Here is a 60,948-nt window from a genome sequence, read left to right as displayed (position 1 = left end):
GTCTGCGTAGTACGCAGAGCACACAACGAGACGTGTTTGCTTGAGGCTCTGTGGTTCGCCTTTGTTCATAACCCCCGAGAGGGTTAGCATTATCATTGCCTTACATGACACATCGCGTCGTGGCAGAAGTGTTATACTTTGAATAAGAGAAAATGAGACATCCACCTGTTCGTGTTATACTTTGTTTTTAATTATGAGGTTGTACGTGCCAAAACCACTTTCTGATTATGAGGCACGCCGTAGTGGAGGACTCCGGAAATTTCGACCACCTGCGGTTCTTTAACGTGCACCTAAATCTCAGTACACGGGTGTTTTCGCCCCCATCGAAATGCGGCCGCCGTGGCCGGGATTCGATCCCGCGACCTCTTGCTCAGCAGCCTAACACCGTAGCCACTGAGCAACCACGGCGGGTTACTTTGGTTTGGTTACCGGGCTATACGTGCGAAAACCGCGATCGGATTATAAGGCATGCCGTAGTGGCAAAGTGCGGATTAATTTTGATCCCCTAGGGTTCCTTAACGTGTAACTAAATATAAGTTCACGAGCATTTTTGTATTTCACCCCCGTCAAAATGCTGCTGCCATCTTAGACGTCTCAAACCGGGACCTCGAGCAACGGCACAGCCGTAAAACTAACCGCGGCGCGAGCCCAGAATTGCTAATTTGCCATGTAGCTGCTTGCGTATAGTGTCTGTTAGACACGGTATTTTAATTCGACTTTGTGTCTGCGCGCCCTGTGTCAATTGTCTACTTGACAAACTTGCACGTTGTTTATTTTTTTTTTTTGCAGAAATAGCAGAAACGTGCCGTACCATATCTCGAAGTTAAATTTATCCAATTGGTCCGCAACCGCTATCGTGTGAGGTAGTAGCGTTTTCTTGCATTGTTACGTCGTTGTTTCCCGCTCCCGCCCTCCCCCCATGTGTTGAATGCGACAGTTATACCCATTCTCTGTCTGCTCTCCATACCTCCTCTCTGCTATTCTATTATACCTTCCCTCTGGGCCGTGGTACGTTATTACAAAGAAAAGAGCTGCAGTTTCCACATTGCTTTCGCGGGGGGTCCCAGATATTTACGGCAGTCAGGAGCGTGTTGTGGAGCCGCCTAGGGTACTCCAGAGAGCATTGCAGCGACGCAACGGAAAGGTCCAAACTAATTTGTTGCGTCACATTTCCACTCTGCCACGCCCCTGTCATGTATACACACGCTCTGAAGCACCTCCCCACGTGACATACAAGACAGCGGCAGCAGCAGCAGCAGTAGCAGTAGCAGCAAAAGCAGTATAAAAGTAGAAGGACGAGGCAAAGAAAGTTTCTCCTTAAACAATTAACGAGTCTTACGCTCCTCCTAACCTCACGTGACGGGCGACGCGCAGTAGAGCGTTGTGCGCAGTGACTCCGCTCCTACCTCACCCCAACTCACTCTGGAAGACTTGGTCTTTCGTCGACTTAAACTGGAGATCGAATCGCCGTACAACTTTTTTTTTTATAGACAGACTTTCGCAGCATCGTTCACTATATCCCTCCCATTGCCAGCAGATCGCGCAACATCCAAAATTCGGCGCGCGAGTCCCGGATGCGCCGTCAATAACGGGACGGCGCAGTAGCGCTGACATCGAGGGATAGAACGCTCGTCGAGTGTCCGCGTGATTACCATCCCAATTAGTCCGAACCAAAGATGTTTTAAAACACAATTATCTTGAACCCTCCTTTTCGACGAGACTGAAGGAAGGTTCTCTAGTGCCAAGCTCGATACCACGCGACCTTCTTTCCGTATCCATCAGCAGTAAACGTTTGACCAGCACAAATTCAGGTATATATTCACGTTGCATTAAGGTATAAGGTTAAAAGGTAGTAACGAACGTAAGAAAATTTAGTTCGATCCTAATGTTATGGTTGCCCTTAATACCAATTAGATATGCAGAAATCTGCAGACTAACCAAAGCAACAACAGAGGCTTTTCACGATGGTGTGTGCTAGCTGTGCCAGTTTACACCTGGCTCCATTGGCAGCGGTAGGAACCTATATGTATGGTGCGTTTGCTTGGGGTATGCATAAAGTAAATTTAGGACTAAGGACCACTAAGTAATACTTCTTCACTTGGGCCTAAATTTACGAAAATTATATAGATATCTTTACCAAGAAATAGTTGGTCAAGATATTTGTAATGGCGTCACAGCCGCCGCAGTCCTCCATAAAGAAAGCAACAAAATCCCGATAAGGAAGGGCGTCAGGCAGGGAGATACGGAGATAGGTTGTATACGGTCTGTCCAATGCTATTCACAGCGTGTTTACAGGAGGTATTGAGAGACCTGGATTGGGAAGAATTGGGGATAAGAGTTAATGGAGAATACCTTAGTAACTTGCTATTCGCTGATGATATTGCCTTTCTTAGGAACTCGGGGGCCATGCAATTGCAATGCATCCTCACTGGCCTGGAGAGGCCAAGCAGAAGGGTGGGTCTAAAAATTAATCTGCAGAAAACTAATGTTGAACAGTCTCGGAAGAGAACAGCAGTTTACAATAGGTAGCGAGGCACTGAAAGTGGTAAGGGAATACATCTACTTAGGGCAGGTAGTGACCACGGATTCAGATCATGAGACTGAAATAATCAGAAGAAAAAGTATGGGCTGGGGTGCGTTTCGCAGGCATTCTCAGATCATGAACAGCAGGTTGCCACCATCCCTCAAGAGAAAAGTGTATAACAGCTGTGTCTTACCAGTACTCTCCTACGGGGCAGAAACCTGGAGGCTTACGAAAAGGTTTCTATTTAAGTTGAGGACGACGCAAGGAGCTATAGAAAGATGAATGGTAGGTGTAACGATAAGGGATAAGAAAAGAGCAGATTAGGTGAGGGAACAAACGCGGGTTAATGACGTCTTAGTTGAAATCAAGAAAAAGAAATGAGCATGGGCAGGACATGTAATGAGGAGGGAAGATAACCAATGGTCATTAAGGGTTACGGACTGGATTCCAAGAGAAGGGAAGCGTAGCAGGGGCCGGCAGAAAGTTAGGTGGGCGGATGAGGTTAAGATGTTTGCACGGACAACATGGACACAATTAGTACGTGACCGGGGTAGTTGGAGAAGTATGGGAGAGGCCTTTGCCCTGCAGACTGATGATGATGACGATGATGATGATGAGTAGTTGGTTTTGTCTCGCGGGGCCAATTTTCCATTTTGCGTCATCGCGTCGTACGTATGTCCCGTATGTATCATTTCATCTATCATCGCACTTACTTGCTATAGACGTGCCGCAATGGCAAACGCATGCGGTTTTCATTAAAGGCCAACTGCAACAAAATTTTGTACTTCGTAAGAAACCTAGTTTAAGATAGGGTAGATATAAAATACTCTCCATGCAAAATTCAACGTATAAAGTACTAGCGGGAGCGTCGCAAAGAGCTCACAAACACTCATTTTAGTTCTTTCGGACTAGAGTGTCAAAGTGAAAAAAAGTTTGTGTGTGAACTGAGTGAAGCCGATCGCGCAGTAGAGGTACGGAGGAGAACTTAGAAGAGCGTGGACGGTCTAGATAGGAAGGAAGGAGAGAGAGCAACGCAGCTGCGTATGGGCGCTCCAGAAAGGGAAGTTTGGAGCAGGGAAGGGGGGCGAGAGAGCAGCGCAGCTGCGACTGGGCGCTTGAGAAAGGGAACGTGGAGTTGACAAGGAGGCAGAAAGAGTGGCACAGCTGCGAATTTACGCTCGAGAAAGAGAAAGTCGAGGCCGGGAAAGAGGGAGAGAGTAGCGCAGTGCGAATGGACGCTCGAGAAACGGAAAGCCAGAGCTGTCAAGAAGTGAGAGAGAGCAACGCATCTGTGAATAGGCGCTTGAAAAGGGAAATTGCAAAGCTGGAAAAAAGGGAAAGAGGGCAGCGCAGCTGTTCTTTCTCCCTCCTTTCCAGCCCACTTTCAAATCGTAGCTGCAGTTTAAAAAAGTCCACGCTTAATCTCATGCTAAACTGCAAGTTTAAACGTGACGCGTATGTAAATGAGGCGCGAATCCCGTTTAAAGCACCACGTGACCGAAAATAAGCGTGACGTTCCTTCATGTAAGCGTGAGGACAAGTCTCTGTGGCACGATTCGTTCTTGTGCAAGCGCGAGAGAGCCGCGCACGCGTGAGAAGCGCAAATCAGGCGCGTAACATGCGGCTGAGCGCTCGCGCGGGAACTTTCCATCCCGCATATAAATACCCGAATAGGGGATCCGTAATGTATCACGTGATCTGCGCCGAGCGTGCGAGAACAACGCTCTGCGCCTTCTCACTGCGCTGTGGAGATGCGAAAACTTTTTTTGGGGAGGCTGAACGAGACCATGGTGTTTTGAAGGCTGCGCTCGGCCATTTTTGGTGTCGATTTTCCGGCGGACTGCCACAATCGACGTTCGTTCATTGCAGCACAGAGCTTCCGGTCTAATTGTCAAAGTTGGTATTGCATACCCATGTTCACTTCTACAGACATTCAAGGCGTACAACGCGGGTGGTGCATGCATAAATAGTGCACTGTGCCGAGTTTATGAGAGTTTACGAGAAAGAATCCACCACGGCCTGACGGTTACGGAGCAGCCCTTCTATATGGACAATGGATACGTTGCAGTCCCTCATGTGCCATTCACGGATGATTGAAAGTTATAAGTAAGAACATTAGTTATGATACGCTTTTATTAAATGGCGGCTAATTGCCTATTTCTCATATGATTTGAGGTATGTGCTTGTATGATGTGTGCGCAAAATTTGCCGTAATGGTGCATTTATTGAAAAGCGAGAACCTCTTACGGGAGCAGTAGCCTTGATCTAAATAGGGAGTAGTCAGCTTGGTGCTGTTTTATCAAATTTGAACCCTGAACTGTTTAATTCATGCGAATTGTTCCATTTATTGTGCTGAAGTACCAAATTTCAAGAATTTCTTTTGTTTTTATTTCATATTCGCTAGCTCACCGTTCTCTCTGTGCCCACTGCCATTTCGCCTCGGGCAAGGGTGGTGAGCTGGGAGATGTCACATGCGTATTTTGCACCGTGCTTCTTCTCAGGATTAAAAAAAAAACGCTGTTAGTGGCGCATCAAAGTGGTATATGCCGTGTACGCCGCGTAGTTGTCGCGTATGTCGCTCATAGTATACATCTGCCTATAAAGTGAAAATTCATAATTTTGTCAGCTACTTGTCGACTGACAATAACCTGCATCTAAGAAGCGCCGTATGCGAGGTCGCAACCACCCGTGCTACTTTATTTGCAACCTAGAGTGCATTCTGAATTAAGATATCTATCTAGTGTAGCTCCGAATACGTTACATGTTGGGCTTTAGAGAGTGGAAGTGTGACTACGTTCAATGGACATGAATATACTCTGCCCGTTGCAGCTCTTGATTTCCAGCTGCAAACCCATCTATGCCCGCAATGAGAGTTCACATTTGATAAGTTCACGTAGAATGTCATTCCTGTCAAAATTTCCTCCATTAGGTTGAGAATTAATCGCAACTACGGTTTTCTAGCTAATTTTTTATTAGGTATTAAAAGGTTTCATCGAATGCGTTGCCAGTAGCATTCCAATTTTTCAACTTTATTTTTATGGAGAGCATGGTGGAATAAAATCATTTACAGCTATGTGTTTCACCTAAATGTGTTTTGCACATTGCTCCCCTTGTTCTTCAGATTAGATTTGAAAGCGAACTAAGGTTTGGAAGTAGGACTGATGAAAACTGAACAAAAATTGAAAGTCTGTGGTGAATCAAGGCTCCTCATCTGGGGCTGTGAGCAGGAACGCATTGAGATCAGTGATGACACATCCCTAGAAAAGGCACTAGTAATGTGCCTATGCCATTATTGCATGTAATATACCACCCTAAACAAGAAAATCAATCATTCCTCACCGACACTTTTTCCTCCCTCCTTTCAAACAACCCTTCAAAATTCTAGTCTCTTATCAAGCCTCCCCAGAAAAACGCCACTTCACTTGCAGACGACACTGGTCAAGTCATTCCCAATAACCAATGCTGTGGTATGCTGAATGACGTATTTGCAAAGTCCTTTTCAGATACCACTACTGCCTTAATACCTGAATTACGAAGTCCCAACTTCTTCCCGATGGATCCTATGGTGATAGACTCAGTAGGAGTGATTCAACTGATCCGAGGCTTGAAGATTTCGTCCTCTTGTGGTGCGGATGAGATTAGCTCGAAATGTTTGAAAAACACTGAAGTGTACTCATCAGTCATTTTAGCCAACATTTTTACGCAGTCCCTAGAGAACAGCAAACTGCCGTGGGACTAGAAAGTGGGTAAAGTGGCCCCGCTTTTCAAAACTGGTAACGCTCATTCTCCTCTTAACTATAGACCAAGCGCATCAACAAGTATCCCGTGTAAACTATTACAGCACATAATATATTATAATCTCATAAGCTTCCTTGAATCAAAACTCATTTTTTAGACCCACTCAGCACGGTTTTCGGAAACACTATCCATGCGAAACGTAGCTAATCTCTCTTACTAACAGCATAGCTTCCTCCCTCGACCTAGGATCGATAATAAACTGCCTATTTCTCGACTTTGTAAAAGCTTTCGATAAAGTCCCTCATAGCTTGCTTCTTTTAAAATTACACATTCTAAACATTTACCCTTCCGTCATGCAATGGATTGAATGTTTTCTTTCTAACCGCTCTCATTTTGTAACACTTAATAACTGTGTACCATCTACATCCCCTGCAAAATTCGGTGTTACACAAGGTTCCGTTTTGGCCCATTTATTATTCTTAATATATATAAATTACCTTCCCAAACGTATTTCCTCATCCATAAAGGACGGACGGACGGAAAAAACTTTAATGGAAAAAGGACCTGCGAGGTTGCCAGCCCGGGCTCAGGCCACCCGGGCATTGTGTGCGGTGAGGCATAGCCTTTCCACCACTGCCCGGGCCCGCTGGATAGCCCATAATTGGTCGTGTAGTTCTGAGCTAGTCAGAGCGCTTAGCCATCGCTCCTCGAGAAGGTCCGGTTCTATCTTGTCCTCTACGTATACTGAACCGATCTGTGTGCACTTCCACAAGATGTGTGCCATGTCTGCGTGTTCGTGTTTGCAGAGCTTGCAGCTTGCGTCTGGATATTGTGTTGAATTTATTCTGTTTAAGTGTACTGGGTTTCGGAACGTTCTGGTTTGCAATCTTCTCCAATCTGTTTCTTGATACCTGTCGAGTTGTTTGTGGGGTTGTGGGTATGCTTCTCTTTGTTTCGTGTAGTGTGTCAGTATGTCGTGGTACGTGACCAGTCTGTCCCTGTCGTCGTTTATCGCTTCTTCGTCGTCCTCGCCTCCTCCGTCTTCTCCATCGCCTCCGCCGCAGTCCTTTCCTCTTCCCCAAGGGTTGCGGGGTGTTGGGCCGTCACTGTCCGTGCCGCGGTGGGTTAGTGTTCGCGCGACTCGGTGGGCCTTCTCGTTGAGGTTGGGAGGGGCATTCATGGTAACTTCTCCCATATGTGCCGGGATCCATTTGAGGTATTTGGGTGTAATTGTGCCGTTCTTAAAGTCTTCTGCTCTGTGGTTCAGGATTTTGGCCGCCTTGGTGGAGACCCAGCCCTTTGTGAAATTCCTAATAGCCGTCTTCGAGTCGCTGATTATTGTTCTGTATTGTTGCCGACCGCTGATTATAGCCAATGCGATTGCCGTTTCTTCCGCTGCCTCCGACGATCTAGTCCTTACGGAGCCCGCAGTCACGGTCTTTCCTTTCGTGCATACGACCGCCATTGCGAAGAGGGAGTTACCTTTGTCAGCGCCGACACCACCGTTGTCGTCCCTGTTTCGGGGGTACCGCGCGGCGTCTACGAAGAGCACCCCCTCCCGCGCGCCGTGATTTTTGAGAATCGTTTTCGTGCGGCATTTTCTTCTCTCGACATTGTGCACGGGGTGCATGTTCTTCGGGATATTTTCCGTGTTAATTGCGGCTCGGACGTCTGGGTGAATCTGCATCTTGGGGCCGTTCATTCCGTGGTAGTTTATGCCGATCTTTTCCATGATTTCTCTGCCCGCCTTGGTTCCGGAGAGTCTTTCAAGTTGCGCTATTCTCTGTGCTTCTGCGATCTCCTCCAGCGTGTTATGCACCCCGAGTTGTAGTAACCTTTCGTTTCTTGTGTATTGGGGGAGACCCAGTGCTGTTCTGTACGCTTTTCTAATGAGCGCGTCGATCCTGTCTTTCTCGGCCTTGTTCCAGTGGACGAATGCCGCCACGTACGCGACGTGGCTGATCGCGAAGGCCTGAACGAGCCGTACGACGTTTCTTTCCTTAATGCCCCTCCTGTTGTTGGAGACTCTCTGTATTAGCCGAATGGCCGCCATGACTTTCTTTTCCAGGCGTGTTATAGTTTCCGTGTTTGTTCCCCTGGCTTCGATCCAGAGACCCAGGACTCTAATCTTTTGGACCATGGGTATCTCCGTGCCTTTCCTCGTGGTTAATCTGATTCCCCTTTTGTGTAGTTCCGCTACGTCTCTGGACGGTTTGCCGGACCTCCTGGGGCGGTAGAGCAGCAGTTCCGATTTTTCCGGTGAGCATTCAAGTCCGGTGCCCTCTAGATGATTTTCGATTGCCTCCACCGCCCCTTGAAGTCTGTTCTCCATATCACCCTCGCTTGCGTCTTTCGTGGTCCAAATCGTAATGTCGTCTGCATAAACGGTGTGATTAATGCCTTCTATTTGGTCCAGTTTTTCCGATAGTCCGATCATGACGAGGTTGAAGAGCATCGGTGACACGACGGACCCTTGCGGCGTGCCAGCGCTGCCCATGTCCACCTGGATACTCTCCTCCTCGTCCAGTCTGATTCTGGCTGTTCTTCCCGTAAGGAAATCTCGGATAAAATTATACGTTCGTTCGCCCAGGCCGAGTTGCACGATTCTGTCGAGTATGGCCGTGTGCTTGACCCTGTCGAAGGCCTTCTTTAGATCAAGCCCAAGTATTGCTCTCAAGCCCCGCCCCGTGGTATCTATGACTTGCTCCTTTAGTTGTATCATTGCGTCTTGTGTAGAGAGCCCTCTTCTGAAGCCAATCGTGTTGCTGTGGTACAGGTCGTTTGACTCCAGGTAGCCGTTAACTCTACTCAGGCAAGCATGCTCCATCACTTTACCAACGCAGGAAGTGAGAGAGATCGGCCGCATGTTCTGTATTTCTAAGGGTTTACCCGGCTTCGGGATGAGGATCACGTCGGACCTCTTCCATTCGTCGGGTATCCCGCCGTTCCGCCAGCACTCGTTGATGTAGTCTGTCAAGCGGCTCGTTGCCTGGTCGTCCAGGTTCCGGAGCATCTTGTTGGTCACTTTGTCGGGGCCCGGAGCCGACTTGGTCTTGATGGTCTGCAGGACCGCCTTGATTTCTTGCTGGGAGAAATCTCTGTCGAGGTCTTCGTTGGGAGAGCCCGAGTAGTTCCGGTGTTCAACGGCTGGAGGTCTCTCAAGGTAGAGCTTGACGATTTCATCACCCATTTCACGGATGTTTCCTTTGTACTTGTGTCTGAGCTTGGTCATTTCCGCTTTCGCCGCTGTCTTCGTTCCCGACGGCTCGAGCAGGTGCTTGAGGATCTTCCACGTCTTGCCCGTGTTGATGTTGCCGTCCATGGCGTCGCATACCTCGTCCCAATCCTGATTGCATAACTGGGCGCAGTGTGCTTCGATGGTCTTATTTAGTTCCGCGATTTTGCGCCTTAGATTTCTATTGTGTTTTTGCCCTTGCAGCCGTTTCTGGATGGATTTTTTGGCTTGTTCGAGGTGCGCGAGCCTGCTGTCCATCCGCGGAGAGTGACCACCACCGTTGTCGTCGTCTTCATGTTCGCGTTGAGCCTCCCAGTCGCCCCACTCCATCTCGGTCGTGGCCTTTTCTACGTTTCGTAGCAGCTCTCCGTTCCATTCCTCTATGTTTCTTATGGGACCCTGTTCTTTTTCGTCTCTGATTTTGCGGAATTTGTCCCAGTCTACTAGCCGGAACTTATGTTTTATTACCTGCGTGACGCGGGGCTCTCCTAGGGCAATGCTGAGTATCCTGTGATCGCTCCCCAGGTCCTCGAAGGTGTTCTCCCAGGTGATTCTCCCGGCTCTCCTGCATAGCGTTAGGTCTGGTGTGGTGTCCCTATGGGGGCCCGCACCCACTCTGGTGTGTGAGGCCGGCTCGTTGAGAAGGGTTAGGCCGGCCTTTTCTATGAGGTCGGCCAGATTTTTTCCCTTCTTGGACGAGTGTCCATAGCCCCACTGCGTGTGTGGAGCGTTGAAGTCCCCTCCGATGATGAGCCTGTTGTCGCCGGCGATGGTCAACGTTTCGTTTATTAAATCTTCGAAATTGTGTGCTAGGCCCTTTTTGGATGGGCTGCTGTAGACGTTCAGAATGAAAGTGCTGCTCTCCTTCTTGCTGCGGGGTACGACTTCTATGAGGATGTGGCTAATGTCCGTAATTTTTCTCATAATTCTCGGTATCGCGACCAGTCCTTTTTTGACTAATGTGGTCACGACTATGTCCCTTCCCGTCCCTTTTGTGCGTTGTTTGTGGGTGGCGTACCCGGCAATTTTGGCGTGGTCGAATGTTTCCTGGAGAATGATTACGTCGGGCTTTTGTCTTTTTGCGGTCAATTTAATGTGTTGTGTCATTGTTGCTTTTTTGTTCGAGAAGCTGCGGCAGTTCCACTGCCAGATGACGAGTCTTCCCTTTTTGGTGCCCGCCATCTTTACGAGAGCTTCTTCTCCAGCTCTGCGAGCCGCCTGTCGTACTTTAGGGCCTGCGCCTTCCTCTCTGCCTCGCTGTCACTAATGCGCGCCGCCAGCATCTCGAACATTTTATCCATTTTGTCAGAGAGTTTGTTTAGCATGTCCTCAAGGACGTCAGTTTTTTTTGTGCTAGGTCGGGGTCTCTTGACCTCCTGTACCGAAGCGACCTGTTCGTTGGTCTTGGTCTCCGGGATTTTTCGCTTGGCGCCCAGTGGGTGTGCTACATCTAACATATCCACTTCCTCCTCCCTGGCTTCGTTGGATGGGGTGGAGATGGAGGCGAAGGCGGCTGACGGGGGCGACGATTGTGTCTGCATTTTGGTAAGTATTTCATTAAGTGTTTTCTGTAGTTCGTCAATTTTTTTGGCTGATTCGCTGTTTTGTTTTTTTGCCTTTTCTAGCTCCTGTCTGAGTAGCTGGTTTTCCGTGCGATATTCCTTCACGCGTTCCTCTATGTGATCATACCTGCCCCTGTCGTTACTGGTATTGCCGGACCTTCCCGATTCACGATTGGCCACTAGGTCTGACCAGCTCACCTTTGCTGGTGTCGTCTGTTCTTGCTTCTTCCCCTTCGTTTCGGGCTTCGTCCCCCTTGAGGTGGATATGGACCCACTCCCGGTGCTGTCCCTGTTCCTGGACCTGGACCTCGAGGTCGGTCGTCCCCGCGCTCCCGGCCTAGACCTGGATCTGGATCTGTCCCCGGACCTCGAGATCGGTCGTCCCCGCGCCCCCGGCCTGGACGTGGATCTGGATCTGGACCTGGAGCTGGACTTGGATCTGGGTGTGGGAGATGGTTGTGTGTGGTTGCTTTCCCCGCCATCAGGGTCTTGTGAGCCGGCTACTCGCAAGAGTTCCTCCTCGTTTCTTCTCGCTGTCCATCTTCTTAGTTTTACCATGTACGGCGTCTTGTATTTAGCCCTGCAAGTCCGGTCCGCCGTGGGGTGAGCTTCTCCGCAGAGCTTGCATTTAGGTGTGCATTCGTGGTCTTTGGCCGGGTTTTTGCTACCGCACGCCGGGCACAGCTTGTCGTCCGGTCTGGGGCACACATCGGGTCTGTGCCCGAGCCTGCCGCACTCCTTGCAAAAGTCTATTTGTTTCCGATAGAGGGATACTCTCATCATGATGCTGTTGAAGTGCGCCCATGCGGGGACCCTGTTGCCCTCGTACAGTAGTATCACGGTGGTCGTGCTGCCCAGTCTCTTGGCGTACGCCAGGGAAGGGTTCCTCACGTTCACCAGTGCTTACGTCGATTACTGTATTCTTTATCGTCGAATAACTAACCCTCATGATAACCTTCTCTTGCAATGTGACCTTGACGCTATCTGTAATTGGTGCAACAGTTTGATTATGACTTTAAATGCTACTAGATGCAAAAAAAATGACAACATCCCGTCGTACTAACAAACCTTTACCCTTTTGCTACAGAATTAACTCGATATCCCTTGAATATGTCACTTCCTATAAATATCTCGTTGTTTACCTAACAAATAACTTTTCATGGCATGTTCATGTAAAACATGTCACCAACAATGCTAATCGCGCTTTGGGTAACCTGCGCAGAAACTTTTCGCAAACGCCAAAACATCTTAAGCTCACTTTGTATCTAACCCTATAGTTCGACCTAAGCTCGAATATTCCTCCGCAATATGGGATCCAGTTGTTTTTACTTTAATGGACGATATCGAAACAGTTCAAAATCGTGCAGCGCGTTTCATTCTGACTATGCAAGTACTGCGGGTGTTTCCTCAATGAAATCACGACTAGGTCTACCTAACTTACAAGTTGGAAGGAAGCTCTCCCGTCTATGTTTACTTCACAAAATCTATATGGCTAACCCATTTCTAAAAAGTGAACTCTTTTACGAACCAGGTTACTTATCAACACATCCCGACCACACACATAAAGTTAACGCCCCATTCTGCCGTACAAATCTATTTTTGCACTTTTTTTTTTGCCGAAAACTACAACAGATTGTAACCACCTGCCCCCATCCATTACCTGCATAGTAGATACTGTGGCCTTCAAAGGCGCGATGAAAATTTTTCTGCATTTGTAGCTTAAACACGTTAGCTTATTTTTGTACTTTGAATGTTTTTAAAGCTCTGCACTATGTGCTTTAGATTCAGATTCTCCCCAAAGGCCCTGAGGGTAAATAAATAAATAAATAAATAAATAAATAAATAAATAAATAAATAAATAAATAAATAAATAAATGAGATATTCGGCAGTATATGGCCAGTTTTCGTGCAAGGAACTATAAAGCCAAGAACAAGCAAAGAAATATCATGGGCGCAAACAAGATTAAATGGTCTTTTCACTGCGTTGCGCATTTAAATCAAGTTCATACAAAAGTTTACGCATCCTCAGCTATCTGAAAATGCTTTAACTCTGTAAGTTTTGTTTATACATATCAGCGTTTCACTGTATCACTTTTTCAGGAAATCAATACTATGAATAAAAGATTTAACCCAGGAAGAAATATGTCTCATATTTTTTTCACTGCCTAAAAAATTCGCCTTTCTTAGAGAAAGCGGCCAGTGAAAAAGAATTTGACTAGGTATTTTGTGCCAACAATTGGAGAAAGAGTGCAATAGCATGATTAATGCGGGAAATTCTGTCCTGACGTCCCTATCCTGCACAAGGCTTGCTATCTTCGAACGCGGGCGCCGCATAGCATGATTGAGAGGGCATTCGTCCTTTTTTGCAAGGAGATACCGAGCGGCTTGTTTACATGCTACATTCCTTGGCGTCGTTCAAATGCGCCAGGGCTTAGCTTAGCAAAGCCCCTTCTTAGTGGATTAGCTTCAGTGTCACCGACGGGAGCGTCTTGCGCAAACTCACTGCAGCATACTCAGCTTCTACTTGGCCGGCGTGCTCCCACTATCATAGCGTCTTGGTTCATCGCAGTCTGCGCAGAAGTTTAACAGAAGTTAAAGAAGAGGACTGCGAAGAGCTTGGTGAGCAAAGCTCGCTTCAGAGAAGCGACCCAAGTGGCCCCATGCACTGACAAGGGCCGGTGCGTCTTCTTAGTTTAACGCATGCAGAGAAGGGGCGACGGATACTGGGGCACGCCCCTCAACCCATCCCCCTTGCCCCCTCGGGCAGCTTACCGAAGCGTGGAGATTGGTCACACCATAATATGCATGGGAACAGGGCCCCTGATCACGCCTGCTAAGCGTGAAGCGGGGTTCTTGATCATACCTAGCAGGCGTGGTCGGTAAGCGTGGAAAAATTTCACGCTTATATTAAGCGTGTAAAAAACCTGCAAACGCACGCTTAGGTAAGAGTGGATTTTTTAGAGTGTACATCCTCAAAAATTCCACGCTTAATATCACCTTATCCTTAAGTTTAAGCGTGACGCGCATATAAATGAGGCCTGGATGACGTTTCAAGAGCCACGTGACTGAAAATAAGCGTGACATTCCTTCATGTAAGCGTGAGGACAAGACTACGTGCCATTCTTCGGTTTTGTGCGAGCGTGAGCTAGCCGCCGTACGCGTGAAAAACGCAAATCACACGCTTAACATCCCGCGGAGCGCTCGCTCGGGAACTGTAAATCACGCATATAAAAATCGGGATATGGGAACCGTGATATATCACGTGATTTGCGTGGAGCGTGGGCGAGGGGAACGCTCTGCGCCTTCTCACCGATCTGCGAAGAATACGAAACTTTTCTTAGGCAGGCTGATGAAGACCGTGGTGTTTTGAAGACTGCTCTCGGCCATTTTTGGCGTGGATTCTCCGGCTGACTGTCACGACGTTCGTTCATGGCAGAACAGAGCTTTCGTGCTAACTATCAGAGTTGGTGTGCATCGCCGTGTTCACTTCTACAGACATTCATGGTGTACAACGCGGGTGGTGCATGCATAAAGAGTGCGACTGTGCCGAGCTTACGAGAGAAAATCCACTGACACCTGACGCCTCAGGAACAATTGAATATATAGGAATATTGGAATATATAGGTAAGAACATTGGCAGCTAAGTGTTTATTTGCATGATTTCCTGTGCCTGCTTGTACCATGCGTGTTGCAATATGTGCCGTGATGGTGCATTTTAATGGAAAGCGAGAACCTTCTACGTGAGCAGTAGCTTCAATCAAAATAAAGAGTAGTCAGCCTCCTGCTTTTCTAACACGTTTTATCACCGCATTGTCGAATTCCTCTGAATTGTGCTGTTTATTGGCGTAAAGTATGCCGAATTCCCGCGATTATAATGCGAGGTTATTTTAGGACTTTCTGAACTCGCAACAGACTTCGCGTTATATTCTGGTTCATGACGCGAATATAGCGCGTTTCCATTTTCTTTCCTTCTTTTTAATTCTACATTCGCCAGCTCACCGTACTCTCTGCGCCAGTGGCCACTTCGCCTCGAGCAAGGGTGGCGAGTTAAGAGTTGCCACTGTGCCTTTTGCACCGTGCGTCTTCTTATGATTTAGAACGCTGTTAGAGGCGCGTCAATGTGCTTACGGTGTGTTAGTCGCAACCTCGATCAAAATGATCGACGCTGTCGTGCAGGTGAGTCAAGCGAGCGGTCTTCGAGGTCGCGCGGTGCACCACCACGCAATCTGTGAGAGGGCTTTGCCGCGTTCGATTGTATCGCGGGCACTTGTGAATGACGTTGGTCCAATAACCTTGGTGTGTGTCACGGAGGACGACAACGTGCTCGCCGATAGTGACAAAGGCGTCAGCTATAGTCCTTTCACATCATGTTGCGATGGCAGTTCGCAGTAACGATGAATGATGCCCTGCGAGGCATCGGCTTCTAAGCGTCGTTTCCTGTGTCTCTGCGGAATAATTTTGCGTTATATTCGTAATATTTTTTTTTCTTTTTCTGATAGTCCAAAAGTCCACCCTCGCGTTATATCTGTGGTCGCGTTATTTACGTGAGGGGAGGGAGGGAAGAGAAAAGTAGAAGGCAGGGAGGTTAACCAGAATAACGTCCAGTTGGCTACCCTACACCAGGGGAATGGGAAAGGGGAAAACAAAGATCACATGGAGAGAGAGGAGGGGCAAATACGGTATACATGCCCAACAAGAAAAATAAGTTTCCCGCAGTTTTCTAGCCAGTGATATAGTGACAGAGATTATTTCAGACCTCAGTCAGAACCGCTCTCTCTTTTTTTTTTTTTGCTTTTTTAACAGACCATAAAAGGAGAAGCTGCTTCTGGAGTTGAGATGTCTGTTAACCGCATTAGAAGGCCGATGAAGGCATCTATTTGACCCAGAAGTAAAGACGCACTGACAGCTATGCCCACGTATTTGCCAAACATAGAACTGGTAAGGAAAGCATTTGTATTGCTTTGAGCACCCGATGAAGCCGTTGTGTGGTAGAGTTCATAGCTGGGGACAACAAAGCAAGAATCCAGGCGTTTTTGACAATGCCCGCTTGAGATCGAAAAAATATTGTAAAGAACTCATGTTCAGAATTTATACACACGTTTTTGTGGTTCAACAAACCGCAGGAAGTGTTTTTCAGGCTTACAGTTGCTTTCGAAAAAGCGCATCAAAAGATACAAGGGCAATCGCTTTTTCTTTTTTGAGACCTCAGGGACAAGTTCACATAGAATGCAATTCCCGTCTAAATTTGCATCTCGATTGCGTTGGAAATTAAGCGTGACTACGCATCATTAGAATGCATCGCCAATTGTGTTTTAGTTTTTAAACTTCACTTTTGTAGAGAGCATGATGGACTAAAATCCTTTGCAGCTACGTGTCTCAACCTAAGTGCGTTTTGCACACTGTTCCTTTGCTTCTCATGTCACATTTGAAAGCGAACTATAAGGTTTGAAAGTAGGATTGATGAAAACGAAAAAAAAAAATGGTAAAAGTTACTTCTGATCGTATCAAAAATACTGAAATTTCCCGATGCCGTCCTACTTCGCTTTAGAAACCAACCTGTCACCCAGGCTTGCAAAGCATGCTCTCAATACTGCGCTGAGTTGACCTTCTTTACCATATTGCATACTATCAAAAATTTCCCAACTGCAACATTTTCAGAGCAGTCAATAGCAGACATATGAGAAGTGCAATCAATGTTAAAGCAGCGAAAAGGCAAGTGGTGATAACCGTTTTCTATCTAAAGAAACGGGTTTTCACATCTAAAGCATTATAGTAAGATTATTAAGATTTTTTTTCAGATACCGCGAGATGACCTTATATAGGACCTGGCACTGTCTGGTTACAAAGAAGGTTCCCCATTTGCCGCTATGAACAGGAAAGCATTGCGATCAGTGATGACACATCCCTAGAAAAGGCACTAGTGATGTACCTATGTCTTTATTGTAGGAAGGCTATAACATATCCGACAGCATATGGCCAACTTCACGGCTTCGTGGAATCAATTATAAAGCCAGGAACAAGCAACAAAATATCATGGGCGCAAGCAAGATTAAAGATTTTTTTCACTGCGTTGCGCTTTTAATTCAAGCTCACATAAAGATTTAGTCTTTCTCAGCGATCTGAAAATCTTTTAGCTCCGTAGGTTTTGTTTTTAAACATGAACGTTTCGCTGTATATTATTTTCTGGGAATGAATACTATAAAAGATTTACCCCAGGAAGAAATTCGTCTGTCATATTTGTTTTTCTGTTTAGAATATTCACCTGTCTTAGAAAAAGACGCCAGTGAAAAAAATAATTTGATCAGGTATTTCCGGTCAACAGTCGGTAAAAGTGTGCAATAGCATGAGGATATTAATGGGGGCTAATGTTGTCCCGACGTCCCTATGCTGCACACGGCTCTCTATCTCCGAACGCGCGGCACCGCAAAGCACGGTTGAGAGGGCATTCGTCCTTTTATGCAAGGAGATACCGAGGGGCTTGTTCGCGTTTTACATTCCTTGGCGTCGTTGAAATGTTCCAGGGCTTAACAAAGCCCCGTCTTAGTGGACTATAGTTTCAGTGTCACCAGCGGGAGCGTTTTGCCCAATCTCTCTGCAGCATATTCAGCTTCTACTTCGCCGGCCTGCTGTCACTGCCATAGCGTCTTGGTCCGTCATAGTCTACGCCGGCGAAGCAGAAGTTAAAGAAGAGGACTACGAAGAAGCTTGGTGGGCAAAGCTCACTTCGGTGAAGCGACTCAAGCCGACAAGGGCTGGTGCTTCTTCGTTGCCTTCGTTGCTTCGTCGCACGCAGTGGAGGGGGGATGGGGCGTACTCCCATCCCCATCCCCCTACCCCCCTCGGGCGCCGTTCCTCAGGTGCCGTCTCTGAGTGTGGAGAATGATCACGTCATAACAATCGCGTGTAGAAGGGCCCCTATTACGGACGCTAAACGTGAAGTGGGGTTGCTGATCACTCCTAGTATGCGTGATCGGTCAGCGTGGAGAAATATCACGCTTAGGTTAAGCGTGTGAAAAAACTAGAAACGCACGCTTAGATAAGCTTGATTTTTTTTAGAGTGTAGGCGTGATCGGTAAGCGTGGGGAAATATCACACTTAGATGAAGTGTGTAAAAAAAATGCAAGCGAACGCTTAGATAACCATGGATTTATTCAGAGTGTAGCGAGTATGCATGTCATATCGGCTTAGAAAGAATATGAGGATGACATCGGTTTCGACATATGCGCCGTCAAACTTGCGGTAAAAGTACACGTCGCTCCACTTACTTTTTACAGCGAAGCTGTATACCTCTACTGTGCAAGGAAATTTTCCTGTCGTAAGCAAAAAAAAACTCCCCATACGTGGGCCGATCCCGGAGATAGTGCAATACCGTGCCGACCCGCGGCGGAGGTGAAGCAGGCGTTAAACACTCCCCGTACGTGGGCCGATCCTGAAGACAGTGCAATGATAGGTCGACCCGTGGTGGAGGTGCAGTTCGCCATTAAGGGGCCCACAAACACAGCTTCGCTGGTCATCCTTCTTCACAGAGTGGAAGGGCACTGAGGTTTTTTAAAAGGTTTTAAGAGGTTTTTAAGAGGTTTTAAGAGGTTTTTTATGCATTGCGGTACAAAATTAACTAGAACGCCAATGCATTTCGTTGAACACTTCGAAAATTACTATCTTGATGCTGGTCTAGTCCTGAGAATTCATTCCAAGTGGATATGGCTTGCGTACTCACTAGCTACAATTCATAGATTAGAATACATGTCGTAATGTAATGAATTACAAATATATTTGCATAAATATGGTAATGGTTCAATTAAGCGTTTTGATTTTTCGCAGAAGTAACGGCCGCCTCATCGGGAAATTAGGCCAAGGGGTAATGCTGCGCTATCTGCCACAGGTCATTAATAAAATTGTTCCAGCTATAGAACTCCCTGTATAAAGAACAATTTCACACAGTTGCGGTCAAATAATACCGAACTCTGTTTTACTGTGAATGCTGCCGCTCGAAAAGGTATCTCAAGCTTCCGCAGCGTTGCACTATTTCTGTAAGGAGTACAAAGCGCGCGGCTCCGAGATAAGGCAGCGCTCGCGGTTAGAAGCGGTTCTCGGAGGTGATATGCTGGGACTTGCGTCATAGCGACAAACACCAGGTGCCTGTGTCATCTGCTTGGGTGCTGCTTAAAGTATGCTAACAAAAAAAAACTGCAATTACAGGACCTACAGTTTGCCAAGATTGATTTAGCCTGGTGTGTGGCGCTCATTTATAACGAATTTAGCCTCAGTGAAATTTAGGTTGAAGGTAGCCGTAGGTTGAAATAACCTGTTGTAGCCTGAGATAGAAGGGGCCGTTATCCGGGTTTCCTGCAGTAGGGATTTTTTGCCAATGCTGCACAAGAGTTTGGTGAGCACCGTAGCATTCTAACGCAGCGAGCAACTATTCCACTCCAGGACATCTGGGACTTGTGTGAATCCATGTTGGTTAATATGGGGAGTAACTGTGAGTATCACTTGCTGTAGTTGTTGCAGTATTAATGGGGTTAGCATAATTTGCCATTATCTGTCTGTCTGTCTGTCTGTCTGTGTAACTAACGCCAACCTCGCTGTTCATTGGCACACAATGCCGTGAAAGCATTATGACGTTTAATGAAAGATCGACTGGGCCCGCGTGATGGGCTTTTAGCGCATTAGATTTGTCTTGTGCGCGCACGCGTTCAAAGAAAAAAAAATCGCTCTCATATTTATGTTCGCTCCTGCTTCTTTCTCTTCGTAGGGTAATCGACCGGATGCTTTCTTCCGGTAAACTTCTTTACCTTCCCCTCTTCGTACTATCTATCTATCTATCTATCTATCTATCTATCTATCTATCTATCTATCTATCTATCTATCTATCTATCTATCTATCTATCTATCTATCTATCTATCTATCTATCTATCTATCTATCTATCTATCTATCTATCTATCTATCTATCTATCTATCTATCTATCTATCTATCTATCTATCTATCTATCTATCTATCTATCTATCTATCTATCTATCTATCTATCTATCTATCTATCTATCTATCTATCTATCTATCTATCTTCCTGCGTGCGTTCCCCCTTAGCTAGTTTCTAGCGCGTTGTGGTGGCAACGCACGGTTCCAAGTAAGGGCTTGCGCCAGTGGCCTCGCACGCAAACTCCGCAGGTTCCGGCAGCTGTCCGTCCCCGAAGCGGGGCCGCGCTGGGCCGCCGCGCCTCTGCCTGCGACGCTCGCGGATGCCACGCCGCGGGGTCGACCGGCTTGGCGCGCCCCGGCCACTTGTGCACCGAAGGAAGCCGGCGACGAGCGCAGTTGGCGCCAGCGGAGCGCGCGCGGAGAAGGACGCGTACTGCGTGCCGTACAGCTGGCGCACGCCTCGCCGCAGAGACCGGGGCGCGGAGGGCCCACGTGGCGCGCGCGCTTTTGCGGGGATGATGCTGGCCGCGCAGCTTGCTCGACTGCTGGCCGGGTCACGCCGCAGCCCGCGAACCAGGTCTCGTGACAAGTGCGTTGGGCGCGCTGGCGCTGGGAACGCAGTGGTAGGGCTGGTTAGCGCCAAACAAGTGTAGGGTTTCCATTCGGTTCCCCGTGCGATGCTTTGCACATGCGGGAAGCATCTGATAGGCGCAGCAAAGGGTGAGGGACAACGTAGGGTCGTTGCCTCGAGTGCACCACTTGCTCGCGCGCGTGGATGAAATGCAAAGCATGTTGTGGCGTTGAACCCGCGCGATGTATTACTGGGGCACACGAGCTCCAACCGATGTACAGACGCCGTATGGCATTTCGAACAGCTGTATGTGGCTCACGTACGAGTAAATGATGCGCTCGAGAGTATCCACCGCAACATGTAGCTTTGTGCAAAAAGCCGAAGCACCCGCCGTGGTTGCATAGTGGCTATGGTGTTGGACTACTAAGCACGTGGTCGCGGGATCTAACCCCGGCCACGGCGGCCGCATTTCGATGGGGGCGAAATGAGAAAACGCCCGTGTACTTAGATTTAGGTGCACGTTAAAGAACCCCAGGTGGTCAAAATTTCCGGAGTCCCCACTACGGCGTGTCTCATAATCAGAGAGTGGTTTTGGCACGTAAAACCGCATAATTTTTAAGAAGCCGAAGCACTACAGGAACCGCAACAGCGCTTCCGTTCTTGCTTTGCTTTCGACATGGTCTAAAATATCGCCTCCTGGATTTGCGTGAAATTGTGCCCCTTGTCACTCGCACCACTGCAATCACCTGTGAGATAGTCAGTGGAAACTCCATCTGCACTGGAATATCCTTTGACCACGTGATCAGCCGGAATGACAGAAAGTCCCACGCTTCGGCAGTAAAAGTTTGCGGAACATAACGTGCCTGACGACTTCATTGTTGTTCAGGCAGCGCAAATGGTGAGCAGTCGGAAAAGGAGTTTGACGTAGGCTTCAACTAACGCGAGTGCGCGCCCTTTCTGCAAGCGTCGAACCTCCTCAATGTGTCGGCTGAGCATGCGCGCCTGGTTTCTCTCTCGCAAGCAGAACCTCGCATATGGGGCTCGCGATAGTGCATCTGGGGGCCAACCCATGCGTGCGCGGTATTTATTTCTTGAAGGTCAAACTCTTTGGTTCTCTTTGTTTTCGTAGAACAATCAGCGAGCAGTGGAACAACATAAGAATTCCCTGTTCATACCCGACCGAGCACGTTGGTCGAAACACCGATACATGCTGTGGTTTCACGTGGAATAATCGAGAACGTGCTTTATCGTCAGTTTTTTTTTTTCGTACTTGTGTTGCAGCGGTGATCGTAAGGCTCGGGAAAGATGACTTAAGACGTTAGCGATTTCTCCATTATTGACGACCTTATATAGGTGATGTCGTTGTGCGGCGCTTTGGAATTATTGGGCTTGAACTCGTCGAGGTCAAGCTCGGCAAAAGGCGATGTACGAGCTTGACTAATAAGACAACGCCGTAAATATCACCATAACTTATTTGAGCCATGGGTCGACGCTTGGCGCACACGCGTGGTTGAAATGGCGCGGCACGATATCCCATTAATATGCTCGCGTTTACACGTATACAGAGCTACAGGTAATTTTCTTTTTGAGAAAATAGCGCCTCTTTGCATGGCCGGTCTATTCGAAAAAGAAAAGGCGTCTTCATGTGACGTGCCATCGCGAAGACAGCACGCCATGAGGGTTTTTTAATGCCGGAGGCTGACTGACGTCTTCAACGAGAACAGTTCAGTTTTGTTAGGGTAAACAAATACGCTCGTATCCTAGGATGTTTTTCGTTTGTTTTCTAACCACTAAAAAAAAAAAAAAGACTACCAATTGATCGGCACCAAAGTACTGCGCAGCTGTAGTTACTGCGCAGCTGGCCATATTCGATGACAAAATGCATAATGGACACTACATATAAATTGACGAAAGAGAGCACACACAATGAAATAGCCCCTTCCCCCATCTACAAGATTTCTACAAAATTTCACCTAACCTCGTTTCTTTGATTAATCATCTACAGTTTCTTTCGCTTGAACTTTTCCTCCGAACAACCCCGCAGTGGGAAAATCCGTATCATAGCCCGACAGGGTATTCAATTGTAGCCGCAAGACTAAAGTACACATACTCGTATCCGCTGCTGCAAGCTTCATTTTCTTTCCTTTCGGAATGCCGGTCGCTTAGCTGTTCGTAGTCGAGATAGGCGCTGATTGCGCAATGTTCCCTGGGAGTTGAACGCGATTATCAACGTACGCACGAACGCACGTACATATGGCAGGGTCCAAAGTTTACCGGATGTTTGATCTGAGAAAAAGCTGAATATTTCCCGAGCCTGCAGGCACGTAGCCTGAATTTTAGATGTGCTTCGTGTGCCAGTGCACGCTACCAACATTGTGTTGAGCTGATTTTCTTTTTTTTTTATGGCTGCAAGCTAAAACTGGGCGATACTCGACTTTCTTTTCTTTTTTTTTTCGGGAATCGAGTTCATCAAATTTATGACCCTGCCTTTAAGCACGCATGCACAGCATGGTAGGGGCAGTAATTTTACGGTGTTCTGTGTGTCCCACGACCTTCATGAAGGAATGTGAACTGCGTTGGGGGTTCGATTCATCTGGTCCCTGCGATCGTGCGAGAAATTGACCCGAGTAAAAAAATAAAAGAAACTCGTCAGGTCACTTCGATAACTCGCTTCGCCATCGTATAGTACAGTGTTTTTTTGTTTGTTTTTTCAGTGTTCATCCGCTTGTGATTGACATAGCGCTAGAGCCCGACCGGAGAACGCGGGAACTCAGAGTGAACATATACAAAAGTTAAGGGAAACTAGAGCGCCAGCTTGATCTGAAATGAAAGGCGAGCTGCGCATTCGTTTATGCGAAATAATTAATGTTAAGGAAAAAAAAGATTATATATATATAGTTTTAGCTTTATATATATATATATATATATATATATATATATATATATATGAAGAGAGAGAGGGAGTGAGAGAGAGAGCAGATGTAGGTCACCACATGCGGCGAAAGGAGAAAGCCAGAGCATCGTGGCACTAAATCGCATCGAACGTTCACCTCGCAGGCACGAGTGGTGGCCCGCGCGCGCGCGCGCACCGCCTGCCTACGGGCTACGGGCTGTTGCCCAGCGTGGGGCCCCCCCGAGCGAGTTAAGTTCACTCGCCGCTCGAAACCTGCGGGAACTCGGATCGTGCGGGCGGCGCAAGTGCAACGCCAGTTGGCCCGGCCCGTTTCCTCCCCCGCCGACGGGCTCGGGTCGCGGTCAGCCAGCGCCGGCGCGTCGGACGAGGGCGAGGAACAATGGGGCCGGGCTCTCCCCTGCGCGCGGCTCCGACTCCGACACCGAGGCACGCCGCGGCAGCTCTTCCCTCGTGCACGCTCTCGGTCGCAGCCTCGTCGTAAACACGCTTGGCGGGCGCATCGGCACTGGAACGCAGGAGGCGCGTGTGACATACACTCGCCGGTATACGGCGCGGGCAACGAAAGAGCACGCGTTGGCGCCGAAGCACACGCGCACCTGTGTCTGTTCTTTCGAGTCGATCGTGTTTACGCCGGTGCTTAGTGAAAGGGGAGGGGAGGCAGAGGGAGACCGCAATCGGCACGTATCGCGATCGACTAACTCCCCTAGAAACACGCGCCCAATGATCTGTAGATCGCGGACGAGGAAAAGACGGGGAGAACGGATGAGACGAGAAAATCGCTGAGAGGGCTCTGGCAGTTTGCGGGTGTGTAAGGGTAGGACTCGCCGCAGGATGCAGTGAACGTCGATGTTAAAAAGTATATGTTATTTTCATATCCGTTTAACAATCAATATGAACGCCACTAATTGATCCTTATCCATGGCACAATTACTAACAGCGCGGGGTAGCGTGGGTTAGTGAACTGAAAATGCGGCATCCATCTTTTCGTTTTCTTTTACAGTTAAGCAGCTAGGGAGACTATATAGGACCGCTCGAAAACAAACATCACATGCTGGTTTTCACGGTGTCCTGAAAGTAGTAGGTGACTCACCAAGTCTGCCTTAAGAGGTAATGAAGCAGTGAAGTGTGTAGGCCAATTAGGGGCTAACTGAACATTGCTAAACCGGCTTTCTCGTCCTGTCTGGAGGCGTTGCATGAAAAGACTTACAAAGTTTATATGTTGCCCTTCAAGAAACAAAAGTCTAAGAAATTCCTTATTTGCTATGAATAGGTGCGATATTATGGCTGACGTGTAGCGAAAGTTTGAACTTTGCTGGTTAATTACGCTATTAGTGGAAAATTACGTAAATGAGCATTAACGATATTTACAAGAGTATGTTACGAATCGCTTATGAACCGCGCTGAAAGTTCACCCAATGTCTTGAAAAAAAAGTTCAGCGTCCCACAAAGTTGAAATTTTGAGCGAATAAGCAGCATTATTATGCTTGATGCGTCAGCGTAGTGTCGAAGTGTCATATGTTACAGCATTTAGAAAGAAAATCTTAAACCAGTGTTCGTCGTACGGACGTTATCTGCCATTCTTCCCAATGTGTCGAAGGAACTCTACGTCACGGTTTTCCTTTGAAGAAAGTCGGGTGCATATAAACATTATAAAATTTTACTTTTCTAGCTTATTCAGAATCGTTGCAAACAATGACTCGAGCCTTGTTTTTTTTTTTTCGGTTATTGCGAGCGTGTATGTAGCCATCTGAGGCAGGAATAAAACGATAGCTTAGTCGACAGTGCATTCCGAACGTATCGACAGACAATCGGTGCCTTGAGGGGAAAGGCCAGAGAGTTGGCTTAACATTTTATTTTAGCTCTTTTTGTGTTTAGGTACGTCCATCGGGCATCCCCACTCCTGTCTCCTGCAATTGTTTTGTGCGATATATTGAATGAGCGTTTTCTCTTGTGTAAGTGTAATTGTGCTTTTTTTTTTTTGCTACATCTGTGCAGTGGCAGGAACAAAGGCCGATGCGATATTCTGTCCATTTCGGTCTCTTCATGTCCAAGTGCCTCCGGTTCGTATGACCCGGTTTCATCAGATTTATGGCCATTTCCTAACGTTAAGGCCACCTATGAGCTGGCGCAAAAAGAAAAAATAAGGAAAAGAAAGAAAGAAAGAAAAGACTTGCGCGAACAAAGACAGTTTCGTCACGGTGGACTGGAAACAGCTGGGAAAATTGGCAAGGACTGTTTTTCGCTCCTGCTGCGAATGCGAATCTGCCATCTTCCGGTAGATCTAGCTCAGCCAATGCCCTCGTTTGGGCATGCACTTGAAGAATAAGCATTCAGGGAGACAAGAAATAAGCTTGTGCGGAAAATGCACATGCAAAATTTAGTGATCTTTCTGGGACGTTCCTCCTAAAGGGCGCACAAATGGAAAAAGAAATACAGACAGGCGAAAGAGCAATATCTTGAAGGCTCTCAGTTAATCAAGCGTTGGCCCACAAATGTAGTGTTAAATACCTTAGGAGGTTGAGACTTGCAAATCTTATTGTCCTGTTACGACCTACGATGAGTAATTCGAGGAGCGAACGCGCATAGACTCGAGAACTAATACTAAGGAAGATAATGTTTAATCATTTGGAGGGAAGAACGGCATATTTATATATTGAACTGACATTCCCGTAATGAAGCACAAAAATTCGGCAGACACCCATCAAGTCAAACTGATTCGAAGGCGATTCAAAGTTCGACGTAACAAGATAGTCTTGCCACAAATTCCGGGATTCTGGAAATGAAATTTACTGGCAAGAAATGGCTGCGGAAGTGCTTCGAAAAGGAGATAAAAAAAATAAAGAAGATGAACAGCAACATTAATCTGATTTTGGGTGCCTGTAAGCAACGTCTTTACAAATTTAACCCTGGCTTCGCTCTTTTACTGATTTTCCTTTGCTTTAGCTGAATGCACTGGAGTGCTGACGCAAGAGATAACTACTGTCGCATGCCCCTTCGTAATCCTGTAGCACCCGGACATGTATACACAAATGGAACTGTAACGCCTGGTTGAACCTCTAAAATCAAGCTGAATGTTTGTAAGTAAACTGGCTTAGTGCAGACAAAACAAGTTGGCGACACGTTGACACTGCTTTTCTTTGCTGTTAGCAGCTTTGATCAGTATTCCGCGTCATGTGATTGTTGAGGACTGCGGTAAATGCAGTACTCTTTCATTAAAGGAAAATTGAATCCTTTAGAATCAGTCGAAAAATATTGCGCTATCATAGGAGGCGTTCCGCGGAGCGTTTCCAAGCGCTCGCTTTCTCGCGAGTTCGTAACTCGAAGGACCGCTCAGAGGCGTTTAATTTGACATCAATGCTTTCGCATTCACAACTCATGAGAAGCGTTTGGGCGTCCTCGGATTTTTCTTTGTATTTGCTTCGTTTCCTTCTCAAAAGCTCTCTCTTGACTCCTGCTAAGTTGCGTCGAGCGCGAGGTGCTTTCGGAATTTCAGACTTCTCTGGTTGCCTAAATGCAGATTCGCTAGCGTCGGCAGCCACCACGAAAGGACTTCTGGTTAGTTAGAAAGCACGATCATAGGTGCTCATCGCAAGCTCTATTTTTCTTTCTAGAGCGCAGCATTTAAGAGCCCGTTCCTGCGGTGAGCGTCGGCGTAACCGAGCGAACGGGCAGAGCGAAGGATGAAAGAGCGAACGCGGAGCGCACCGGGGGATGAAAACCGAAGAGAGTGCGAGGAGGAAAGCGGAGGACTCCGGGGGAAAGTTAGGGCAAAGCAAGAATAAGTTGTACTGCACTTGGCAGGCACTCCTGCTTGGTGAACAGCCACTCTCCCATATCAGCGCAAAAGGCTACGCAAGACCCGCGTACTTTCACGCTGTTATTGCCAAGCCGTGCTCTGGGGCGGCTTGCACGAACATTTAGTATCGAAATAATAAGGAATTTGAGAACGCATTTTTGTGCGGGGTAGGCGTTGTCTATGGAACATTTAATAACGTGTTCTTAAATTTTAATATAGATTTAATAACGAAAATAATAAAGAATTTAAGAATGCTTTCTTGTGTCGACTAGGCGCTCTCTATGTAAGATTTAGGAACGCGTTCTTAAATTTGTTATTATTTTTGTTATTAAATGTTCGTGAAAGCCACCCCCGCTCACTAAACAGAAAAAAAGAGAGGAGGGGGGACCGGGCGGATTCCACATATGTGTGAATCGGCGATAAGCGAAGTGTTCTTTGGTGCTATTGTTGTTGCCCATCTAGCGTATGGGTTATTTGGTGCATACTGCGTGTGTATTGGTCACTTCTTGATTTCTGCGTTTCTCAACTATCCTCGCTCAATATACGCTCTGGTCCTATTTTATTCACTTCTTTATCTGCACTTAGCTGCTTCAGGTGCCGTTGCGAATATGCTGTACGCCCATTTTAACATTGTGGGTAGTATCATCATCAGCAGCAGCAGCATGGTTACGCCCGCTGCAGGGCAAAGGCCTCTCCCATACTTCTCCAACTACCCCGGTCGTGTGCTAATTGTCACTATGTTGTCCCTGCAAACTTCTTAATCTCATCCACCCACCTAACTTTCTGCCGCCCCCTGCTACGCTTCCCTTCCTTTGGAATTCAGTCCGTTACCCTTAATGACCATCGGTTATCTTCCGTCCTCATTACATGTCCTGCCCATGCCCATTTATTTTTCTTGATTTCAAATAAAATGTCATTAACTCGCATTTATTCCCTCACGCAATCTGCTTATTTCTTATCCCTTAACGTTACACCCATCATTCTTTCCATAGCTTGTTGCGTCGTCCTCAATTTGAGTAGAACCCTCTTAGTAAGCCTCCAGGTTTCTGCCCCTCAGGTGTGCACTGGTAAGACAGAGCTATTATACACTTTTCTTTTGAGGGATAATGGCAATCTGCTGTTCATTATCTGAGAATGCCTGCCGAACGCACCCCAGCCCATTCTTATTCTGATTATTTCCGTCTCATGATCCAGATCCGCGGTCACTACCTGTCTTAAGTAGATGTATTCCCTTACCACTTCCAGTGCCTCGCTACCTATCGTAAACTGCTGTTCTCTTCCGAGACCGTTAAACATTACTTTAGTTTTCTGCAGATTAATTTTTAGACCCACCCTACTGCTTTGCCTCTCCAGGTCAGTGAGCATGCATTGCAATTGGTCCCCTGAGTTACTAAGCAAGGCAATATCATTCTCGTAGTCAATGAAAGCTATATGTAAGGGCTGGTTATATTCCGCACATTTTTCTATCACCTGATTGATAGTGTGAATATGGTCTATTGTTGAGTAGCCTTTACGAAATCCTGCCAGGTCCTTTGGTTGACAGAAGTCTAAGGTGTTCCTGATTCTATTTGCGATTACCTTAGTAAATACTTTGTAGGCAACGGACAGCAAGCTGATCGGTCTACGATATTTCAAATCTTTGGCGTCCCCTTTCTTATGGATTAGGATTATGTTGGAGTTCTTCCAAAAGTCCGGTACGCTCGAGGTCATGAGGCATTGCGTATACAGGGTGGCCAGTTTTTTTTCTAGAACAATCTGCCCACCATCCTTCAACAAATCTGCTGTTACATGATCCTTCCCAGCTGCCTTCTACCTTTGTATAGCTCCCAAGGCTTTCTTTACTTCTTCCGGCGTTACTTTTGGGATGTCAAATTCCTCTAGACTTTTCTCTCTTCCATTATCGTCGTAGGTGCCACTGGTATTATGTATATTTCTGTAGAACTCCTCAGCCACTTGAACTATCTCATCCATATTAGTAATGATATTTCCGGCTTTGTCTCTTAACGCATACATCTGATTCTTGCCTATTCCTAGTTTCTCCTTCGCTGCTTTTAGGCTTCTTCCTTTCCTGAGAGCATGTTCAATTCTATCCATATTATACTTCCTTATGTCAGCTGTCTTACGCTTGTTGATTAACTTGGAAAGTTCTGCTAGTTCTATTCTAGCTGTAGGGTTAGAGGCTTTCATACATTGGCGTTTCTTAATCGGATCTTTCATCTCCTGTGATAGCTTTGGTATCCTGTCTAACGAAGTTACCACCGACTTCTATTGCACAATCCTTAATGATGCCCATAAGATTGTCGTTCATTGATTCAACACTAAGTTGCTCTCCCTGAGTTAAAGCCAAATATCTGCTCTGTAGCTTGATCCGGAATTGCTCAATTTTCCCTCTTACCGATAACTCATTGATCGGCTTCTTAGTACCAGTTTCTTCCGTTCCCTGCTCAAGTCTAGGCTAATTCGAGTTCTTACCATCGTATGGTAACTGCAGCGCACCTTGCCGAGCACGTCCACATCTTGTATGATGCCAGGGTTAGCGCAGAGTATTAAGTCTATTTTCTTTCTAGTCTTGCCATTCGGGCTCCTCCACGTCCACTTCCGGGTATCCATCTTGCGGAAGAAGGTATTCATTATCCGCATATTATTCCGTTCTGCAAACTCTACTAATAACTCTCCCGCGCTGTTCCTAGAACCTATGCCATATTCCCCCACTGACTTGTTTCCAGGCTGCTTCTTGCCTACCCTGACATCGAAGTCGCCTATCAGTATAGTGTATTTTGTTTTGACTTTACCCATGGCCGATTCTACGTCTTCATAGAAGCTTTCGACTTCCTGGGCATCATGGATGTAGGGGCGTAGGCCTGTACGACCTTCAATTTGCACCTCTTATTAGGTTCCCAAAAACTCCTGCCACCCTCTCCTTAATGCTATAGAATTCGTGTATGTCACCAGCTATATCCTCATAAATCAGGAATCCGACTCCTAGTTCTCCTCTCTCCGCTAAGCCCCGGTAGCATAGGACGTGCCAGGTTTTTAGCACTGTATATGCTTCTTTTGTCCTCCGAACCTCACTGAGCCCTATTATATCCCATTTACTGCCCTCTAATTCCTCCAATAGCACTGCTACACTCACCTGACTAGATAACGCTCTAGCGTTAAACGTTGCCAGGTTCATATTCCAATGGCGGCCTGTCCGGCATTGTATGTCCGGCAGTATCAACTCCAAGCAATTTTGCCGGTTGTCATCTCGTGCTTACATCTACTCTCGATTACGGAAGAGTGAGTAATCTTTACAGCGAGGCTGTATACCTCTACCGTCCACAGAAATTTTCGTGTCGTTGGCCTGGTAAGCAAAAAACTTCCCATACGTGGGCTGATCCCGGAGAAAGTGCATCTCCTGGCCGACCCGCCGCGAAGGTGAAGCAAACGTTAAGTCTTCCCCATACGTGGGTCAATTCCGAAGATATAGTGCAATGCCGGGCCGACACACAGTGGAGGTGAAGCAGGCGTTAAGCACTCCTCATACCTGGGCCGATCCCGAAGGTAGTGCAATGCCGGCGCGACCCGCGACTCCTCATAAGTGGGCCAGTTCCGAAGATAGTGCAATAGCGGTGGGACCCGTGACTCCCCATACGTGGGCGGATCACGAAGATAGTGCAATGCCGGCTCGACCCGCGGCAGAGGTGAAGCAGGCGTTAAGCACTCCCCACACATTGGCCGATCCCGAAGATAGTGCAATACCGGCCTGATCCGCAGCGAAAGTGCACTTCGCCCTTAAGGGGCCCACGTACACAGCTTCGCTGGTCCTCCTTGTTCACAGAGTGGAAGGGCACTGAGTTCTTGTTTTCTGAAGTTACTTGTGGCTAAGCTATTAACGCACCCGCCGCAGTGGCTAAATGAGCACAAGGTCGAGGGTTCGATCCTCGGCCGCTGGTGTCGCTAAGCGATGACAGCTAAATGAAAAAAGTCCTGTAAGCTATACGCTGCGTCTCAAAGAAGCTGAAGTGACACTTGAGGTTGCCGTTTGGTACTAAATTTCAGAGGCGAACACACGAGAATGGTGCACCGAGGATGAGATAATTCGCCCATACAGGTAGAAACGGGGAAATCTGGCTGCACTATGCAGAATGGAGAAAGGTGGTGATGATACACGTATGAGATAAAGCACGAGTACAAGTACAGAAAAGGTGAAAGCGAGCTTCCGACACAACGCCTCGCCTCCGAGTGCTGCGCATACAGTGTCACAGAGCACTTTGACTGTCTGCGTAATGTAAGGCAGCATATCAGTGCGGCGCCTGGTGCCTGTGTGGGATGTCTATTCAATAAATGAGTTGTTTTTAGGCAACAGACAAATGCGACAGCTTCGTTGCTGACGTAAGGATCGCCGAAAGCTCTTTATTTTGTTTTGTTTCGAAAGTTCTTGCGCCAATAATGGATATCACTCGAAAAGGGAACTGCGAAGTGGTTAAACGCGACTAGCCAAAAAACCGTAATAGTCAATAAACTCATAGAAACTTCATTAAAAATTCAATTGAATATCATTAAGAACACATTTAAGAAACCAGTTAGGAACATTATTTCAGCTATATGTCCAGCGCAGGTTGCTCTTGTGCAGAATCGTGTGAGAACACCAGATATTGAGGGACTTGGGCTGGCCATGGTATCACGAATATCAGTCAACTGTGAGACTGCCTCGAAGTAGTATTTCTTTTTTCTTTTTTTTAAGGATTTGTTGCAAGGCATATGCGGGGAACAAAATAAAATCAAATAAAGACTTCCTACTTTGCATAGTACAAGAACTGCAGCAACCTCTCCACAAACATATTGTTCGTCACCCAACAGGTGTTGTTTTCATGTACACCTGGCTTTAGTCCAGCCTTTCTTAACATATTAATCGTGTTCCTCCGCATTGCAGGTCACTGCCAAAGCAAATGTCATCGTGAATCCTGACTCTAAACGAGGCTCGAGCTTGAACCAATGATTCATCACGAGTCTATATCCTACAGTAATGAGACCTTGGACCCGTGCGTCCTTTAGCATCTTTCGCAGCGAGCAATGTGCTTTTCGTGCTTAGGAACGCTTTGTCAGGTATAGCGTGAAGAAGAAAAAAAGAAAATAAAACGAGGTAGAATGAAAGACAGTGCGGAATGCGTGTTCTTACTGACGCTGAAAAGCACCTTTCTGGAAACAAGCGTTGAGCCGCTGAACATGATCGATAATAACAGACACAGAGAATCGAAGGCTTAGTACTTGGTGTCGTTTATTTCCTACGGTGTTAGCAAATGGTGGCTTTTCCACAACGTTCAAAATGATTGTGTGAATGAAAGGATGATGTGATGGGAAGTGAATCCTTGTCGCTTTGAAGCAATTTGCAGTAATGGTGAAATATTATTATTAATATTGTTGTTTTATTATTATTGTTTTATTATTATTGTGCCTATTACAATCAATGTGCGCCTTCTTACTGTTACTTTCTTATGAAGCTGTGTAACTTTGATGTATACGCCCTCCGTTAGGTAATGCCTCCGGGCCTTTTTAGGTTGAATAAATTTTACTATTATTATTATTATTATTATTATTATTATTATTATTATTATTATTATTATTATTATTGTTGTTGTTGTTGTTGTTGTTGTTGTTGTTGTTATTGTTGTTGTTGTTGTTGTCGTTGTTGTAGTTGCTGTTGTTGCTGTTGTTTGTTGCTACTGTTCCCTGCTGATGTTATTTTAGTGATAGCATGATTGTGATATGCGCATCTGCGAAACACGTGCATAATTGCGAACCTTAATAATGACGGAACGTGAAAGGGAGACAGAGCGAGGAGCTGCCACGAAGAAAGTCGTCGCCGTAGCGCGCGCCCTTTTTTTCCTTTCCAGCATTCGCGATCGTGAAAGACGCGCCTCCGCAAATGCCCGGTTATTTCAGCACGGCAGCAGCCGCATTGTCGCCCGGCCTTACACGCCCGGACGGCGGCACTGAATTGATAACGCGATGCGCCTGCGTCACACAGGCCCGTATTGCTTCTTCTAGACGGCGTGCGTGGAGCTGGCTCGGGCGAGAGGTCGCACTGGGTCTGCGCAGGCGGAAGGCGTTCCACGCGGCGGACCAGCGCGGCGGCGACTGAGACGCGCGTCCAGGCGCGCTCGACATTTCGCTGTGCAGCTTTCTTCGCTCACTGCAGCGGTGCGCGATCGCTCTGAGGCTGTTGACTCGGAAACCCCTCGGGAGAAATGCGTGTGAGTGTGCGCGCGCTTCAGAGGGGAGGAGAGAGAGAGAGAGAGAAAGGGAGTTGTGTCGCAGAGATCTGGCCTTTACAATGCGTGTCGCTTGGCGCAACGGTGGAGTGAATGCGCTGCGTGGCAACGTCGAGAAGGCGACCGTGGTTATGCGCTTGCGAGATTCGAGAGTCAAACGCTACTCGTGATCTTCCTCCCTTCTTTTTTTTTACCTTGTAGTTTGTAGTTTTCGACTCGTTAGGGGAGACGAGAAAGGAAGCCGCTCATCGGTGCAATAACTACGTCTAACTCCTCTTGTACTTGAAGTATTTTAAACATATTATTGCGATATCAATTATATGGACACTCTAGGCGCACTTCTGCCGTCGCCGTCGTCGTCGTCGTGAGGTTCTGTATAAAGTCTAGGGGTGATAAAACCGTCACCGCGCGCCGTGTGCTGTATGTGCGAGTGAAAGCATGCGAAGGTGAGCCGCGAGTGAGGAACGCGGGACGGAAGCGTGCCCTCTCCTTCCGCGCGCAGGGCACGTGGTCAGGCAAGGCACGGGGGTTCTTCTCCGATGGCTGCTAGGGCAATTGAGAGGGTGTTGGCTAGAGGGCCTTGATATCCTCCTTTCCCGCCACTCCTTACAGAGTTGAGACTATATTGAGATGGTGTTGGTGGAGACATCCGCGGCGTCCACCACGGCGTTGGGCACTCGAATGGCGGACACCGTAGGGACGCGTTGCCGCAGCTCGTGTGTCTTGAAAGCGATCTGACATAGAGAAAAAAAAAAGAAGTTGATCTGCGACGGGGCCAAAGTGCGCGCTCGCGCGGGCCTCATCTTCAAAGCTTTCAAGATGTTTGCAGAGTGCGCGTACTGTCGGTAGCTACGTATGCGCTGTGCTTTCGACGTTTCGTTCGCGTTGAAGCCAGAGATGCACATTGGTCAATTCGCTTGCTGCTGCCGCGATTCCTCCCTCCATAATTCTGACACCGAGTTTCCGCGCTCATCGAGCGAGATGTGTTCATGTTTAATGGTGCATGCGTGACGAAGTGCCTGTTAATTTAATTAAAACACGTTGGCGGGCTAGTCGGTTTGAATTCATGATAGACTGTGTAAGCGTGACTGAACAAGGACGTAGAAAGAAGGAGACACACAAAGACAGCGTGTCTCTCTTTGTGTCTGCTTCTTTGTATACGTCGTCGTTCAGTCGCGCTTACACATTCTATCACTGTTAACTTTGTTAGTAAGCGAATGTTTACAAGTAGGGGTGTGCGAATATTGAAATTTTCGAATACGAATAGAATACGAATAAGGCGAAAAACTGTCTTCGAATATCGAATCGAATATCGAATATATGTGTAGTATTAAAAATTGCAAAACGGAGGTAACAATAGCTTTATTACCCTTTTAAAAATAATATTGCATGTTACGAGGCTGCTTCAGGTTAAAGAGGCACTCATTCTAGGTAATGCACTCAGGTAATTGTAGATAATGCTCTGTCAAGTAAACGCTTGTTAAAGATTATCGCGAAGGAAAATTGACTGCTCAACATGTTCAGAAAGTAAAGGCTCTCTATGCACTGTGACAACATTGGTCCAGGTAACATTTTCTATGCGCATATTTTATTGCGCATACTTACAAAGCCCGAAAGTACATCATATATTGTTATGAAAGAGCCCTTGGTAAAAAAAAAAAAATCGAAACTGATCATGTCTCACGGGCCTGATGCAGATTGACTGGGACAGAGCGTGCGTATTCATAGTAAGTTCGTTACAGCACTTAAGATCACAGTGCTGTAACGCTGTGTCGTCGATTCGTACCTTCTTTTGTCCTTGTTTTGTGTTGCGCTGTAACGAACCTTACTATGAATCCCAACCAACTGGCCCAACTTGCCATCTTGATGCAGAGCATACAGATAATGAGCGGATCATGTGAAGCTCTCAGTGAATAAACATGTTCTTAGGAGAATGTGGAGCAAGCATATAATTCGTTAATTGCTAAATTATTCACAGTCTGTCCGAATATTCGCCGTTTCGACCATTATTCGGCCATCCTCGAATATTCGGGAATTTACGAATATGCATTTCTCGAATGGAATACGCTTCGAATAAAGAAAATATTCGATGCGTATTCGAAATTTCGAATATTCGCAAACCCCTATTTACAAGTTTATACGACCGATAAAACTAATGCCATTACTTCGTACAGCTATCTACTAATTTGCATCGCAATCGTTTTTTTCTTTCTTTTTTGCCGCAGGAGATTCGTGCGACGGCGTCCTTTAAATGAATACTGAACAAATATATTTTTTTAAACTGAGGGAAGCATCGATATTCCACTCGGAAGGCGTTTCCGTTCCCATAAGCAGCGTTTATTTCACATGTTTTATTAACGGTGACTGCATTTTTGGACGTCATGTGTGCTGGCTTGTAGCAGCAGCAGAAACAGAGGTGGACAGCTGGCGCTTTCCCGACGTCCGCCTCTCCATGTTTCGTGAGCGCGCAGCCATGCAAGCAAGGTGCGAGTGAAAGCGACTGAACGAGTAGCGCAATTACATAAAAGTGCAACGTGAACTTGCTCTGCAGTCGCTTTCCTAATGATAGAGTGCATCAAGTGTACAACTGAAATAATGAATTAAACAGCTTTTTTGAACGAAGTTGAAGCTGAAAATTAAACAAGGCATTGCAGTCGTTTCGAAATTGTTCACGCTCAAGTTTCTGAACGCTGTACAGAAACAGCGCGGCAATTTGCACGCTGTGTCGACAGTATTCACAGGCCGATACAGGCTGTCGACCCTTCCACGATAACGAGCGTACGCATAGAAGACCTGTGGCATCCGTTCAGCATCTGCTCCAGTTCACCTTCTACTTGTGGCAGCGCTGTGGTGCGTCCACTGCGGACGCTATGTGAAGCTCTCCCGTAACGTTACGAGGAAGTTTCATGACCAGATGAAAAGTATTGAGGGGCCCTGCTACTACCACGATGACGCCGCGAACGCCGCGCAAGAGAGCAGCAGTACGAACCTGGCACGATGCCTTTGCTCACCGCCCGCCAGACTCGTCTTCGTTTCTCCGCTGTGCAAGGAAGAACTAAAAAGCATAACTCCTTTCATCTTCACTTCTCGAGTGCACCTCCACTTGCTCCGTTGCTTTCTTCTTTCCGCTTTCTGGAGAAAATGGAGGGGACAGCGCCAGGCTTTACACTCTTAAACAAATGTACGCCCTTTGTGGTGTATATTTGTCACATAACAATAATCGTCATCTGTTTTGCTTGCGTTTCCCTTCTTGAAAACGCTGCGCTCACTACTTTCCTGTCGAGAACGGTATGTCATGCTGATAATGCTGTTGCGGCTAGGGTGGCATTCGTCTGACAGTCTGATAGTCGCTGTCCCCGAAGTGTTTAGAGCATAAAAAGTCAAGCTACCCATGATGGAATCCATTGCCTTCGAAGCTTCCGCTCTGTCGTAAGGTAAGACACGGCTTGTCTCGCCCGACGATACTTTTCACGCACCCTTGCGCGCAGCAGCGTAGAGGACTTCTCCTGCGTTGTTCCAGGGGCTTCACCGATCACATTACAAAGCAGCACACAACGCAAACGGCGATGTTGAAGACTTGGGCACAAGCTCCGCTCGCGAAAACAAGTATGCGGCCGAGAGCAGCTGCGCTGTTGAGACGTCGTCCGGCGCCGTCCATGCGGGTGGAGAGACGCTGGCGATGGCTGGCACGCCGGTATCCGGCACAGGCAACGTCACATAAACGTCACTTCCGCTATAGTTCACGGCATGGCCACTGGACACGGTATTTTCCGAAAAAACGCATGAAATTCATTATTTTCGGCTAGTTTCTGGCTGAAAACAAGGTTATGTGAACCAATTTCAGCACCCAAGCTTACATTTGGGCAAGAATCTCGGCGGCAAAAGTTTTGTTCAGTATCCCTTAAATAGGGAGTACGTTCTATGATTAGTCATAAAAGTGCTTCAAGGCCCCTCTAATGACAGTACGTGTTTGTGCTACATTGTGGGGCAGCGGACACTGGTATCAGCAGTATACGAGTGCCTCTTGATTTCTCTCTACACGGAGCGCAAGCACAAGAGAGATAAGCTGCGTGTCTAAGTCACTCGGTGTGCCCCTCACACAAAAATGAGCACTGCACGCAAACTCAAATCAACACTGGTAAGCACCGGCTCCACTTCACTATGCCACGTTCAGGACAGCTTTGCTGAGTTGCAGAAGCGTTTCCAGCAGGCATTTACTCAAGTCACCCACCTTACGGCGTCACTTCCGCCTAGAGCTCTCCGCTAACTGAAAAGTGAGACGACCGCACTCGGCAATACGAGACCTGCCCACTTTTGCTAAAACGGCACCGCACGCTGTGGGCGACGACATTGCCTTTTCCTGCCATGTCTCACCTTAACAGAACGGTTTACAGCATATAGCCCTTTCTGGCGCAGAGACATCGTAATGTCGAAAAAAAAAAGAACAAAGGTAAGCCCTTAATGTTATAAAGACGCGGCAGCTCCAGCAGCATTCTCCGCTCCACTTTTCTCTCAGATAGGCAGAAAAGGAAAACACACAAGCATATCAATGTTATCTCTTTTACTAGGTCAGAACATCAAAATAAATTCTACTCAACTACTTGAACCGTTGGAAAGTATGGAAGGAAAAGAAAGAAAACTCGCTGTTGCTATCCTGGGATAGCAAGATAGCAAAAAAATGGGAAATATTAGGGGCGATAGGTAGGCAATTCTTGCAATCTGTGCACTAATTAGTGGTTCAATGAATATTGATAAACTATCGTTTTCGGCGTGTTTAGAGGTGTTATATATAAAACGCTTACAAAGTTTCTCCGCTCTCTTGCGAGGACCAACGGTGGCAGCAATTTCATATTTAGAGAAAATGGAGATCATAGGCTATGAATGGCACGTGCCAAAAGTTCGAAGTGATTGGGTCAATTGCGTACTTTGAAAATCATGACTGTATAATCGTTTTGCGCCAACAATTCATTCGTTATGCCAGGCGTGTGGTAGGTTTTCTGTCTTCTTGTGTAATTATACGAGGCAAAGTGTTTATAGTTCGCCGAAGCAGGAATCAAGTTCTGAGTGATGAACAATAAATATTTCATTTGTGTAGTTTAATTACAGCCTCTCTAGAACATTGGTTATTCAAGCATTTCGGGATTTAATACGGCCTTTATCTTCGATGTTGTCGAGAGTCGTGAAACAAATATACAGGACGCCAAGTTCGAATTTACAAAAAAAAAAATACAGAAGTTTTGAAATGTTAAGCGTAATGTGGGGGGGGGGGGGCAAAACACTTACGTTCCTGGCTTAATCAAAAGCGTTGCAAATAATTACTGTACCCTCGTTCTTTCCCTCTTCTTATGCGTTACAAAAGGTATGTAGTTGATTTCCCCTGTGCCCTCAGTGAAATAAGCAAAGCACCTTGTTTATATTTGGTGAAAATTAGAGGCACGTTATGGGTAATGTGCAGATAAAGTTGTGTTAATTGCGGCCCTAGCGATAAATTACGTACGCAAGAGCTCCTGAGCGTTATGAGCGTTTCTTACGAGCAGTGCAGAATTGAGCCCAATGCTGTGGCAAAACTATAGACGCTACCGTTTTAAAATTTAGCAAAAATAAGGTATGTGCTACAAAACATTTGCGTGCGAAGTTGAATGCGTGTGGATCGAATGCAGTCTTTGCAAACAGTTTCTTAACAAGGGTTCGAAAGTTGCATACGTCCGTTATCACCTATATTTCCCAATGTCCTGAAAGACCTCTACGTTACACTAAGTTTACATTTGGCGTGAATGGAGGCCATGTTAAGTGAAACGTGCGTCGAAAATTAGCGTTCATAGCTCACAAATCAGCGTTGAAAATAATTACTGAACCGCCGTTTTTCTTGTAAATTTTTATGCGTTATACGAGGTTCGTAGTATATGCAAGCATCCCCGGTGATCTAAACGAGGCACCTTGTTAATATTTGTCTAAAATTATGAGCAGGTCATGGGCAATGAGTAGGCAAAGTTCAAAGTGTGTGCGTTAGTTCCTGCCGTAGCAGTAAATCACGGATGCAAGTGATTCGGAGTGTTATAACTTATTTCAACAGCCACGCAGAATTCTGCACGCCGATTTTAGAAAACCGTGACTGCCACCAAGATGAAAGTCTTGTAAAATGGCGGGTATATTATGAGCAGTGCTCTTGCGAATAAAATTAGCGTGAATTAATTGATACCTTTGTACAAAACTTGCTTATCGAGTGCTCGAAAGCGTTACACGAGGGCCTAATTTCAAACGGGCGAGTTATGTGCGGGCAACATTTTAACTATGTGGTAGTAATTGCGGGGCAAATAAAATTTTAACTTCAGCTGCTCGAAAGAAACAGCTTCGCTGGAAATTTGGTTGTGCTTATGCAAGGGTCGCACGAGTCTGCCGCTTTATTATTATTTTTTTTATGATTTTCAGCAGCCAGCAACAGGAGCGGCACCACACTGTCACCACAAATCTTTGAGGCCTCACAAAGAAAGCTAGGGCAAAACGTGCCTCTAGTCCGCAGTGTTGTTGTGGCCATCCAGACGGAGATATGTATCGTCTCCTCCTCGAGGGCACCAAATACGATCCACAACGAAGGATATTGCAAGCGAATTTGTTGCTTTTAGACAGAAGACCATTCACTCTAGAAAGATGTAAAAAAGCACTTCTTGCTTTGATGAAGGCTTTCGAGGACACCATCATTTTGGGGAAATATTAAGTTTCACTTAATCCTAATAAGCTAAATGAGTTATATAAATGTTGCTCTGCGTTAAAAAATTGATTTATGTGGTGATTGTAATTTTTACGCAATGTGTCATTGTGTTCTGTGCTTGCAGTGTAATTACATGTGTTGTGGGTTTTGGCTATTCAAAATATATGTCTTTAATATGCGAATGCGTACTGAACTCATGACCGAAACTTTACGATTCATGTACTGTGAGACTGCATAATTTTTATTCATCCAGTGTTCTACTGAGTGCCATATTTTGTGACATTATTCTCCCTTTTTTCACATATTTGTTTCCTTTGTTAAGTGACGAGGAGTAGCCGGTGCCGCCATAAAGGCGCCAACCACTCCTAATATTTGGGAATTATAATCATAATTTATAATTTAATTATTTGAATAGGGTTATTTGATTCATAATTATTAGTTATAGTCATAAAGATCATAATTGGGAATTATGATCTTTAATAAAGAGACGAGCAACTACGTTGTTTCGTATCAACAGCAAGTCATATCCATGGTCAAGCAATATTAATACCTCGTCGTATACATAAACGCACGAAAGATTTAATGAAGTACCCACCAAGATGATTCGAAAATAAAAGGGAAGCGGAATGCAGCATTAATGTAGCATAGGGCACTTTGGGGGCACAATAAATATGAGGTGGTGGGTGGATTCTGGAAACGAGTCATGGTGCCAACGGTTACGTTCGCAAATGTCATTATGTGCCTAACTTCGGATATATTGTCGGGATTGGAAGTTAATCAAAGATTGGTGGGTCGGTTGGCTTTGGGCGCCCACGGCAAAACCACAAATGAGGCCGTGCAAAGGGACATGGCTCGGGCCTCTTTTGAAGTTATAGAAACGCAGGGCAAAGTTAGTTTTGGAGAAAGACTCAGGGACACGGATCAAAATAAATGGGCTACTGAAGTGCACAAGTATCTGCATCTAAAAAGCTTGGACACAGGACGGAGGAAGAGGTCAAGAAAGTTGGCAACCAAGCAAAGGGTATTTCAAAGTGTATATAGACAACCAATATGGAAGCCAAAAAGACCTGGGAGATATACGAGAACGAAATAAAAGGAGCTAGAAGAAACAATCTGTACTATAACATGAAGAGGAGTGCCTTGTTATTTGAGGCTCGAGCTGGTTGCCTAAGGAAAAAAATAACATACCCGAGCAAATATTTGGAATTAGATGAGGTATGTGTAGGCCGCAGCAAAAGTCCGTTGACCACTCAGCACATTCCGAATGGAATGCGAAGGGATTCGCCCAGCAACACCAATACGTAACGCACAACTTCTAGATGTGCTTGGATTTAATGTAGACGGAAGTATCAATCGATCAGCAGTCGAAATAAGTAGGAGTTCTTTAGAGTATGGGTGGGAAAAAAGCAGGGAAGAGAATGATACGACTGGATCCATTACAGGAATAGGCAGCGGTACAACGCAGATAGAGAAGATTAAATAGATGTGTACAGCAATGCTAGAAGGAAAAGCATTGATAGCATACCTTAGTAACTCAATCAGGCTAGGTGACGATTTGACCCCACCCTGTTTTGAAGGGGATGCTAATTAGTCATCCTCATCATCGACCGTTGGCGAAGTGCCCTCGAGATCTTCACTGTAAAAAAGAGAAAAGACGTACATGAAATAGTACTTGAGATATAATTATATGTTATGAAATGTTAGAGAGATAAAGTGTTGTCTTGATAAAGACTCTGTAACTTCATCTTCTCTGTGATGCACACAACTTCCTTTCTACCTGCCACAGTAGCCCAGCGGCTATAGCGTTACGCTGCTGCTAGGCTCGAGGTCACAGGTAGAGCTCAGTTTATTGTCCTTAAAGACCCCCGTAGGGTGTGTTACATAAGGTGCGGATTCTGCATATGTTCGACATGACGTACACGTCATTAGCTATATGCAAAGTGATCAATCACGCGCTATTGGAACGAGGACAGGCAAGCGACGGCAACAATGTGAGCAGGAAACCTATCCATTCTTAAGCAGTTTGGAGAGTGAACGAGGCGGTAAAAAAATCAGTAGTGCGGGGACACGCGGGCGTGCGACTTGCTGCAGGTGATTGGTGCGGTGAGAGATGCGTGCTTTGGGAACAACCTGTGGCACATGGTGAAAATTGCTGAGACAGAACTTGCGATAGCGCTCAAGATTAGCGGTGCGCCGGCGATTAGATAGGTGTGTTAACCGGATTCTGCTTCCAGTGCAGAAATGCTGACGCCATCGATCGCTGCTGCGGCGGCGGCATTTCGATGGTGGCGAAATGCAAAAATGCTCGTGTGGTTGGATTTCAATTTTTTTATTCACCAGAAAATATCATGGCAGGACTCATGGCCTAAAAGCTGCGAGGAAACAGATTGACGGGGCCCAGGAGAGCATACATACATGACAACGTGGGACAGGTAAACTGATAACAGGTGTTTACAAGCGTCACAAACGAAAGCTATTTACACAGCTAGTAGAATATCATTATAGTTTAATTAAGAACGTGCACTCTTGAAAAGAATGAAAAACAATGCATTTGTAATGTTGCTTAAATTTGGGTGCATGCATGTTTAAAAATCTCGTCTGGTCAAAATTAACCTGGAGTCCCCCACTACAACGTGCCTCATAATCACATAGCGGTTTTGGCACGTGAAACCGCAGAATTGAAAGGGAATTTCATTCTTGTGTGTTAAGGCCAGGATCATCCTATGCACAGTATAGCATGTGGTTGAATTCAAAATACATGCACAAAATTCTGCGCTCTCGGACTCCTCAGATATAGGGCGACTCGTCTTATTGAGTCCAGATACATAGCTTTGTGGAACCTTAAGCTATCAGCCCGTTAGACCGAAGCATTACAATAACTTAATTTTTTTTGTCCTCGGTGGTCCAATTTTTTATTATTCGAAAATAATTTATTCAGACAATCTTGGTGGGCATCTGGTCTGTATTTGTTTCTCATGCGTGTTATATATTTCATCATGGTGAAGTTGCTTTGTGATCAGTCGGCAATAGGTTGCGAGAATCTCTACAAAATATAGTCCTATTTCCTTTTTCTCTCGTTCAGCAAGATTGCGACCAAGCAGCGTCCGGACAACGTTAAACTTTCCGGACATGTCGCCAGCACGAATATCGAAATTACCTTGAAGTGTAAGGCTTTTTTACACTATTTTTTAAAAAAGTCAGTTTACATAAATTATTGTTTTTATGTTGCCGAGGATGAGGCAGCTGCTGCGCTGAAGGCCTCGATTTCCAGGCTTGGTGAATCGGTCTGATGGCCCCAGCTGGGTGTTATTCAAGTCGAAATCCGCCGCCGTATCCCAGTCGCCACGGTGTTGCGCTTCTAAGCTCATCATAGGCGGAGAGTTTTCATTTCTCCGGGGAAGAGGCTGGGGCCCGACCAGCTATCCGAACCCCATAATATCATAACATATATATATATATATATATATATATATATATATATATATATATATATATATATATATATATATATATATATATATATACATATATTTCTTGCACTTGAACAAGCTTTGTGTGACCTCGAAGAATTGAGTGCTGAAGTGCGGGCGTTACATGAGTATATGAGTATATACGAGACCTCATAGCAGGACAATTTCAACGTTCAATTTCACAGCATGGGTCCTCTCGGCGGTATAATCTTCCTTCGTGCAGTTGTCGCATATTTGGCTATCACTAATACTGCTTCGCCTTTCTGGCGAAACTGCAGCCTCTCCCTCCCTCTCTCTCTCTTGTGAGTCCGAGTATAAGCGCTGCTGCGCATTACTGCTGTTGATTCTGATTTCGAGTGAATATGGTTTGGCCTAATTTCGGTTACTGATCGAATTATACAGTGCTCCCCAATTGTCATACACCAAGACTTAAAAAAAAAGAGTAGTGGCGTTACTCGAACAAAACTTAGTGCACATTGTTTCCAGTACAGTGGAGTAGCCGCCAGTAATTCTTTCGTTATTGAGATTTAATTCAGTAATTCCAATTAATTACCTAACTAGAGAAGTACTGCCCTAATTTTCGAAGTGTCAATGAGGCATTTATAGACACTCCAAAATGACATCCAAATACGGTGCTTTCAGTGACGTACTAATTGGGTACAATTTTTTCCAACTGGCAAAGAAACCTCACGAAGTATGAAAAATACCACGTGAGTGCGCTCACACCCGCATCATAAAGCAGCGCCTTTGAATCAGCTTATTGAAAGCGAATGCATTGCCCGTCGCAAACCCGGTGAGAGATCGCATCACCTCGATAATGGTACGGAAGGAGCACCAACAGTAGGTTTCAAGGCTTCGCAGCAATTCCTTCCCCTTATTTCTACGTCACACTTATTATCCGTTTCTCACGGCCAACTGATCCTATTGATAACAAAATCCTCTTGATAACGGGGCCGAAACGCCGCTCTGACCATGCAAGAAATGCGAAAAGCAATGTAATATGCATAGAATGTAATAGGCATTGCCACTGCCTTTCCGGGCGAGCCGCTCTACCATCTGAGCTAACTAGGCGGCTAGCAGATGGCAGGGTCCCGGGTTCGAGTCGCGGACCAGGACGAATTTTTCTTCAACTGCGAGGGTTTTCTTTCGAGGAGCCCGTATGGGTTTCCTTTGTAGCAATTCGCTAGGTTTGGGTGGATGTCTCACTTTCCCTTTACCCGCCGTGGTTGCGCAGTGGCTATGGTGTTGGGCTGCTGAGCATGAGTTCGCGGGATCGAATCCCGGCCACGGCGGCCTCATTTCGATGGAGGCGAAAACACCCGTGTACTTAGATTTAGGTGCACGTTAAAGAACCCCAGGAGGTCATAATTTCCGGAGTCCTCCACTACGGCGTGCCTCATAATCAGAAAGTGGTTTTGGCACGTAAAACCCCATAATTTAATTTTTTTTTACTTTCCCTTTAATTACTTCTCTCCACCTTGCGGGCTTCCGCAGAACTAGTCCGTCGGAGTTCTAGATAATTCAAAAAATACGCATCTGTAAACTGCAGAGTTTTCGAGTTGTGTACATTATGCATGCGCGGTAATAATACATTTCTTTTAGATCAAAGACATCGTCTCCTAATATTGAGCAATAAATCCTTGCCAACCCTATAACAACGCTTTCCATATAACTCAATAACATGCGTGACTTTCTACTGCGACGCACGAAGTGCATTTGCGCCGTCGTCGTCGCCGTGCTGTCCCGGTTTGTGCAGGGCCCAAGCGCGAGGGGCTAGTAGATGGCCTCCTGAGAGGCGATCGAGGCGCAGTGCTTTTTCCGACGACAACTTTGTATGGCAGCACAGCCAAAGCTACGCACACGCACTCGCCCCTGCGAAGCTTCTCTTGCGTTACAACGCCAAGGAATAGCGATGTTTTTTGCTTGCGGTTTACAGGACCAGGGAAACCAGAAATGGACACCACAAAGCAAAAACTAGGAACAGCAAGTCACGAAATCCTTTTCCTGAGCAAGCTTTTTATTTGTTACAAAATAAATTTTGAACAAGAAGAAATTTAAAACGTTAATTGGTACGATTTGTTTTACGCTGCGTAGCTTCCAGTTGCTTGCATTTGTGGACTATATGCAGATGCGCTGTAAGAAAAAAAGAAAAAAGAAATGTGCGCTTCGGCTCCGTAGCTTTGGCAGCGCTTCCGCAGAAAGTTATCGCCGGGTGTAGACTTCTTTTGAAGCGAAGCTTTTTTGCCTGTTGTCCCGACTTTCCGGGTGCTGCTGCTGTGATGGCCTTACCGCGTGCGCCGCTGGCTTTCTTGCAACACCACCAGATGGCGCTTGCCTCCTGGTATTGATTGTCAGAAATAAGTGAGGGAAAGAAGGCCGCACCTAAAATATTTTGGAACCACACGAAATTATTAGGCAGGAAGTCAACAAGAATACAACATATCCTAGACGAAGATGAAAACAAACTGTAATGGGAAGCGGCATTAAATTACACCCGAAAAATAACAGCCGAATGTTTCCAAGGCAATGACGAGGTTGTATTTGAAGACAAAAAGAGCATGAAAGAGGCCGAAGTGGAAAAGGAGCTGGTGCTGACAAATTTCATCTGGAAGAAAGCCGAAGAAAAAATTCCTAAGCGCACAGCGACAGGGCTAGACGAGGTTCCCGTTAGGCTGATTAATGAACTACAACCAGGAAGTAGAGAAACTCTGGTGAAAACAGTGGAAAAAATAGACGAATACCATACGATTGGCAACAAAGTAGAATAAATTTAATTTATAAAGGTAAGGGGAGAAAGACAGAATTGACTCGTATTGACCATTGATCATTACATCGGTAATATACAGACTAGAAATGCAGGCAATCAAATTAAAACTGCAAGCATGGGCAGAGAATAATGGCATTTTGGGAGAACTTCAGAATGGCTTCAGAATAGGTAGGCGTTTGGATAACTTATTTGTTCTTACTCAGTGTATTTAAATATCAAGAGCAGAAAGCAGACCGTTATATGTGGCCTCTTTAGACATTACAGGAGCGTATGACAATGTAGACTGCAACATATTGTGGGATATTCTGGAAGAGGAAAGTTTAGCTGACGATTGTCTACAGCTTTTGAGAGAGATTTACCTAGAAAATGCAGTTTTCGTTCAATGGGAAGGGATGAGGAGCAAGGAGAAAGTCGATGTCAACAAGGGACTGAGGAAGGGGTGCCCTTTATCCCCACTGTTGTTTATGATGTACATGCTGAAGAGGGAGAGGGCGCTAGAAGGAAGTAATATCGGGTTTAATCTCTCATACAAACAGGCGGGTACAGTAGTAGAGCAGCAGGTTCCAGGTTTATTTTATGCGGACGGTATTGTGTTGCTAGTTAACAAGCAAAGTAATTTGCAACGTCTGGCTAATATCTGTGGACAGGAAGGCAAGAATTTAGGTTTGAAATTTAGTGTTAAAAATCAGGTCTTATGGCATACAATGAAAACAGTGAACAGACAGTGGCAATACAGGGCCGGGAAATACCTAGCGTAATAGAATATAAATACCTTGGTATATGGATAAATGAAGGCAATAGATATATGGAAACACAGGAAAAAACAATGAAAGCAAAGGGGAAGAGAAATGCAGCCATAATGAAACAGAGAGCGCTATGGGGATACAATAGGTACGAGGTGCTCCGGGGTATGTGGAAAGGTGTAATGGTTCCAGGACTTAATTTTGGAAATGCGGTTGTTTCCTTTAAATCAGCGGTACAATCAGGACTCGATGGGAACCAAATGTCAGTAGGACGCCTCGCATTGGGCGCTCACGGGAAGACTACAAATGAAGCTGTGCAGGGTGATATGGGCTGGACTAGTTTTGAAGTGAGGGAAGCTCACAGTAAAATTGATTATAAAGAACGACTGAAGAATATAGAAGCAAATAAATTTGCTGGGAGAATGTTCAGGTATCTGTACAGGAAAAACATGGATTCACAGCGGAGGAAAAGAACTAGGAAGCTTACCAGCAAATATGCGGCCTCTAGAGTGGGCAACACAGCAACAAAGAAGGTCAAGCGGGAAGTCAGAGAGGCTGAAATAATCTCATGGGTGGCGGCAATAGAAAAGAAACCTGCCATGAGTAACTAATTAAGAAGAAAAAAACAAAGTCAGGAAAGAAACAATTTATGATAAGTCGAAGGGAAGCTCATTACTTTTCGAAGCGAGATCGGGATGCCTTAGAACACGCACCGATAAAGCGAGATATAAGAAGGAAGAAGAAGCATGTGCTTGTTACGGTAAAGCTAGGGAAACGATGGAGCATGTTTTATTAGAATGTGAAGACGTCTGCCCAGCGGTCGATTTAGGCACCGCTGGCCTACTTGAAGCCCTCGGGTTCAGCGAGAGCAGGGGAAAAGTAAACATGCCCGCAATAGAGATTAGTAAGAGGTGACTGGAGGATTAGTGGAAGAAAAGTAAGGAAACGATAACAAACGGAGACGTACAAAAGCAAAGTTCGCAATAGGGGGTCAGAAAATTTGGTTGTGGGAGCTCATAGTGTTTTTTTTTTGTTTAAGCTAGGTAGGAGATTAGGCAGTATAATAGCAAGAGCTTGGTGGTGCAACCCACCGCCCCGTTCCAAAGGGGACGCTCATAACATCCATCCATAACATTCATCCATCCATACTACGCAAAAGAGCATTGCGAAGATAATGGAGACGTTTCCTACAACATTCTGGGAATATAAGGAACTGGTAGACGTTGTACAGAAGAAGATGTGACAGACAACGAAAAAAACACTCTTGGATCGGAAAGAAGAAAGCACGTAAGCGCTGGAACAATGAAATAAAGCGAGTTATAGAAGAGCGTAAGTAGGCGTCTAGGGATGATCGAGAAGCCAAAAAGTTGGGATTACACGGAGAGGTGCTCCGGAGATGGAAGGAATACAGCGAGAAGAAAAGGATGGCGAGCGAACTCATGCAAAAGAAATTAAATACACAATTGAACGTTGGTTGCATGACACCAAAAGGTGCACCAAAAAGATTCTGGTACCATGTAAGAGCACTCGGAGCTCCAACTAAAAATTTTTAGCTGGCTATATGGGATGAAGTTGGTAACGTCTTCGAAGGAGACGACGCGCTGCAGTATATAGCAGGCACTGTTAGGGCTAACTTCGACACAAAAGAAAGCGTAGTTCTGACCCAGACTGATACAACATCAGCAGAAAAGCCTGAGAGATCAAAATTTATAGTATAACACTTTTACTGGAAAAAGCAGAAGAAAATCGCCCCAATAACACCGCCGCAGGACTCGATGGAATCCCAATACAGCTAATCAAAAGCCTCGGTACAAAGACAGGCAATGCTGACTAATGCCATTGAACAAGTGATTAAAAACAAAAATTCAATTGGATGGTCCGAAAGCAAGATGAACCTAAACTACAGATACAAAGGTGATAGGGATACTACGAGCTCGTACAGGCCAGTTACAGTAACGTTGGTGCTATATAGAATTGCAATGAAAGCTATCAAAGTTGAACTGTAGAAATGGAACCCGAATTAGAACCTGCAAACTCCGTTAACATGAAACTTCCTAGTGGAGATTTATGGCAATGGAGTTGCCGCCGTGCTGCGTGGCACAATGCGAGCTTTCGACGGGATCCGCGTAGAACGGAAGCGGCAGTTCTGCGCTTGCTTTCGCGTGCAACTTCTCACATATATACAGTAGCCGTTAAAGGCAGTTTTTTTTAAACACAGTATGTAATATAATCAAATCACAACGAGAAACTTTGCTGTATGTTACCACAAGACTTGTTTTCCAGGTGTATCGAAGTTATGAGCGATGCTGGCCACACTGTGCTCCTACTTTCGTGCGTGGGCAGCGTGGGTCACGTTGTTCGACAGGTGCTCTTCGAGTTGCGATTCTGTGCTGCGTTATCCTGCGTGTGCTTGCGTTCGCGGTGAGCTCAACTGCTTCCAGATGAGTGACGAAGCGGATATACAAACGAAATGGCGGAACATTTCCCCATGCGGCATGGCGAAGCATTAGTGTAGCGGGTACGGGCGCAATGTCCTTAGAAACAAATAAACAACTCCCATTACGTCGCTTATAAACAAAGGCAAAAAAATAATAATGATAAAATTTGTAAGTGAGCCAGTTACGACTAGTTTATTAGCGGGGTTTTCTTCGCAGCTGTAGCTGTCTGGGAACGAGAGTACTCCATCCAGCTGTAATGATCATTGCCGAACTTCCTTCGCGAAAATCTTCATTCGAATTCCTTGGGGACGACGATTTCGTGGAGCTGTTCATATATATATATATATATATATATATATATATATATATATATATATATATATATATATATATATATATATATATATATATATATATATATATATATATATATATATATATATTGTTACGTCCAATCGCGTCAAAGGAACGCGGGGATCAAGAAGAGAGAAGAAGAGAAGAACGACGACTGTGCAGTGGCCATTCCTGTTGTTCGTAGCCTGCCGTTCCTGCTCTCGCACGCCTAAATAAACCCCCTTTTCCCCGTGCTTGTAACAAATTGGTGGACGGTGCGGGGTACACCTCGTAACCACGGAGCCTACGCTGCTACAACTTCGCCAAAGCCGTCGACTTGCCGGACTTCCGCCACCCTCACCTGACATGCCTGAGTACGCCTGCCAGACTCCCGAAGGATCTGACGCGGCTTCTAGGCCAGCACCTGGTGTTCCGTGGCAATACTACCGCGTGCCACTCACTTTCGGAGGAAAAGCCGGAGAAGATGTCGACGAGTGGCTCACGAACTACCGAAGGGTGAGCCGGTCTAACGGTTGGAACTCGACCGCACAGCTGTCCAATGTTGTATTTTACCTTACCGACACTGCGCTCGTCTGGTACGAGAATCACGAAGACACGCTCACTTCGTGGGAGCTTTTCGTCGAGGAGCTCAGAGCATGTTTTGGAGATTCTAGCGCAAAAAAGAAACGCGCTGAACAGACGCTTTCGCAACGAGCTCAGATTCCCGGCGAGACCTGTACGACTTATATCGAAGAAGTGCTGAAACTGTGTAAAATAGTCAACTCTCAAATGTCTGAAGATGACAAAGTTGGACATTTGTTGAAAGGAATAGCCGAAGACGTCTACAATTTTTTGATCGGCAAGGAAAGCTTGGATTCCGTGTCTGACGTCATTCGCCACTGCCGGACCTTTGAGACGCTGAAGATGCGACGGATAATACCGAAGTTTGGTCGCCTGACTAATGTCACGACGGTGGCAAGTGTAGACCCGAGCGCGTGTGTTGACCTTCCATCCACTATACGGCAGATTGTTCGCGAAGAGTTGCTCCATCAGGAAGAGATGTACCGTTGCACACCCGGCATCACTGGCGCGTACTCACCACACGAGATGAGAAACACGGCCGTTTCGACGACATGGCAACCCACGGTGAACTCAGCGACCACCGAGTATAGGTCTACCCCACAAACGAGAGGGACCATGAGCTATCAAGGTCATGACTACGACCAACGCCCACGCCACACGCACGCCTCCCAGCGGCCGATGCCTAGCCATGATGAATGTCACCCACCTGCTGTCTATGCAGTCGACAGCAACATGCGCGACTACATGGAAGAACATCGCAATTCGAGGCATCTGCCGGTGTGTTTTCAATGCGGTGTCGCGGGCCACATAGCGAGGTTTTGCAATCGTCGCCCAACAACGTGGAATCGTCGATCGGGGTCTTCAACAAGGACCACGCCTCCTACGAGGACAACTCAACGGCCATACACTACCTCTTGGTCATCTGGCGTCCCTCCTGGCAACGATTACTGGCAGAGAAGCTTCCGGAGCCGCTCGCCGGCATCTGACAGGAGTTTGACGCCACCGCCAACTTCTCGTGCACCGCGTTTACGTCAATCTCCATCGCCAGTGCGCCGCTCAGCCTCACAACCGGAAAACTAGCTAGCGCGGCCGATGGGGGTGAGGTCGCTCGACACGTGCTATCGACAGAAATGCCCCCTGCAATTGCTATGATTAAGAACAAAGTGCATGTACTTGTTGATCGTGTTCCTACAATGGCTTTAGTGGATACCGGGGCAACTGTATCCGTAATGAGCCTCGGTTTTAAAGGTCGGTTGGGGCGCAAAGTTGTATTTCCGTGGGACCAGGCTGCAACGTTTTGTGGAGTGAGCGGCGAGTCGTTGCGCCCTGTTTGTGTGTGCACTGCTGAAGTGTCCCTGGCTGGTGGAGTTTTCGCGACAGAGTTTGTAGTTATTCCCCGATCGACGCACGAAGTGATTTTGGGCATCGACTTTTTGCGGCAGTGTGGTGCGACCGTTGATTGTCGCACGGGGGAAGTTTGCGTCGATGGCGATGTTTCGTCCGGGCTCTTAGAGGAGACTTGCAGTCAAGGTGAACTTTGTGTGTCTGCAGATACTGTTATGCCTGCGTCCACCTCGGTGTGCGTGCCGGTTGTATGTCGCGGTGAAGTTCCAGACAGTTTCGATGCCTCCGTAGAGCCAATGCATCTAAATTGTATGAAGAAGAACATTTTTGTCCCTCATTGTGTGGTATCCATCGGCAAGGGGCGTGCTGGCTTGTGGACGGCCAACTGCTCGGCAGAACCCGTCCTGCTTCCAGACGGCTTGAAACTCGCCTACTTTACAGAATACTCGTCCTCGTCCGTAGCCGTACTAACAGATCCGCCGTGTGAACCTGCTGACCTTCGCCGCGTCTCAGACAAAACGCTTCTGTCTATGGTAAACAAGTCACTCAGCACAAGTGAGCGCCATACCTTGGTGGATACGCTTTCTAAGCATCTGTCAGTGTTTGACTTTGCGCAGCCGGACAAAGCATTCTCGATTCCCGAGTCACGAACACGCCATACTATAGATACGGGATCTGCGCGCCCGATCAGGCAAAAGCCTTATCGCGTGTCGCCTAACGAGCGGAAGATAATCGAGGAACAAGTGAGTGACATGATGAAAAATGGAATAATACAAGAGTCCTCGAGTCCTTGGGCAGCTCCGGTCATACTTGTCAGAAAGAAAGACGGTAACTGGAGATTTTGCGTAGATTATCGAAGATTAAACGCCGTGACTAAGAAGGATGTCTACCCCCTGCCCCGGATTGATGATGCAATTGATTGCCTGCATTCGGCCTCTTATTTTTCTTCAGTGGACCTGCGCTCAGGATATTGGCAAATCCCTATACACCCGGCAGACAAGGAGAAAACAGCCTTCATAACCCCGGATGGATTATTCGAATTCAATGTGATGCCATTTGGGTTGTGCAATGCTCCAGCAACCTTTGAAAGGTTCATGGACACCATTCTGCGTGGGTTAAAGTGGAACATCTGTATGTGCTATCTTGACGACGTTGTTATATTCGGGCGCACATTCAATGAGCACAATACGCGCCTGGATATTGTCCTCGACTGCATCAAAAACGCTGGCCTGGTTCTGAACTCCAAGAAATGTAACTTTGGCGACCGTCAAACCGTTGTGCTGGGTCACCTTGTTAATAAAGACGGTATCCGCCCTGATCCCCTCAAGACGGCAGCTGTCGAGGCATTCAGTGCACCGCAGTCAGTGAAGCAACTTCGTAGTTTTCTGGGTCTTTGCTCTTACTTTCGCCGATTTATTCCTGGTTTTGCTGACGTCTCTTATCCTCTGACAAATCTGCTACATAAAGACGCACGGTTTGAGTGGACACCCGAGTGCGATTCTGCATTTCGTCAGCTGAAGCTCCTGTTAACCTCCCGACCTATCCTTCGCCACTTCAATCCTACTGCACCGACAGAAATCCACACAGATGCTAGTGGCGTTGGTCTGGGTGCCGTATTGGTCCAACGCTATGACGACCGTCAGCACGTGATTGCTTATGCAAGCCGCTCATTAAGCAAACCTGAACGGAATTAAACGGTGACAGAGCAAGAATGCCTCGCTGTAATCTTTGCGGTTCAGCGATTTCGCTCGTACTTGTACGGACGCCCATTCCAAGTCGTCACAGACCACCATTCCCTGTGCTGGCTCGTGAACCTTCGCGACCCTTGTGGTCGCCTTGCGCGCTGGGCTTTGAGGTTGCAGGAATATAACTTCACTGTTTCCTACAAGAGTGGCCGAAAACACGCTGACGCAGACTGCCTTTCCCGTATGCCGCTTGCCACGACGGACTGCGACGCCGACGATTTTGATCATGTCGTCGCTTCTGTGACACCCGCTTTTCCGGATATCGATGCGTTCAAAGCAGAACAACGGACAGACACTAAATTGGAGCCACTCTTTACTTCTGCCCATTCAAGTGCAACAAGCAGCTACTGTGTACGAGACGGGCTCCTGTACAAAAGGAACTACTCAAGCATGGGTGCACGCTTCCTTCTAGTGGTGCCGGAGCGTCTCCGGCCAGCAATCCTTCAGGCTATGCACGATGACCCTACCTATGGTCACTTAGGCACTGTGCGCACACTTTATCGCATTCAAGAACGCTTTTACTGGCCCCGGATGCGACATTCGGTTGAGTTTTATGTCGCCAGCTGCATACAGTGCCAACGTCGGAAACGCCCAACCACTGCCCCATCTGGTCTCCTTCAACCTGTGCCGCCTTCCAGCTCACCCTTTCAGCAAGTTGGAATTGATCTGTTAGGCCCTTTTCCAAGGTCATCTAAGGGGAACCGCTGGATAATTGTCTGCGCCGACTATTTCACACGCTATTGCGAGACGGCGGCTATACCATCAGCAACTGCCACCGAAGTGTCGCTTTTCTTACTTTACGCTATTGTTCTACGACATGGACCGCCTGGTGTTATCATAAGTGACCGGGGACGTCAATTCACGGCGGATATCGTGGAAGAACTTGTGCGTTTATGTAACTCGCACCTCCGGCACTCGACACCGTATCACCCGCAAACGAACGGCCTCACTGAGCGCACTAATCGAACAATCACCAATATGCTTTCCATGTATGTTGCGTCCGATCACAAGAATTGGGATGAAGTTCTACCATTTATTACTTACACCTACAACACAGCCAAGCATGAGACAACTGGCTACAGCCCCTTCTTCCTTCTATATGCTCGGCCGCCCCGGTATACGCTCGACACTGTCCTCCCTTTTTACCACCGCGACAATCCTACGGTCGCCGATACGCTGTGCCTCGCTGAAGAGGCTCGGCGACTTGCGTGTCTTCGGACTTTGGCATCACAAGAAAACTCCAAAGCCCGCTACGACGCACGACATCGGCCTGTTACATATCACCCTGGTGATCTCGTTTGGCTTTGGACTCCCACAAGGAAGCGCGGTTTGTGTCAAAAGCTGCTGGCAAACTACGATGGACCGTATGTTGTCATCGACAAAGTCAGCGAAGTGAACTATACTCTCGCGCGCCTCACGAACACTGGTAGACGTTCTGCTAGGACACAAGTCGCACATGTCGCACGGTTGAAATCATGCACGCCACGACAAGCTAATTGACCCTCCCAGGGGGCTTTGTCTGCGAGGGGAGGTATGTTACGTCCAATCGCGTCAAAGGAACGCGGGGATAAAGAAGAGAGAAGAAGAGAAGAACGACGACTGTGCAGTGGCCATTCCTGTTGTTCGTAGCCTGCCGTTCCTGTTCTCGCACGCCTAAATAAACCCCCTTTTCCCCGTGCTTGTAGCAATATATATATATATATTCGAGTAAGAATAGTATAGGAAGGTCTAAATTGTAATGAAATGGTAGAAATTTACCAAGGACTAAAGCAGGATGCCCTCTGTCTCCATTGTTATTCGCGCTTTATGTTAAGGCCGTAGAAAGACAACTGGAGACCGGCCAATTAAGATTTGATTTATCATAAATGCGTAATAGGCAAATGGTGCAACAGAAGGTTCCCGCATTGATGTTTGTGGACGGCACAGTGCGACTAGTGTGCAGAGCAATAGACCACAAACATTGGCCAACATGTGTGACAACGCAGCAACAAATTTAGGCCTTAAATTTATCGCGGAGAAATCGGTAATCATGATCCTTAAATGAAGAGACGAGGATCTAGGTTGTTTCGATTCAACAGAAAGTCATACCCATAGTCAAGCATTCTAAACACCGCGGCGTATACATAAACGCAAGAAAGACTTAATCAAGTAGCCGCCAAGATAATCTGATAGTAAAAGGGATGCGGAATGGAGAAATAATGAAACATAGGGCACTTTGGGGCCACAATAAACATAAGGTGTTGCGTGGATTCTGGAAAGGAGTCATTGGTCCAGTGCTGAAGTTCGCAAATACCATTCTGTGCCTAAAATCGGATGTATTGTCGGGATTTGAAGTTAACCAAAGAATGGTGTGCCGGTTGGCTTTGAGAGCCCACGGCAAAACCACAAATGAGGCAGTGCAAGGGGACATGGCTTGGACCTCGTTTGAAGTCAGAGTAGCACAGAGCAAAATTAGTTTTGGAGAAAGAGTCAGGAACACGGATCAAAATAAATGGGCGACTAAAATGAACAAATATATGTGCCTAAAAAGCGTGGACGCAGTATGGAGGAAAAGGTTAAGAAAGTTGGCAACCACGTACAGGGCAATTGAGAGTGTAGATAGACAACTAGGAGTAATCAGAAAGAAAGTAAGAGAAACAGAGACAGCGAATTGGATGCAAAGAACGGAAACGAAAAAGACCGGGGATATTTGCAAGAATGAGAAAAAAAGAAATCAGAAGCAGGAATCTGTACGGTTACCCGAAGTGCCTCGTTATTTCCGGCTCGAGCTGGTTGCCTAAGGAAAAAAACACCTACCGGAGCAAATATTCGGAATTAGATGAGGCATGGGTATGCCGCAGCAAAAATACGTAGACGACTCAGCACGTCCTAATGGAATGCGAAGAGATTCACCCAGCGAAACTAGTACGTAGCTTACAACTTCCGGAAGCGCTTGGATTTAAAGTAGACTGAAGTATCAGCTGGTCAGCGGTCGAGATAAGCAAGAGACGTTTAGAGTATTGGGGGGAAAGGCAGGGAATAGACCGATACGGCCGGATACATTACAGGTACAGGCAGTGGTACAAGGCAGATAGAGAAGATTAAATAGATATATACAAGAATGCTAGAAGGGGACGCTTCGATAGCATGCCTGATTAACTCAGTCAGGCTGGGTGCCGATTTGTCCCCGCCCCATTTCAAAGGGGATGCCAATAAAGATTCACCATCATCATCATGCTCGCACGCGCTGCTGAGTTTCTCGCAAGACTAACAGATGGCGCTCGCCTCCGCGCATTCCGGCCGCGGCAGGGTTGCACAATTTGTGCGTTGTTACGACATCCAACCGGTGCCGCCAGTGTTACGAACTTGCACCGCTGCACCACGATTACGGCTTTGTGGTCCCGTAGCGCTCGTCACCCGTTTCGTGACAGAGCGTTGGTAGCGAAGACTCCGAGCCTGGCGTCGATGAGAATAACAAAAGGGACTTTATACATTATATACAGGTTATCATACAGGACATGAACGGGTCGGCACTGGGGCCGAGTGCTCACAACAAACGCGACTGTTCTCGCACGACGACGTCCGGCGAAAACGCGTGACACATCTCACCCCAGTCGGGAGCGACACTCTCTCCCGGTGGGTCGGCGGATCCTGTTTTTCAGGCGGCGTGTCGCTGCTTTTATAATCCCCGAGGAACCATTGTTACTCAAACGGCCCAATACAAAGTCAGCACACGACGGTCGTCCGAGGGGTCCAACCAGCGACCGCGCTGGCCACCCGGTTCAAAGTTCGCGCGCGCGGTGACCTCCAGGCAAAGGGAGGCGCGGCGCCGGGCTGTCTGGCACACGCTGACACGTCCAAACTTGCGGCTCGCCGAGGCTTCTCCCGCAGCAGGACACCGCTGCCTGACGGCTCAGCATCTTGACTTGTGAAGGGAGAATTAGGGCGCTCGCAGGATAGATTCCGCATCTTGCAGATTCGGAATCCGGGCTTGTGGTAATGGCACAACAGCATCCCCGCCCTCAGATAAGGCGCCGGGAAGACGAGCTGCCTCCACGTGGCTCGGATGCCGGGCGCGCACGTTCGTCAGGCTCGTCCAAGTTCACGTCCAGTGTCGGGACGCCAGGTAACTTCACGTGCCCAGGTCCGACTCGCCAGGACAGGAGCTCTGCTCACCGCGTCGTCGCCAAGGCACCTTGACCAGCTCCGCTCGGGTCGTTCCTAAGACCTTGCTTCTCGCCACTGGTCCCGCTTGGTCGTTCTGCAGCTTGCAAAACCGACCGGCAAAAGGCAACACCCAACACGAACAAGTGCCCTCTGTCTCCCGTCAAACACCAGACAAGGCCATAATTCAAATCAACCTAACTAAATTGCTATCCCTCTTTTTGCTCCCGCTGCAACAAGAGGCAGGTGTACGATCTAGCACACAAGGCTCAAACAATCAGTTTTCAAATTAACAACACACCAAAATAGAAACAATTATTAATCAGCAATAATAATTACAAATAGAATGGTCCCCTTGAAATCGCTTGGACCAAAACATACCACTGAGGAAGCAAATGAGGTCATTCATTTTTCCCGGCGATATTTTCGCGGAATCCGAAGCTGCTTATATTTGCGACCCTGCTTATCCGTGTAGCGGCGGTACAATAAGCCAGATTCCTTGCCAAATGAAACCCTCTTTTTTTTCACTCCCCGTTTGACGCTCTTCCTCAGATCGGCTAATGAACAGCCTTCCTGTTGCTCGCGAATCAGACTTTCTCTTTCAACTGCAGCCTGCTCCTGCCGGCTGGCGGAAACCGGAGCGAGTGTGGAGCCCGCGTCGCCTAATTGCGGCGTCGAGTCTATATCGCGGCTAGCACTGCACGCGTCACTCCCACTCACTTCCAGGACCCGCTCGTCTAGGCCAGCCTCCGAGCTCTGCCTCTCCCGTGACTGCTCGCCACTCAAGTTACCGTGATCGGTCCGTGTGCCGCACCGCCTTTCGCTCACCGACGCTAAGTCAAGTTCCCTCGACAGCGGGCGCGCTTTGGATCGCGTGGGGGCCATGTACGCCACGTCGGCAAAGAATGATTTGCCCTGATCCCTCAGCAGCTGCTCCGAGCTATTTGAGAAGAGGTAGGAAAATTGCTCCGGGAGGGCGGCTGACACAGCGGCTTCGGTGTTAAGTTTCCCAAACTCTCCTTCAATGATAACCGTTGCGATCGGTAAACAGACACTCTCCTTCTCGGCCACTTGCCGTATCCTAACGCACTCTCCAGTAAAATCACTCGAGGAGACGAAAGACGGGTGAACAACGTCCATAGTTGCTGCAGAGTCCCGCAGTGCTCGGCACTTCTTGCCGTTTACCTTAATTTCCTGCACATAGGGCTCCAATAGACGTATGTTCTTGTGAGTTTCCTGTATCGTTGCAAAAGCAATTCTCTCTGGGCAGCTTGCAGCGATGTGCCCTTGCTTTTTGCAATTGTAGCAGGTTAACGGTTTCCGTTTTTCAAAAGAACGCGTCATTTCGTTTCGCTGTTTCGGACCATCGTCATCATTCTGAGATGCATTCTGTCCTTCCCTTACAGTTTCTTTGGTAAGGGATTCGTCGTCCCGAAACTCGCGACGCGTGATTTGCTTCCGTTCGTCGGACTTCCCGGAAAACCAATCTCTCCTATCAGCTTTTTCTATGCGCACTGCCTTGCTGTGCAAGCTGCGGCGGGTGTAATACTCTTCCGCTAACTCTGCTGCCTTGTTTAGCTTAACCTCCTTTAGCCTATCTTGCAGCCAGAGCCGGACATCCTCATCAATGCAACGGTAGAACTGCTCCAACGCGATGCATTCGACAATTTTGTCGCGGTCGTCGTAAACCTCTTCGCCCTTCAGCCATTCCACCAGGTCGGCTTTTAGACGAAACGCGAAGTCAACATTCGACTCCTTACCCTTTTTTGCATACCGGAACCTCTGCCGGAAAGCTTCGGGCGACAATTTGTACTTCCGCAGTAGCGCTTCCTTCACATCACTGTAGCTCTCAAACGCCTCTTTCGATAAGCAAGTTATTACGTCTGATGCCTCCCCAGGAAGCAAGGCTAACAGATTCTGTGCCCAAAGGGATCGCTCAATGCTATTCCGTTCGCACACGTGCTCAAATTTCACGAGGTATTTGGCCATATCCTCTCCGACGACAAAGGGTGGAAGTTGATCGCGTATTCTTGGAACATTAGAAGTGAGACTAGGCGCTGGCGAGCTATTTCGGGTCTCCAACTCTTTCATTTTAAGCTCGTGCTCACGAATCTCTCTCCTTTCCTCCTTTTCCTCCTCGCGACGTTGCTGTTCTCTCCTTTCCTCCTTTTCCTCCTCGCGACGTTGCTGTTCTCTCCTTTCCTCCTTTTCCTCTTCGCGACGTTCCTGTTCTCTCCTTTCCTCCTTTTCCCGTCGTTCATTTTCCTTCCTTTCCTGCTCGCAACGTTCCTTCTCCTCCCTTTCCCGACGTTCATTGATACCCGCCCAGGCCTCAGCGGCTTCCTCAGCCGTTACGTCCCCGGTCCTCATGACCTCAAGGATCGCATTCTTTCTTTTGGTTGAGCCCAACTCAATGCCCAACTCCTCACAAATTTCGAGAAGTTCCTTCACCTTGTACTTCTCCATCGTTCACACTGTCCTCCTGCTGTTTACCCTTTTTGAATATACCTGCCGTACGCTACTATAACACTACTAGTAAGACATATGCAAGTATTTCACACACTGCCCCGTTTTACCCCCTCAGCATCCCCTGGTTTTCAAAACACTCTTACTAGGCTTGAAACACACAAGGTTATCACAATGCAACACCAAATCCTTCCCTAAGCTACTATAACCTGTGTCAGAGAAAGTCTGGTGTTTGAGGTAAACTTCAGGCACTCACCGCGCCGAGGTAGCTGATGCCGGTCAATCCCGTAGCTGCCATCCAGTGTTACGACATCCAACCGGTGCAGCCAGTGTTACGAACTTGCACCGCTGCACCACGATTACGGCTTTGTGGTCCCGTAGCGCTCGTCACCCGTTTCGTGACAGAGCGTTGGTAGCGAAGACTCCGAGCCTGGCGTCGATGAGAATAAAAAAAGGGACTTTATACATTATATACAGGTTATCATACAGGACATGAACGGGTCGGCACTGGGGCCGAGTGCTCACAACAAACGCGACTGTTCTCGCACGACGACGTCCGGCGAAAACGCGTGACACATCTCACCCCAGTCGGGAGCGACACTCTCTCCCGGTGGGTCGGCGGATCCTGTTTTTCAGGCGGCGTGTCGCTGCTTTTATAATCCCCGAGGAACCATTGTTACTCAAACGGCCCA

The 60,948-nt window shown here is 46.9% G+C and overlaps 1 protein-coding gene across 1 annotated transcript; it reads left to right on the top strand.

Annotated features, from left to right (window-relative positions):
- Window positions 1-11,270: 11,270 nt before the first annotated feature.
- On the top strand, window positions 11,271-40,139 carry LOC139059542 (uncharacterized). Its single transcript, XM_070537965.1, has 2 exons — window positions 11,271-11,502; window positions 39,946-40,139. The coding sequence occupies exons 1-2, from the start codon at window positions 11,325-11,327 to the stop codon at window positions 40,137-40,139; spliced, it is 372 nt and encodes a 123-aa protein (XP_070394066.1). The 5' UTR covers window positions 11,271-11,324.
- The last annotated feature ends 20,809 nt before the right edge of the window (window positions 40,140-60,948 follow it).

The sequence above is a fragment of the Dermacentor albipictus genome, chromosome 4 (assembly GCF_038994185.2).
Source record: "Dermacentor albipictus isolate Rhodes 1998 colony chromosome 4, USDA_Dalb.pri_finalv2, whole genome shotgun sequence".
NCBI lineage: Eukaryota > Metazoa > Arthropoda > Arachnida > Ixodida > Ixodidae > Dermacentor > Dermacentor albipictus.
This window is presented reverse-complemented; position numbering and strand designations above follow the sequence as displayed.

Excerpts from the sequence above, each read along its gene's own strand:
- LOC139059542 (XM_070537965.1), top strand. The coding sequence starts at position 11,325 with ATGGACCCACTCCCGGTGCTGTCCCTGTTCCTGGACCTGGACCTCGAG. Across the intron at positions 11,503-39,945 it reads GGAGCTGGACTTGGATCTGG|CAGCCAGCAACAGGAGCGGC; the intron begins GTGTGGGAGATG and ends TATGATTTTCAG.